Source organism: Coenobita brevimanus, unplaced genomic scaffold, assembly GCF_032717465.1.
Source record: "Coenobita brevimanus isolate Jiangsu-jjx unplaced genomic scaffold, ASM3271746v2 jjx.HiC_scaffold_322, whole genome shotgun sequence".
Taxonomy (NCBI): domain Eukaryota; kingdom Metazoa; phylum Arthropoda; class Malacostraca; order Decapoda; family Coenobitidae; genus Coenobita; species Coenobita brevimanus.
The window spans coordinates 1-55,000 of record NW_027644224.1 but is presented as its reverse complement, the minus strand read 5'-3'; the positions used below and the strand labels follow the sequence as shown (position 1 = coordinate 55,000).

Below are 55,000 nucleotides of genomic sequence, written 5' to 3'. Positions count from 1 at the left end.
AAGTCTCCTTTGACCTTTTCACGATTTTTGGTTATTATTATTTTTTTTTTGTGCCAATTACTATTCGTACTGCAGCCGTGAGAATAGTTCCGGCCCCTATATAACGAGCCTGCCCTGTAGGATTTACCTCTCAGTTATTTCCCTGAAAACCTCATACATTTTGTCATTAGTCGCCCTTCGACCCCTCTGCCATATTTGGTTGACATTGGATAAAAACCTGCGCTTATTGAGGGTCGGAACTATTTTCGTGGCTACCGTGAGAATAGTTTTGTCCCCTATATGACGAGACGTTTTTATCCGATTTGAACGAAATTAGTGTTAAGGAGTAGCCCATGACCAAACCTATAATCTCAGAGCAGTAACATTAAAGTGAAAGTCACAGGACATGGTCAACTCTGAGACTGTCTTGTAGGCTTAACATTTAAGCTGTTGCACTGAAATCTCGTACATTTTGTCGTGAGGTGGCCTTCCACCATTGGACCAAATATGTTTAATTCCATGTTCCATACCTTTTTCATTGAGAAGGGCAGCCACTTTTGTCGGCTACATTTGTTGGATAAAACAACACACACACACACACACACACACACACACACACACACACACACACACACACACATAGGCAACTAAAGCCCTTAAAAACCGCTACAATCTTTACGTGTGTATGTGTGTGTGTGTTCTCACCTAATTGTAGGTGTGTTCTCACCTACAATTAGGTGAGAACACACACACATCTAGAAGAACACAGTATGATAACAGAAAGACAGTTTGGCTTCAGAAAAGGAAAATCATGTGTTACTAATCTGTTGAGCTATTATGACAGAGTAACAAACACAATACAGGAAAGGGAAGGATGGGTGGACAGTATCTATTTAGATTTCAAGAAAGCTTTTGACACAGTACCACACCAAAGACTTTTATGGAAGCTGTACCATCAAGGAGGAATTCGAGGCAAACTGTTTTGTTAGATGCAAGACTTTCTCATAAAAAGAGAAATGAGGACAGTACTAAGAGGAAACTACTCATCATGGAAAGAAGTGACTAGTGGAGTACCACAGGGTTCGGTGCTGACACCAATCATGTTTCTAGTGTACATAAATGATATAAACAGTAACACTGGAAATGACAGCTATCTGAATATGTTTGCAGATGATGCAAAAATACAAAGGAGAATTACTAGCACAGACTCTTGTAGGGAGCTACAAGAAGAATTAAATAAACTTCATGAATGGAGTAGTCCATGGCAAATGGAATTCAATGTGGACAAGTGTCATGTAATCAAGTTTGGTAAAAGTGGAAAAAGACCTGATTGGGATTATAAGTTAGGAAATAAAACCCTATACACATCAGAAAGAGAGAAAGACCTAGGTGTGATTATCAATAACAGACTATCTCCGGCTGACCACATCAGCGAGAAGGTACGGAACATGTATACACTGCTTGCAAATATGAGAATAGCATTCACATACATAAATGAAAACATGCTAAGAAGGATAATAACATCATTCATTAGACCAACCCTGGAATATGCATCAATAGTCTGGAGTCCTCATCTCAAAAAGCATATAGACAAGATTGAAAAAGTTCAAAGGGCCGCTACAAGATGGATACCAAGCTTAAGGGACCTAAGCTACGAAGAAAGACTAAATAAACTGAATCTACCAACACTACAGGAGAGAAGGAAAAGAGGTGACATGATAATGCTATATAAGTGCATATCAGGAAAGGAGAAAATAGACATAAATGATTACTTAACATATGGAGAAGCATCAGCAAGAGGACACTGCAAAAAACTGCATAAGAAGAGAGGTGATAAAGACGTAAGGAAATTCAGTTTCCCAAACAGAGCAATTGATCAATGGAATGCACTACCGAATGAAATAGTGTGTGCCAAAACAATTCACAAATTTAAGGATATGTACGATAAATATGGTCTAAGACACGGGACAATACGAGCTTGACTCATTCCTGTAAAGATACAATTAGGTAAGAACAATTAGGTAAGAACATACACACGTAAAGATTGTAGCGGTTTTTAAGGGCTTTAGTTGCCTATGTGTAGCTTTTTAGGTATGTGAATTGTTTTTCCGAAGTATAGCGCTTTAGCAAATGAGGTAGTTAGCTACTGTCCTCGATACTCACAATGGGGATTATATTAAACTCAGCCTGGGATAGTGAGGAGTGTATTAACAAGTCATCAACACTGCATCAAACACATTCACAGGACCGTGACTACATTATTGAGAGGGGGGAGCTAGGATACGTAAACTCAGTAGTTTGTGTCAGGTAGTTATATAAATGCTTTAGTATATTCATGGTCTGTGTGTGTGTAGCCAGACAGCAGCGGGCCGGTGGGGGCACGGCTGCAAACTGTGCCGTCGTGGTCAGGACTCTCAGGAGTGGACTGGGCAAGGAGAAGGACGCCTCTTGGATTTTTTATGTGCCTGCCAGCCAAGCCAAGTCTTGGTGCCTTGTGCCTAGGCGGGAACTGATTAAATTAGACACGTCTCCAAAGTCCACACTTGTAACGTCGTTTGGCTGTCCTGGTCCTAGCCACAACCTCTTTAGACCTTGGTCCTAGCTGTGACTGGCTACGTCATGGGCAACGATCGCAGCTTGGCGTGGTGGTTTTAGGAGGGCACTAGGGTCGTAGGCCTGCCTGCCTCGGTGGTGCAAAGTGAGGAGGCAGTGAGGTTATCATGTGTGGAAGTGATACACACACACACACACACACACACACATATTGTATTTCTTTCATTATTGTGAAGATGGTTCCTTTTTGTTTAGTAATGAAAAAGGATCAGTGGTATTAAAAACAATAAAAAAAAATGAAGTTCCTTTAGGCTCGTAGCTTTCATAACATTAAAGTTTTGTTATTGTCGGGGTCGCTTGGTCTCAGCGCTGTTGGATTTACCTGACTTCGGGTGAATATGCAAGTTAGGAGCAGCTTTGGTAAATATATTTGGATTTTTTTCTTTATAGATAATAATCGGCGCTGTAGGTTTTACATGATTTCGGGTGAATATGCAAGTTAGGAGCAACTGTGGTAAATATATTTGGATTTTTTTTTTTTTTTTAGTTGACATTAGTTATTTACACGTAAATGTTATTGAAAGTGGTATATGTCTACAACACAGCGGTGGATGACTGGTGAAATAAATTGACGGCCATAACAAATCTTGCGTTAAGAATAAAATAATGTATGGCTTTATCCCTTTCAGTTCGGTGATGTTGCAGAAGTAGTAAAGACAATCCGACTGGGGAAGAAAACTGAGGGTAAGGTTAGACCAGTTCTAGTAACAATAGGAAGCGAAAAGATGAAATGGGCAGTTATAGCCAAAGCAAAGACGCTGAAAGATAGCACTAAACCAGAAATAAAGAAAATAGGAGTGGCATTAGATATGACCAAAGAGGAAAGGGAAGAAAACAAGAAACTTAGAGATGAGCTGGCAGAAAAACGGAAAAACGGAGGAACATGGAAAATAAAGAAGGGGAAAATTGTTAGGCTAGAGGGTGAAGAGTGAAAGAAAAAGAGTATAAAAAAGGAGAAGGATGAGAATGAGAACGTACTTATACAACTTATAAACATACAAGGTTTAACAAAAGCAAAAATGAGTGAACTAAGAGAAATAATTGATGGGAACACAATAATGTGCTTAACAGAAACACAGTTAAAAGTAAGAAACATTCTCATAGATGATATGAAAGTATATGAAAGCATGAGAGAAAAAGAAGAGAAGAAAGGAGGAGGTATAATGTTACTACATAAAGAAAATAAAAAGATTACACTGGAAAAGGTAGAAGGTATAAATAAAGATTATTTATATGTGAAAGGAGAAGTGTATGGGAAAGAGATACATATAATAACAGTATATTTCACAGTAAGTGATGATAACAAAAATAAAGCATTACAGCAAGAAATTGAAACACACTTAAATAAATTAGAAGACAAAGCAATAATTCTATTAGGAGATTATAATGGACATGTAGGATTCAAAGGCAAACAATGTATAAATAAAAATGGACAAAGGATACTGGAATGGATGGAGAAGTACAACTTGATAATGTTAAATGATGATCTAGACTGTATAGGGGAAGTGACGTGGAGCAAAAACGAACAACAAAGTGTAATTGATTTTGCACTAGTAACAGCTAAATTCTATGATGTATACCAGGAAATGATTATAGATGAGGAAAAAGAAATATTTGATCTATCAGACCATAATTTAATACAAATAAAACTTAAGATTAAGGGGAGATCGAATAAAAATCATAAGAAAAAAGGGTGGGAAGAGAGTACCTACTACAAAACAGAGGGAGGAAAAGTTATGGAGTATATAAAGGAAATAGAACAGAGAATACAAACAGAGGTCATAAGTAATATGGAAAAGTTGAATAAAATAATCAAAGACAGTGCTGACAAAAACCTTACATCAAAATATAGAAGGAGGATAAATAAGACTGGACAAATAAAAGAAGAACCTTGGATGAATAAAAGTATTAGAGAGGGAATAAAAAAGCGAAAGTACTATAATAGACTTACAAGGAATGCTAAAACACAAGAAGAAAAAGAGAGGAATAAAGTTTTATATAATGAACAAAAGAAAAAGGTCCAGCTAGAAATAAAAGAGGCAATAACCATTCATGAAGTAAAAATAACAAAAGAAATAACCCATGGAGAAAATAGAAGCAAAAAATTATGGGAAAATATAAATAAATTAAGAAAGAAAAAAGGAAAAGAAGAAAGGGAATTAAAGATATATAACGAAAATGGGGAAGAGTTAGAAAAAGAAAATATCAAAACAGAAATAGAGAGATATTGGTCAAAAATATACAACAGACAACAAAATGGAATAGATATGGTGTGGAATGAGGAGAAAAAAAATGAGTACAAATGGATAGCCAGCAGAAATAACGCTGGAAAAATCGAGATAAAAAGACAAAATAATGAAAATACAGATGAACAAATAATAACAATCACGCAACAATTAGGGGAACATATGGACATGGCATTACCAATAACCAAGAATATATCATACATGGAAAAACCAGTAGTAACAACAATACAACTGAGAGAAAATATAAAGAAACTAAAAAATAAGAAAGCACCGGGACCAGACATGCTAAAACCAGAATTATATAAAATCCTAATAAAAAGTGACAAGATAATGGACACAATGACAGTGTGTTTTAACGAAATAATAGATAAAGGAAAGGTACCAAAAGAATGGAAAGAATCAAGAACTATGATGGTGCCAAAAGTAAACAGACCAAAAGCAAACGAATTAAGACCAATAGCGTTAACTAACATCTCGTATAAATTATTCATGTCAACTGTCATAAAAGATAGAATAGAAGAGCATCTAAGGAATAATAATGAAATAAAGGAAACACAAAATGGATTTACTGAAGGAGGAAGAATTGAAAATAACCTTTTCATTTTAAAATATTGTATAGACAAAATTTATGAGCAGAAAAAGAGTCTAGTAGTAATATCAGTAGACTTTGCAAAAGCTTATGACTCAGTAAAAAGGAAAAAAATGATTGAAATACTAAAAGAGTACAAGGTACAAGAAGATATAATAGAGGTAATAGCGGACACTTATACGGGGGACAGAACAACAATAGAATTTGGCAAAGAAAATAAAACAGAAATAAAGATTAATAGTGGCATAAGGCAAGGATGCACAAGCTCAACCACAATATTTAAAATGATAACGTACTATATAATAAACAGGTTGGAAAAAGAAGGCACAGGGTATAACGATGAAATATTTAAAATAGCAGCACTGTTCTTTGCAGATGACGGGCTGCTACTAGCTCATACAATAGAAGAGGCAGAAAAAATAGTAGACAGTTTGATTACAGTAGGAGAAGAGTGCGGGCTAAATATAAATAAAACAAAAAGTAAAATCCTGATCTTTAACATGAAAAACAAACCTGAAAAAATAAGAGAGATAGAGGTAACAAATGAAACCAAATATTTAGGAATTACAATAAACGACCAGAGAAGATGCTTTAGAGTGCACAAGAGACGGATAATTGAAAAAAGCTAAAAAGATGGCAAACATCACATACACAATTATAGCCCAAAGTGTCAATAAGGTACTAATAGGCAAAACTTACTGGAAAAGTGTGGTACTCCCAACTATACTATACGGGGCAAATATACTAGAATTTACAAAAAACGAAATAGAAGAACTACAAAGAATTGAAAACAGCGTTTACAGATACATCTTAGGGGCACCAAGATATGCTCAGATACCAACACTAAGAGGAGAAATAGGGGCATCATGTATGCAGAGCAGAATAATGGAAGGTTATATCAAGTACTTAAAATATGGACTAGAAGAAGGTAAAAATGACTTAATTAAAAGAATAATGCAAGAAAAGATGGAAAGTAGAAAAGACCAGTGGATATGTACAGTAAAAACATACATGAGAGAAATAGGATTAGAAAATAAATCAGTAAAAAATATTAGTATTAAAGACATCAAAGAAAAAGTAAAGAACTGGGACTCATCTCAATGGAAGAAAGGAATAAATGAAAAAAAGAGTCTGGAAATTTATAAAAATTATAAATCAAATATAAAAGAAGAAAAAATATATGATAATACCATAGCATCCATAATATTATATAAAAGTAGAACAAATAATTTACCACTAAATGATAGGAAGAGATTTTCAGGGGGCAATATTAAATGTGATTTGTGCGGGGCAGCAGAAGAGAACATAAAACACTTTTTATTATGGTGCCCATTGTATCAGGAAGACAGGAATAAGGAAGAACACCTACAACAGCCTTATATAGAAAATGAAAACAATTTAATAGGACAATTACTGTTTAGTGAAGAAAATATAGGAAAAACAAAAGACTATTTATATAATATATGGAGGAAAAGAGAGAAATTAAGGAAAGAAAGAGGAATACGTTAACAAATAGCAAAGAATAGAAAAAAAATACAAAACAAAATAAAACAAAAGACACACGAGCAAAACACGAACTAAATACAAGAAAAATAATAAACTAGAAAAATTAATTGACAAGAGGAGTGCCGATGAAAAGGCAATACTCCTCACCTATCAACTGAACTGAACTGAACTGAGCTGTTGTTGTTTGCCTGGGAGATTTCTTTTTTCTAGAGTAGGTAGGTAGAGCCTTCATCAGCCTATTTACCACAAGCTTTTTCCTCTAAACTTAATAAAATCGTTTGGTTATAAGATTTAAGTAGTATGTCATTGGACTGAGGGAATCGAACCACACAGTTAATCTTGTTACTGGTCTGGTAAATGGAAAGAATTCTGTATCATTTATTCTCATCTGATAAAGATTCTTAACCCCTACTCAGTTTAGTTGATGGCCAAATGTCAGTTTAGGGGGAAAATCTGACTAGTAACCAGGGAAACATTCTTATTACAATGGCTCATCAAATTCCATTCAGTTGTGACTTAGTAGTTGGGTTGCAGAAATGGCATAATTACATCTGGTGAAAACAAACAAACTGTAGGCTAATGCAGTTTATGTGTATATAACAGTTTGAGAGTTCCTACTCATACATGAGAGTCCCTACTCATGCATGCAGTATTTGAATTTCTTTGGTGCTTATTGTGCCTCACATTTGACACCTGAAGCTTAACTCTGTTGGTTGGTCTGTCTAAGTATTTACAGAAATAAGTTCATTCAGTATTGAATAGAGCTCCTAGACTTGTTTTTGGTTATCCTTCAAGGACTCCACAACACCATTATTACCCGGTAATTAGATTCACTGGCTTTTAATAAAGGCCAGGAGTGAGTTTAATTTATGTTCAGTGACCCTGTAGGCTCTTCAGTTTGACGAACCTTGACTGATGATGTGACAGTAGAGCTCATGAGTTGGAACATGCATTACAGTTATTACATAAGCTCTACAAGGGGTAGGGTGGTCTCCTACTCTCAGATAATTTGCACTGCAGTCAGACCTCGGTATATATCAATTTGGTATGTGATAGTGTGATAGAATGATGAAGTGAAAGTTCATCCCTGTTTCGCGACAGCAATGGGGAAATTTGCTTATCCATCCATCCATCGATCATCCTATCCTACGTTGCCCCATGAGGAACGTAGGAGCCCGGGGCTAGGCAGTTGGTCCTGACATTTAAGATGAGAGTGACCATCCTCACTCATCCCTGAGTGGCATTACATGAGCAATAAACCCCAACCACTCCTTGGATATAAACCTTCACCGGCTCAATCCGATTGGAGCACAATAATTACCCACTGAACCACCAGGCACCAAAATTCGGTTATATGGTTACCACCCAGCGTAGTAAATGGTTTCCCAGTGTACAGGAAACCATTTGGCTTGTCACTCAGTGTAGAGTCACCCACTGGCAGAAGGAAGAGGAAAGAATGAAGGAAAGAAAGACAGAAGAGGGAGTGTAAAGTCACCCATAGGCAGAAGGACGAGGAAAGACTGAAGGAGAGAAAGACAGAAGAGGATGGAAGGAATGAAGGATGGAGGAGAGGAAAGGGCAGACACTGGAGAGCAGCACTACATCGAGTGAGTGGATGGTGAGCGGCCCCACCTACCACTAATACAGTATGATAATTGTGGTGGCTGTGAGTGACAGTCATGTGTGTACACAGTGCTCCCAGGCAATTTGATAGTCATATTTTTGAGTCAGTATGGCCATCCAGTGTTTATATTCACTGTTTCATCCCTTTTGTTCTGTTTCATCCTTCCAAGATCACTGAAACACCATTTCAATCGCCAAATAATGGAGCAGGTGTGCAGTGAATGATGCAATATCAATTGGAGTGATAACTTTTTTAGTGTAATATGGAAAGCAGGTCTGACATGAATGCTACCCCAGTGGAAAGCGTTGTGCTACTGATGACACCGAGGGTAAGCCTAGAAAGATAATTTTTAAATTTTTATTTCAGGTTATGTGGTCCTTGGCCCCTTCCATATCCCTACTGAACCCATGTTATGTCAGCCTTGGTATAGGACAAACCATTATGTGATGAGGTTTCATTTGATGTAACTCCATCATAGTCCGAGGTGTGACTGTGTGGTAGCCTGTCTTCTGGCCCGTATACTCTAAAGGGGTCAGAATGGGATTAAGGTATCCACCTTAATGCCTCTGGCCTGCTCAGCCCTTAGATATCTCTTTGAAACTGAGCGAGGTATAGTAGTCTGATGGTTGTGTGCTGTGTTTGGATCTGAATCCCCAAGAAGTGGCAGGAAGTTTGTTGATCATGTTATGCCACCAGGTGCATGCTTATCATATTCTTAACCTCTTCAGTCAGTTGACATTTTATTTATTTATTTATTTATATATTTATAATTATTACTATTATTATTATTGTTGTTATTATGTGCTAGAGGTGGGGCTGGAGCTAGCTTTGTGGGAAGTGAGGAGTGGTTGGAAGAAGTTCAGGGAGCTGTTGCTTCTCCTGACATGAGAGGGCTCTCCTCCATGCTAAGGGATCTTTGTATGAGGCATGTACAGTCAAGTCGCCTAAGGCGTGGCGAGTTGTTTCTGGGCCAAGCCTGTGCCATAGCAAACCATGCCATACACATAACTAAACCTATGGGAAAAATGGAATTTGGTTCTGGACGTTCTCCCAAAGTCCCCATTTTCACCACACTTTTCCCCATTTTCCCCCCTTTTACACAGGCACACAATGAAGCAATCAGTCAGTGTATGTATTACACACAAATTAAACACTAAGCAATAAATAATAAAGGGCTTTAAGGGCATAAAATACTGAACGTACCTAACTCTGACGACGATAGTGCTAAAGTGGAAGGGGTAGGGTTGGGGTTCCGAGGCAAGAGGTGCATTTCATATCTTGCCGCGCCTCCACGCCATAGATATTTTATGCACGTGGTTCATTTTTTTGGTTCTGGCACCTTGCCGTGTTTTAGAAAACCGCAGCATAGAAGTCCGTGCCATAGGCGACTTGGCTGTGTTAGGAGTTTAATGCTGTATGGTAGTGAGACCCTGGACAGTAAAGGAAGAGGAAATGATTGTGAAAGTGAATAGGTGGATATGCAGTGCGTCCTTGAATGAGAGGCCTGAGGGGGCTAGGTTTACGATGGAAGAGTTAAGAGGAAGGATGGGACTGGAGTGTCTCAGTGTTGTGATGAGGAGAGGTAGATTGAGATGGTTTCAGCATGTGGAGAAGATGGGGGATGACAACTGGGTGTGGAAGGTGAGAAGTGTGAATGTTGGGGATAGAACTGCAAGAGGCTGACTGAAAAAGACCAGGGATGAGGTCGTAGAGTGTGACCTCAGGGGTAAGGGATTGAAGAGGGAGGTGGCCAGAGATCGAGCAGTATGGAGAGCTGCCATTAAGTTACCAAGGCTGACACATGCAAGCATGTTTAAACCTTTATTAATGAAATGAAATGAAATGAGACCACTTCCACACAGTTTTTTTCAGCTTAAGAATTACATATTGTAGTGAAGGAGTTATTGAAGATGCTATCTAACTGCTCCAGTTTGAAAAGCCTATCCCAAGCTGGATAAAATATAACAGTACCATACCAAGAATAGAATAGAAATTGCTTTGTCTGGCTGAAGGAGTTAAATGTTCTTGACTGGTATTGTAACCTCTGGCCTCAGCATTTTGAAAGTGTTCATATGGATTGGACCCTCTGTTACCCTCTCTGTATATACAGTGTTTGTAATAAGTTTCTGAATCCACTTCCTGTTGGATATTTGAAGTAAGCCAGCCAGCCAGCCAGCCATTATTACACTATCAGGAGTGTCATGGCTTGGGGCTATGCCTCTCTGGTCATTCATTCAATGATCAGCCACTCACTCTTGAAGAGCAATATTTGAGCAGTTAATCTCAGAACCTGTACAGACCACATCCAGTTGGAGCAACTTAATCACCAGACCATGTGGTATCCATTTGTTGGTTGCACTTTTAAAAATTGAAGAAGTAAAAGTTTCATGTTTTCTTTTTGTTTAAGGTTATGAAGGTGTGAGATGGTAATGCAGAAGCCTGGCATCCATATAAGTGTATCAGAATGTGATAAAGAAGCCCCAGATGAGTATCCAGATACTGAACTGTCACAAAAGGCCAAAGTTTTCTGACAGTAGAAATCATCACACACACTCATGGCAGGTAGGTCAGTGATGGTACAGTATGGTACTTTATAGTAGAGAGAGAGAGAGAGAGAGAATGCCCAAGCAGTTGAAGGTTATTTACTGCATTTTTCATTCACCACCTTCCATACAGCATTTATTTTATTATTGTTACTGCCATACTATTTTCTTCAACTTAAGAAGGGTGTCAGAGTCAGTGGAAACATAAAATTTATTGTAAAACATTTTTTACTGTTGTTTCCAAAATAGTTTATTAGGAAGTAAGTTCCATCAATCTAAGTAAAATTCTGTTATCTCATAAGCTGCATCCAGGTACACCATGTGTCTGTGTGTATTTTGGCAAGTATTTTTCCCCCATTTTATTTAATATACATAGTGCTGTTTTACCAACATATGATTTGCCTACATATTAAATCATGAAGCAGTAGCATTTGCACTAAGATTTGTTTGCAATTGCCAGATTACAAGAGAGCTCATCATGCAGTTAATATACGGTATAGAAATATACTTAATGTTTTATCAGTAAAGGTATCTGTTTTGGTATCTTTGAGAATGAGCTCTAAATAATCTCAGCTGTTGAAAATTGTGCATGATACTTTGAATGAATTTGTGAATCTGGAAATGTCTGTCATGTCACAGCCATGGGAGAAAAGTTTTTGGGTGGCCATTGTTATAAGGAGAATATTATACCGATACATGTATGATAATGCAAAGACAATTTTTTAAAACTATACAGTAGACACTCCAGCCTTTATTACTTATGATAAATCAGTTACCAGAGTTCCAGATTTGTTGCAGGTTTACTAGCACATAACACTACAGCATTCTCAGTTTAGGAAATGTGACCCGAGTGATACCATATGGAAAGGTCTTGAATATACAGTAAGAACTCCATGTAACGGACTAATTGGGGCCCAAACCATTCCGAAAAATGCGAAATTCTGATAAAAGCGACACCCGGACTTCCCCCTGCTAAACCGGACTTTTTCTGATATATCAGACATTAGTCCAGATCGCATGAACAGCTTTTAAACTGTTTTAACTACCACTGTGGTACCATACTGTGTTATAACTTCACTACAATAATCAAATGGTATAATGTATATAATACAGTAATACTGTACTGTACACTGGTAAACATGATTTTTATTTACCTTATTGTGGTGAACACAGCTGAAGTGGTCAGGCAGTCCGGACTGCTTCAGGCTTCATCGAACTTTTTCCGATATACAGCAATTTAGTCCGGTAGCTCCTCGAGTCCGATAAATGCGAATTCTGGACTATTGAAGTCCGTTATATCACGGTTTTACTGTATTTGCTTTTTGATGTACAGTATTCCTATCATAAATACATCTAAGTACAGTAGTTTTGTTGCCCATTGCACAATTTTCTAATTTTTAAACAAAATTTGAACATGGCACATTTATTCCCACCCCACTTATTAATGGGAAATATGGTTATTATGATCATGATGGAGGTGACAGTTGTGATCGTGGTGGTAGTGATGATGACGATGGTGTTGCTGCTGATAATGATGGTGATGATGATGATGATGATGTAATTTCTCCTCAGACTCAGCTCCACAAATATCAAGCGGGTCACAAGTACAGTATGGGACGTGGGAAGACAACTATGGGAGCCTTGTCATCAGCAAAGACAAACTGATATTCTCCCCACCATTGTATCGACAGCGCTACGAGAAGGTCAAAGACACAATCACATCAGTGGGGAAAGGCACATTCTCCAAGGTAATAGAGACCTAAATTTTTTAAAGACTGACTTTACTGGTCTAGGTAATATAGACTTGAATATCGTTAAAACAGACTTTACTGATCTAGGTACGGTAATATAGATGTGAATTTTGTAAAACAGACTTTATAGATCTAGGTAATCCGTCTATCCATCATTCAGTCCTGTGCTGCCCCGTGAGGAGCATAGGAGCCTGGGGCTAGGCAAGTTGGTCCTGACATTAAAGTTGAGAGTGACCTGCCTCACTCATCCCTGAGTGGCATTACGTGAGCAATAAACCGCAACCACCACTTGGATATAAACCTGCACAGGCTCAATCCGACTGGGACGCCTTAATTCCCCACTAAACCACCAGGTGCCATAATTTGGTTATATGGTTACCACCCAGCATAGTAAATGGTTTCTTGGTGTACAGGAAACCATTTGGCTTGTCACTCAGTGTAGAGTCACCCACAGGCTGAAGGAAGAGGAAAGAATGAAGGAAAGAAGACAGAAGAGGAAGGAAGGAGGAGAGGAAAGAGCAGACACCTGAGAGCAGCACTACCTCGAGTGAGTAGATGGTGAGTGTCCCCACCTAAATTGAATTTCATTGAAACAGGTTTACATATCCCTGTATTGTAATACAGATTTGAACTTTGTTACAGCATAATTTACTGATCATTGGCAAGAGCCACCAGCATGTCATAATAAACACTCTTGCTATTACCCTCACACCAGTCCTGGATGAGATAGCACTTGCATCTATTATGTATGGATGGTGGATATTAGTGCATAAGTGGTGACATGTAGGAGGACTGACTGGCGTCAAGAAGTGAACCATCAAGTTTATGCCTGTTGTCAGATACATAAAGAAGAATAGGAAAAAGAAGAAGAAGAATGGGAATAACAGAGAATAAAATCTGTCTTGGTGGAGCACAGTGCTAGTTGATCTTCTCATATGGTCATCTACTGGTTAGAATACCCAATTTGACATGATGGCCTTGCACAGGTGTGATCCTCAGGTGATTTGGAGGGCTTTTGATTATGTAATGCCTAGTTATATAGATAAATAGATAGAATGCCATCAAAGGAAGTAGGCTGGTCATCTACCCCTAATTCAGGTCCCTGCTTGTTGATGGAGGTAATGTGAAATTGGCTGTTACTATTAAATCTCATTAGAGGCATTTTCTTTTTTAATGATAGTCATTCTGGCAATATGGAATTGGCTATTACTGTTATTTCTTATTATAGACAGCCCTATTTACTTATTTATTTATGTACTGATGATTTCTGAGTCAGTTATGGAAATGTTATCACTTAAAAATTTCATTAATGCCCATAAAGATAATTTGGCATTCCTTCCCCCCTCTCCCCTCCATATTTGCAGTTCCAGATCTGTATAAATTTTTTTTGATGTTTTTGACATATAAGAGGACAAACTGTGGAAGAATGGAGCGTGAATGGTTGTATGGGCGTGTTGTCAATAGTGCTCCTATTTTCGTACTTTTTTCCCCTTTGTTTGTTGATTATACTTCACCCCATCCTTAGATGTGAAAAAAATGCATCAGTGAAAAACTGATAATGTTGATGTTGATGGAGATGATGATGATGATGATCATGTTGATGGATAATGATAAAGATGATGATGGTGATGACATTGATGATGATAGCCCCTGCCTATCCTAAGCTCATCCTGTTCATGACTCCCACTAACACTGTTCCTCCTGCCTACCAGATTGTGGACCTGGGATGCTCTGAAATGAAGCTGTTCCGGTACCTGCATGGTTTGGGCGGGGTGCGGGAGGTGGTGCTGTTGGATCAGGACCAAGAAGTACTGGAGGTATTCAACACCTTTAGCACAGTTATGAGTTGCTGGTTTAACCCCTTTGGTATATGTGGTGCAGGAGAGGGACGCTTCACATTGTGGCACCAGTATAACCAGATGACCCTTTTGCATGGGTGTATAAATATCCCTCCGCTCTCTTGCTGTCCCCCCGAAAGAGGATGATGGACTGCCTGGGGCCATAACAACAATAGCAGTAGTATGCTGCATATGTGAGAAGTGTAGTGCTGTATGGTAGTGAAACTGACAGTAAAGGAGGAGGACATCAGAACGTTTGGGTATACAGCAGTGAGAATGGCCAGGTAGATTTGTAGTGCTACTCTTAATGACAGAATTGCACATTGCAGAGTTATGAATGAGGAGCTGAGTGTTTGGGTGTGAATTGAAGACGCTGGTTAGGTGAGGTGTTGGGGTCGATAGAAGTGATAGCTTGAGCAAAATGGAAAATATAGTAGTCTTTTTCATTTTAATCCCTTTTCATCCTCATGACATCTTATTTATTATCCTGTTGCTACATCCAAGCCATTATATTCACCTTAGAAGAGACTTTTCAAGCTGGAGGGGTTAGATATATCCTTTACCAGCTCCATCATTTCTGTGGTCTATTAATCTGAAAAATAATTTGGTTGTAGCAAAAATAATATCAGAATTACATCCTCAGGCAGATGGAGTTAACTATTACTGTTGAATGATGTTTTCTTTTTATTTTACCCATGTTATCTTAGTGGTAGGTGGTGGCGACCATCATCCTCTCACTTGATGTAATGCTTCCTCTTTCTTCCTTAGCTTTTATCATTCTTTTTCTTTGCCTGCCCTTCTCTCTTCCTATTTCTCCCATCTTTCATGTCGCTTCTTATTGCTTTTCATTCCTTTACAGGTGGCTTTACATTGAGTGACAAGCCAAATGGTTTCCTGTAAACCAGGAAACCATTTACAATGCTGGGTGGTAACCATATAACCAAACCATACATGCTCCCTATGTGTCAACAAGTGGTTTGGTGGAGGGTTAGTGCCCTTCCCCATAAAACAAATAACTCAAAGTCAAATGGCCACCCCTTACGGGATTATGGTGTTTGACAATAGATAGACAGATAGATCTCTGTACGATTAGGTACAAATTTTAGGAGACCTTATGTAAAGAAAGGGTAATGAAGACTATATCAAACTCTTTCAGTTTGAAAAGTCATTCCTGAATAAAATTACTTGGAAATCAAAATTTACTATGTCAGTAGATTAAAAGGGCTAATAGTGATGGGAGTACTTATATTGCTCATTTTCCCATGTGTTGGACATGTGGAGAGAATGGAGAATGAAAGACTGACTAAGAGGGTGTATGTAGGTGAGGTGGAGGGAGGGAGAGGGAGGGGTAGACCGAGGATGAGGTGGAGGGATGGAGTTGAGAGGTATATGAGGGAGGGGGGGGTGAGTTGGGGGGAGGGGAGTCAAATGGTGGGTGACAGAGTGACTTGGAGGCGTTTTGTCTGTGGCCACCCTTTGCGGGATTAGGGCGTCGGGCTATAGATAGATAGATAGATAGATAGTTTAGTGAGTAGATCTAGATGTGGCCTCTAGAAGTTCGTTTCCTAGGGAGGGCTGGAGTTTGTTGCTCACTTAATTCTACTCGTGATGCTCATTCTTCCATATTTATAATTAGTAAGACTGGTGGTAGATGGTGGCGACTATCATCCGCTCACTTGATGTACTGCTGTCTACTTCTTCCATCACCTTTATCACTTTTTCTGTCTGTCCTCTCTCTTCCTATTTCTCCCATCTTTCCTGTCACTTTTTATCACGCCTCTTTACTACTAAGGGGCTTTACATTGTATGACAAGCCAAATGTTTTCCTGTAAGCCAGGAAGCCATTTACAATGCTGGGTGGTAACCATATAACCAGCCCATAAGTGTTCCCCACATGTCAGCAAGTGGGTTGGGGGAGGTTAATGCCCCTCCCCATAAAACAGCTAACTCAAAGACAAACAAGCACCCCTTATGGGATTACGGTGTCTGGCAATAAGTGGATAGAGGGCTGGATGTGGCCTATATGGGATCAAGTCCTGGGGTGGGTTAGAGTTTGTTTTTCACTTAATGCTACTCTAGTGATAGTGACTGGCCCCTTCTCCTCATTAGCCAAGTACTGGGACCCTAGCTTTTGATGAGGGAGCACAGACTTGGATGATGGATTGATAAATTGTCTCAGGGTTTTTTTAGATAGGGGGAGAGGCCTTACATTTTGGTTAATGCCCTAGTGATCGTATAATAGTATAGATGTATTACTAGTATTTGTCCCTAATTTTTTCATTAGGTATGTGGTATGATTTCCAAACTTTTGTTCCTCTGTTTGTTCTGAATCATTGTATATTGCTTGTTTGTTCTGAGAAATATCTCTAGCCCTTTTCAGCTCAGTTCCTGGCCAAGTGTAATCTGTTTGAAGGATTGATTTCAGCTTTTAACCAAGGAGACTACAATAAATTCCTGTCTCATAACTAAAGCACATTAAATTTCATGCAACCACTGGAAGCTGGTTTATGAGAGTGACCTAGTTTCATCCGGTGAAAACGGACCACCTATACTGGCATACAGTGCAATGTTTTTCAAATACAGTACAGTGTCTGTACTTGGTCGGTCTCGTGCAGCATGAAACCCAAAGTTGATGATTGGTTGAATCTGCCTTCTGACTTTGAGTGGTTCTTATGTCTGTGAATGCGGTATATTAGTTTGAACTTGATGAAACACTGCCATAACGTGAATACTAAGCTGTTTGAATTCATTTATTCTTAGTTATGGAGTAGGAATGAGTCTCTTTGGTTATAACCCTCCATTTTAACTACACTTGGTCGACCACTGAACCAGAAGGGGTTAAGGATCTTTGTCAGGTTAGAGTAAATGTGCCCTATTGAAAATTACAAGAAATGCTAAGTTTTGATTCATCTGAGGTGGGATATGCCTGGTGGTAGTTATAAATGATGGTAACTGCAAATTGGTGATTTGTAGGATAATGCCCCTGGAATCAACCCTCTGGTGGCAGACCACCTGTTCCTGCGTAAGGAGGCGCTGCATGTGAGTGTGGTGTGTGGTGATGCCAGCATCCCTCACCCCGTCATGGCCCAAGCACATGCTGTCACCATGGTAGAACTGTCAGTCTACTTGCATATATGTATTAATTTTTAGGCTTTATAGTTCTTTTACCTTAACTTGGACTAGATTTTTGTCCTTTTGTAGCTTATTTAATGTAGGTCAGTGGCTGAAAAAGACAATGCTGTAGCACCTACATACTTACCATAGTACTTCATCTTGACTATCATCATATTCTAGTGTTATTCTGTACTGAACATGGAGAAGTTAAAATTTTAATACAAGTCAAAATGAAAAGAGTATAGTCCCCACCTTAAAAGTCTGTACTCAATATCCTAACCTCATGACCTTGTGCTCGTGATGGGTCATTACAGGATCAGGTGATGGATGGATGGAATTTTATCATCCATTATACTTTATCCCATCACTCTGATGATGAATTTATTATTTCAGTCTTGCCCCACCAGACAATATTATTCAGCTTAGGAGAGCCCTTTCTATGCGAATAGGTTAATAAAGGCAATACCTATCCCCTCCAGTCTGAAAAAAACTATTCATAAGTTCAGTAAAATTGTCACATAGCAGGAATGGACTATGGAAGATGATTCTGTAGTTTAAGAATTAGTTAGGATAGGAAAAACTTGATAATACATTACATCATTTGACTACTGCTCTAGTGATATACTTCTGATATATTCTTGTTACATCCAGACAGTCTTATTCAAGTTTTGAGAGACTGTTCAAAATGGAGAGGTTTGATGTGTGGTAGCCTTCATTACTCCATTCACTACTAATATGCTTGCATAAGTTGAATAAAATCATTTGGTGGTAACAAGAATAAATCAGTAAAAGACATGATAAGAGTCAAGGAGTTAAGTGTGTGCATTTGTGTTTCAGAATAGAACACATGCAGGTGACTGACCTACCGTCCCTAGTGAGGTGCGTGTTTGGTTACGTGCAACCCGGCTTGGTAGTCGTTACAACACCCAATGCAGATTTCAACAAGTATATCCCTGGTCTCTCCCCGGGTGGATTTAGACACTGGGACCACAAGTTTGAGTGGACATCTGATGAGTTCCAGTGCTGGTTAGTATGCTGTGTCACTTGTAACTTTTATATGATGATTTCCAGTCATGGTTATTATGCTTTGTCACATGTAACATTTACATTATGAGCTCCAACACTGCTTTGTATGCTTTGCCAGTTGTTAGTTTTACATTTTGAGTTCCAGCACTGATAAGTATACTGTGTTATTTGTTACTTTTACATTTTTCATGTGTTACCCTGATAATACTGACATGCACTGTCTTCTGACAGAAGTGAGAATTATTGCTAAGAGTTTAAACTCTGTTCATCTGGACAACAACAGTTTATGCAAACTTAAATTGGACTCCCACCATAACAGCCACAAACATAAAAAAAAAAAAAAAAAAAAAAAATACGGAGCTTTAAGAACAAAAAAGAATGTACAGAGAGTTTTAATGTACATCACTTGCACCAAGAAATAAAAGTACTTTACTCCCAGTCAAGTATTACATGAACCTGAAAAGTACAAAGTTTATTGCTTCAGCATGGAACTCATCATGTAATGATATGTTGTACCATGCTGAAAAAAAATAAATAAATAAAATACCAGCACTACATTGAATGTCTTGACATCGCTCCTCTTCCACCCAGTACTGCTCTTACGAAACATACATAAACACATATCCAAAAAGCATTTATCTGCCAAATTAGACAAACAGTAGATTAAGGTTATATAATGATTTGCAGCATTTTTTCCCCAACAGGTGTGAAGGCATAGTGAAGGAATACACAGATTATTCCCTGGAAATTTCCGGGTGTGGCCTGGGTCCCAACGACACTTACTGTACACAAGTGGCAACCTTTACTTGTTCCAGTTCACCCTGTGTGGAGGGATTACACCTGTCTTCTAATAAGAACTCCTTATCTTGCACTAAGACTGTGGATATAACTGATAACTCAGTCCCTGCCAGGTCTTCAGAAATATCAGATAACTTGGTCTCTGCTGGGTCTTTGGAAATAACAGATAAGTCAGTCACTTCTGGGTCTTGTAATATCATTGCAGAATTTGAGTATCCATATGACAAGAGGACACAGGAGGAACAAGATCGGGATCATGCATTAAGCTGTTTCTTTGCACTTAGCAGGAAATTACGGAGGGTTGAGTGGGACCCAGACCCTCCCAGGACACCTCTCATGCCATCAATGACTGGTTACCTTGAAGGCCCACTGCCAAAATTCACTGCAGTTTCTGTCCATAGCGAAGATGATGTAGTTCTTGGCGATGAACCTGAAAGTGAAAATATATTCTACATTGTCAACAATAGGGTTGCAGTACTGCCTGTGAAAGCTGTCACAGCCTGGGTAAACTTTGGACTTGATAACAAGATACCAGATGAAATTATCAGGTAAGATACTATCATGTGGTTCTGCCCTTTCCTCTCTTCCATCCTTTCTCTTCTGTCATCTCTCCTTCATTCTTTCCTCTTCCTTCTGCCTACGGGTGACTTTACACTTCCTCTTCTGTCTTTTTTACCTTCATTCTTTCCTCTTCCTTCTTCCTACGGGTGACTTTACACTTCCTCTTCTGTCTTTATTTCCTTCATTCTTTCCTCTTCCTTCTGCCAATGGGTGACTCTACACTGAGTGACAAGCCAAATGGAATCCTGTACATTAAGAAACCATTTACTCCGCTGGGTGTTAACTATTTACTGTAATCAAATTATGGCGCCTAGTGGTTTAGTGGGTAATTAAGGTTCTCCAATTGGATTGAGCCTGTGTAGTTTTATATCCAAGGGGTGGTTGGGGTTTATTGCTCGTGTAATGCCACTCAGGGATGATTGAGGCTGGTCATTCTCATCGTAAATACCAGGACCAACTTGCCTAGCCCCGGGTTCCTATGCTCCTCTATGTGCAACATGGGATTGGATGATGGCTGGCTGGATGGATGGATGGATTTTTTACTGTTAGGTAAAGAGAACCCTTTCAAAAATTAGATTTTTGGTTTTGAGAGTTTGTACTGTAGTTTAATTTGAGTGCAGCATTGACTTTCTCAGATTCCTGTGACTCACTCTTAACTGAGTAAAATAACTTGAAGTTAGCTGGAAGAGAATATTAGAGAACTGAAGACAGTGACAGGATTAATGGTGACACTGTTAATTCTCAAGCCTTTTTGACTCACTTGTAACTGAATGTGGTTGTTTGGTGTTACCGTAATTAGAGCACTGTACTGTACTGGAGGTGATGAAATCATAACAGGGTTTACATTTTATTTTTGTATGTTGCTCTGTAACTGTGGAATGGTGCTGGAGTGGGACACCTGCATGTAGTGGCTCCAGTATAACAGGGTGGCTGTACTGTTCACATATACAATTCCCACTCCATTCCCTGAAAGGGGTAGTGGTAGACTGCTGAAAAAGGGGAGCTTATCGTGCAGTCCATCAGGTTTATTGCCAAATGGGCCCTGGGTCTAATATTTTGAAGTATGATTTTTCAGTGATGGAGGTGTTGTGTCATATTAGTGTGCTGTACATATTAATTAAATGTTTTCAAGCAATTTGTGTCATATTTTGACGTGTCATAGTGGCACATTAGTTGCACAGATTGCAACAACTGACACTGCTATACCCCTTCATGGGGTCACAAGAGAGAGACTATACTTTTTTTTTTTTCTTTCTTTCTTTTTTTTTAAGGCAAAGATGCACTTAACAGGCAGGTGATGATTGGCTGAATGCAACATGTCTGAATAATATTGCTGTGGTCCATCCATCCATCCATCATGCAATCCTATGCTGTCCTATGAGGAGCTTAGGAGCCTGGGGCTAGGCAAGTCGGTCCTGACATTTAAAATGAGAGTGACCAGCCTCAATCATCCCTGAGTGGCATTATGTGAGCAATAAATCCCAACCACCCCTTGGATATAAACCTTTACAGGCTCAATCCGATTGTAGTACCTTAATTACCCACTAAACCACCAGGCACCTTAATTTGGTTATATGGCTAACACCCAGAGAAGTAAATGGTTTCCTGGTGTACCGGAAACCATTTGGCTTGTCACTCAGTGTATAGTCACCCATAGGCAGAAGGAGGAGGAAAGAAAGTCAGAAGAGAAAGGATGGGAGGAAAGGGCAGACACCCAAAGCAGCACTACATCGAGTGAGTGGATGGAGAGCACCCCCACCTACCTAATTGTTGTGGTAATTATTTGAAATACAGCGATGTTATGTGGACATGTTGTATTCAGCCAATCATCACCAGCCTGTCTGGTGTTAATTATGCAAGTTCAGTTGTCATAATTTAGAATACATGTATCATTCTGTTTTTCCCTTGAGAACTGTTTATAGTATAGAAAATCCAAAACACCACTGTTAAGTTCATGAAGCTCTGCTCCTAAGCAGGTTTCTAAATAGTATTGGCCTTGAGCAAAGTCTGACCTACAAGACTGCAATATACTTATGCATATGTTGTTCTTTATTCACTGTGAAGAAGGTAATTGTACTCTCATCTCTTTAATTTGCATTTGAGCTCATAGCATAAAACAAACATTTAGGAAGCAGGTAAGATATGGTGTATGCAAATAAAAATAATTTGGAAGGTGATATTGTCCCCTAAATGAATATTCACTGGGCACTCTAAATATGTAAAGTTCCCTTACAATTTGATTACAAAAGTAAATGTGAAGATGTTCTATCTATCTGTCTATTGCCAGATGCCTTAATCCCATACGGGGTGGCCACAAACAAATCGCCTCCACGTCGCCCTTTCCCCCTCCATTTCACTGCCCTGCTCCCAACTCACACCCCCCTCTCCCATATACCTCTCCACTCCATCCCTCCATCTCATCCTTGGCCTCTCCCTCCCTCTCTCCCCCTCCACCTCACTCACATACACTCTCCTCATCAGTCTCTCACCCTCCATCCTCTCCACATGGCCAAACCACCTCAGTGTGTTCCTCCTAACGCTTCCTATCACATCCACATCCACACCACAACACTCCTTTCAGTGTTAATGTTTATATAATATATTGTACAGTATGTTGCTATGTATAATTATGATAGATATATGTAATATACAGTATATTTGATCTCTCCATCTGCATTCTATCATCCTCAGAAAAATAGTGGAAGAAGAGTGTTTTGAGACAGTAAGGAATGGCGAAGACTGGAATGGGAGGATTCGAATTTGGGAAGAAGAGTCATACTTGGATGAAACACCAGAGGAGAGCTCTGGGGAATACTACGTTGTTGATGATGATGATGATGATGATGGTGAACGATATTATGTGAGTAGCAGTGATGGAGGTGGTTATTGGGAGTGGTGGGATAATGAAGATAAAGATGGTGATGTGAAAGATTGGTTAGGTAATACAGAGAGAAGCACAAGTATGGGAAGTCATATGGAGGATAGCTTGAAAAACACAGCGGGAGGAAGTAGTGTAGGAAATGGTGAAGTGCAAGATTTGTTTAGTAGTAGTGAAAAAGGCACGGGAAGTGGTGATATAGAAGATTGGTGGAGTAATATAGAGAGGGTTAGAAGTGTGGGGAGTGGTGAAGTGCAGTCATGTTATAGTATAGAAAAGGGAAGTAGTACTGAAGTGAAAGAAGGAAGTAACAGTATATCCTCAAACTGCAATCTTCACGTGGAGGAGAAATGGGATGAAGAGGATGATGACACTCCACTGGATTCAAAATGGATATGACAATAACTCAAAGAATAATGCAGTACACTGTAATAAAGCAGAGGTTTAAGTTCTTCTCTGTGATGATATCTCTTGTATTCTTGTTACCTCCAGATTATTTTGTTCACCTTCAAAGGATCTTTCATAGTGGAGGGGTTAATGAAGCTTTATTAAACCTTTCCAGTTTATAAAGCCTCCCTTAAGCTGAATAAAATTGTCTTGTGGTATCAAGATTAAAGTGCAAAAAATTGGGTTATAATTGGAGTTGATTGGCTGGATAGATAGATAGATGGGTGGATAGAAGGATGGAGGGATTACAGTTTGGGTCAGTATTTCCTTTAATTTCCTTTACATTGTCTTTAACCCGTTGAATCCTGTGATGAGTTCCATTGGTATATTCTTTCCATCTCCAGATGATTTTATTTATATTAATGGTGTCCTTTTTGTATTGAAGGAGTCAGTGAAGGCTATATCTAACCCCACTTCTTCTGATTGTCTCCCCTAAGCTGACTAAAATTGTCTGGATAGAGAGAGAGAGAGAAATAGGCCATAGGAGTTAAGTGGTTAGTAATATCTGGTGAAACTAATCAGCAGTAATACCATAAGTTAAAAAATTACTGTGTTCCTTTTTGATATCTTGCTGAGAGGATATTAGTTTTTATTCATATGTACTGATGAGATATGTGTGGCTCATTTCACTGGGCAAGCTGTTACTAGTTCTCCCACATTCTTACTTTCTCTTTCCTTGTTTTGGGATTGTATTTCATCTTATCGTTAGGTGAAAAAAAAAAAGTCAGGATGATGATGATGATGTATCTAAGAGGAATAGTTCATTCAATGTGGGAGTGACGTAAACTGGTATAGTGTGAGGGTATATTTTTTAAGTCGTAAAAAATTTGGTATTTCTTACTTTAAGGAGCATTTTTTATTTATATTTGGTTGTTGTTTCATAGTCATTGATGAGGTAATGGATACAAGGCTCTGCACAGGACATTCGGCTTATACTGGTATACTGTTGTGTTTTTCTCTGGATCTCAACCAGTCTACTGTAAGTACAGCATAGTTGAAGGAGGTACTACAGAGGGATGCCTTCATGTGATGGCACCATATCCAGGTGACAGAGCTGCTCACTTAAACAAACATCCCTAACTTTCATTTGTATCCCTTGAATGGATGGTGGTGGAATGCCAAAGGGCAGTTTCAACTTTCGGCAACAATAACAACAACAACAACAACATTTTAGGGAAATTTGGTTACAGTGAAATGTTACAATGAAATAATCCTAGTAATGATAATTAGTAACATGATTGTCATTCTAAAGTTGTTTTTTTTTTTTTTTTATGTGGAATAGAGATATATATAGAACATTTGTTTTATCTCTAGGGACATGAGTCAGAATCAAATCATTGTAGAAGGATTTCCCCACCTCACTTCCCTTCTTTATATTGATTGAGTAATACATACAAAGGTAGAAGTGTGTGACGTGTTGAAGTGCAATATTGGTTGGGTAATACAAAAGAAGTATGAGATGTGGTGAGCTGCAAGATTGTCCTTGCAGTACAGGTGGTGGGCAGTGAGGTTATCACATCCCCACACCAACAGTGACTCCAGCAATTGGTATTTAAGTACAAATTATACAAGGGACCTTGTGTAAGTTCCTAAAATAAACAAAGAGGTATACTTTTTGCACTTTAACGGCCTAAAATTGCCATCGCTCCGTCATGAATGTAGAATTGTAACAATAGATTTATAATTGAATATGATGCTAGTCATAAAAAAGTGGTCTAGAAAAGGTTTGAGCCATATTGTCACATTCTGTTACACTATTGAGTTACATGAACTAGGCAAAAACAAAGAAATAAATCTGGGTCAAGTTAAGGTGAAAGAACTATAGCATCTTTGGTTATGAACATATCTGTCATCTCTTTTAGACTTTCTGAAGGAATCTTATATATCACTTTGCATTTCTTTTCTTCATTTTTGTTGCACCAGCCTAATGCTTTGGTTCCTAGTTAATCTTGTTGAAACTTTAGTGATGTGTTTTTAATTTGATTTTCCCCATCTTTAGTGAACTACACATCTCCAAAATGAAGCTGACCAAGTTGAGGATTCTTTCTGATTAGCTGGAAGCAAATTGACTGTAGAAGAAAATTTATAACCTTGTAGGTGTTATAAAATGTTACAGCTTTTCCTGTGCAGCTGTTCCTGTCAGTAAAGATAAATTAATATATCTTTATTGGTAGCAGTGGAACTTTTAACTCCTTCAGCCAGATGATAATAGTTTTATTTTTATGTGTGACGATAGCCATTAGGGCACTGAGTGACCAGCATTCTTCTTCTTCTTCTTCTTTTGGTAGATTTGTTAAAAGGAGGCTTTTGGAGACATAAAAGTGGTAACATATATGGCAATTTGACATGGAGAATAAAAATCTGCTATCAGCTGACACTGAGGTGGCTCCATCTAGCGACAATGTTAGTGAAAATGCTTAATTTAAGCCTATTGAGACATAAAAGTGGTCCTGTACAAAGTTCTTTGACATGAAGAATCTACATTTGCTGTCAGCTGACACTTGTGGTGGCGCCATCTAGCTGCAACTTTAGTAAAAGTTCTTCATTTAAGCTCATTGAGACATAAAAGTGGTCTTATATAAGATTGTTTGACATGGGTAATTACTTTTTACAGCAAGCTGTTTAAAAGGAGAACCTCACCACAGGTCCAAGAGCAATTGAGGCGTTTAGACAAGTACAGTAACGACAAACATGCCAAATCAGTGTTTTGAGATAAACATTGTTTAAAATTTGTTTTATTGTAAGTTATTTACCAGTAGCCCGATTTCAGTAAAGAAATTCTCAAAAGATAGAGCTGGTAAAATACTTTAAGACATATAAGAACAAAATATAAAATATACTGTCATCTTAAACGTCAGGACCGACTTGCCTAGCCCCAAGCTCCTACGCTCCTCATGGGGCAACATAGGATTGGATGATGGATGGATGGATGTATCAGGTTATTATGCTGTTCAGCTGTTAACCTCATACCAGAGAACCTCTGTGAGAAAAAAACATGAAAATACGGTAACCACAAAAATGAAAAGAAGGACAATCACCAGCCCATGTACAGTAGTGCTGCATGTATTTAAGTGCTGTGGGGGGTGTGATGATTAACTGTAGTCCAGTATATCGTCAGTTTAGTGCATTCCATTCATCGTCAGTTTGTTTCAGATTAGGCACAGTGCCACACTTGTCAGTTTCCTCTGATCCAGTCACAGTCACTTTGTGAAGTACAGAACGAACTCTGTGCTCACCTAAATCATGAATGCTGAGGAATGATGATTGACAAACATCTTAAGTCACGTTGGCATACGCAACACAATAACAAATCTTACGTGACTTGTGTGATATATGGCCCTTGAAACGAGGCCGCTTCATACTAACACTTTTCACGTGACTGGCAATGTAACTGTACTGTCTGTTATAATCGCCCATTGCCCAAAAAGCTGTAAATAGAGCACTCACTTTATCATTGCCCAAGTTGTTGAAGCAGCTTCACTTAGAAGAAGGACCAATTTTCCCAGCTGGCACCGCCATTTTTGTGCTATAACTGACGTATGCTTCCTCAGTATTTTGTTTTTGCATGGCAGCTGCATGTTTCCAAGAAGATGGATTACGTTTTTGCTTCCATGCATACTCAGGGACCTCCTAGTTGTCATCACTACTGTACGTAAGTCACTCATGTTGCGATGTAAATCACTGTAAATCAGAGGTGAAAATAATGTAATGAACCAAAAGCACGTCTGTGTGGCTTTCAGTGTAAACAGAACTGGGAAGGGTAGGATCTGGCCACACACACTGGCTGACACATCCACAAAACATGGCCTCTGATTGGCTGTGAGTGTGATGACATCATGAGACCCACTGCTTTTTGGCAGCCTGAAAGGGTGCTTGCTGGCATGTTCTTCTTTCTTCCACTACAACTTTCCTTGGGAGAGACAGTCCATGTGTACCAACTTGCAGTGTGTTGGGACAAGAATTTACCTTGTTATACAGTATAGGACTTTCGACCATGTCGTAAAGATGAACATGCCATGAAAATGTTTCAACTGGATAGAAAAACGGTGGACGAGTGTGTTGTGACCTAACTCTCACTTTTAGATATTTGGCACGTTCGTTGTTATTCAACTCAGCGCCTCAGTTCTACTCTTGTTACTACTTGTACTTACAGCTATTGTAATTAGCTTAGGATGGGTTAACTATGACCTTCATCAACCCATTCATTATGAGAGATTTTCCATCGAACTGAATAATACTGTTTCAGTTTGTAGCAGTAAAATAAAATACAAACAACTGTACAAATGCTGTTCAGGGATTGACGGAGGTAATAGACAGTTTTTCTGCAACAATCCATGGACTAAAAAGCAAAAAAAATTTTTTTTAGTACATTCAGGCTCTTGCGACTGTCAGGTGAAATAAGTCATTTGGCATTAGTGGAAATAGAATACTAGAGTTATTCTGTGAGATGGTTAAGAGTATTAGTATTAACACTCAGGTGCGTATTTCCCACTCCCAACTGAATAAAAGCATTTGGCATTAGTGGGAATAGTATTCTAAAGTTGCCTCAGCCATGAGAGTTAAAACAAAGGTGACAACTAAAGCATATGCCATAGATGAAAATACAGGTACAAGTCAGTAGAGATTCAAGTGGATTGGACTTGACTTTACCCCTTCAATGTAATGAAGTATTTTCTGTTTTATTCTTGCTACCTCCATACTGTTGTATTATATTTCAGAGAGACCTCTTGTAATGAAGGAGTTATTGAAGGCTATACACTATCAAAACCTTCCAGTTGAAGCTCTTAGAAAAAAAAAAAAAAAAAAAAAGGCAGCTGCAAGAATTCAGTTACCAATAGACTTCACTGAATTGCAGGGGTTAAGAGTTACACACTAAAGAGAAGCTTATAAATGTGCTGAGCTTCTTCAGCCTGAGTATATTATTTTTATTTCACTCTTGCTATCTCGTGATGATTTTTTTTAGTGAAGGAGAGATTTTTCAAACTGGAGGGGTTAGATGCAGCCATAAGTAACTCCCTAAAATATGAGAGGACTTTTCTAGGTTAAATAAGGTCTGTATGTAATACTGAAAAGAGTATTAACACCGGTATTCACCAGTGTAATACCTGAATGTATTTTCTTACCTGTTGTGGGTATTGATCAACTCACCCATGGATATACAAGTGGTACTCGACTTAGTATAGTGGATGGTAAATATTTATGAAAAGAATGAATTGTGGTAGCGTTTGTAGTTTTTGGCCGAGTTTAGATTTTAGTCGGTACCTCAGGTGGTTGTCGTTCCCTCAGCGAAGGAATCTTGAATTGGAAGGGGAGTGAATTTGGCTTGAGGACATAATTTCCTTGATTAGGTATACTAATAAAGAAAAGAAAATGCTATATACTTTACTCTACTTTAATAATTCTGTTAATTTCCACAAAACTATCATTTCTTTATTACATGACCCTTTTTAGTTTGGGAGAAGATTGCAAATGTTACTAAGGCTTTTGGGTGATCATTCCTCTAACATTATTACCAGACGAAACAATTTGATACACTCGAGATATGGAGTCGTTGTACTTTACTTTCTTTTTTGGCCGTTACTCTTGGGCTCAACATTGGCCTCAAGACAGGGACACTTTTACAGATATGATTTGTCTGTTCGGACTGGCATAGCCTCGAGTCAATAAGAATGATTATTTGTATTCATCTTTCACCCATATAAGGTATTCTCCTCATATAATTTTCTCGGTTCTCACATCAAATCAGTAATGCTTTTCTCGTTTCACCATCGACAATGTTATATAATCACTAGAAGTACATAATCTCTCGGGCCTGTCTAGCCTCGAGGAATAAAAAAAAGAAATACAATCACTAGGAACACCTCAATCACTCGGGCTTATTTAGCCTCGAGGTACAACTTAAATATCACATTATTGTTCTCAATCAGTAAGTTCCCTTCCACGCTCCTGATTATAATTTTTTTTTCTAATAAACTAATTTTAAAGAAAGAGAACAGTTGATGAATTTGAATTCTCCTTTCCGTTACAGAACATATCACTTCTATACTTCTATTCCTTATCTACAAAAAAAAGAATTCACTTGATAGAACCATTAATAACACAACAAATACCTTCGGTTTGTAATAATAACTCGTGAGTGCTGTAAGTGTAAGTGTAAAAGTCTATGGGCAATACTTGGGAATAATGGCGTGCTCCCACGGACGTCGCCGCCGGTGTCTGGGGACTAAACGAACGTCTGTTACACACGATGTCTGGGCAGCAAGTCACTACGTTAAACTCTCAACAATATTACTTCTCATAGTTCATAATAAGTAAGGATTAAACAAAGAAAAAGAGGGGGAGGAAGAAGAAATGTGGACGACTCACCTAAACGAACGTCTGTTACACACGATGTCTGGGCAGCAAGTGGGGTATGTCGGGCACTAAGGACGCCACTGCTCAAGTCAAATGAGGTGGTGTTTTTGAAATATAGGGGGTTTCAATTCTCTTTACAATTTATTTAGCAGTGTACCCATGACGACAAGACTTTTGATTGAATTGGGGAAAATTTGGGATTTATCCTTACTTAAATTAGATACTGATTCTATCACTATCTCAATTTGAATCTGAGAGCAGCTCATGCCATCTAGTGACGGCCAAGATAAACGGGACTTTAAATCCTCACAAATGACATTATTTAGGCCCTTTTGGACTGCTAATCTGACATACTTGTGTTCTAGCAGCTTCATTAGCAAGCATTTCACAACTAGGTTACGGAAAGAATTGTATATTCATCATTACTCTGTTTAACGTTTAAACTCGGCGCCCAACAACGACAAGAAAAGTTGGCGCATCTGTCTGTTATTCGTTACTCTACGAGACGGGGAATTCCCATAGCTCAACATCTACAATTACATCACCCACTGCATAGATACAGAGGTACATACATATAAAAAATAGAGTTAGCCCTACAGTAATTAATATATGAATTACTACTTAGGGTAGGAACTTATAAACTAATATTCAGGTTACACCCTATCTAACTTAAAATTACAGTACTACTAAACACATACATGAATATCAAATGTGTGGCACTACACGGCTCCCACGTTCGGAAAACAAATTTTACCCAAGTCAATTTTCTATGACATGTGCATGGATGGAATGTTGTTACTCTGATAACTGCTATAAACATTTTGAATTGGAATACTTTTCCCCACAATCGGTGGCACCTGTCGGTCCACATTAAACACCTGATGCGTACCTCGGAAGGTCGCTTACTCACTACATTAGAGGTATGATCACTCCTTACTCGAGATGTTATGAGGGAATTTATGCCCCAGTCAGCCTCAGGTTTTGGAGGAAAGCTTGTCGCTCACCTGAGCTCGACAGGGTCTCTCGAGATTGAGATCACCACGGGAGGCGCTTCCTTACACTCTTCCATTCACAATCACATTCACTCAGTCCTTTCGTTTCCAGCTTTCCACCCGCGAGAGGTGAGCGCTCATTCTGTCCTGAAGACTCCACTACCTCACAAACCGTGCTAACTGTAAGGTGAGGGGATCAGCTGCTCCCCTCGAAGTAAGGCACTTCCCTGTTCCAACAGGAACTCTTCACTCTTTTCCTTTTTACACCCTCTCCTCGGGGATGAGTCCACCCGGAACATAACTTTAAGCAGTTATGTTTCACAACATTCGTCACATGCACTTATCCACTTTCTAACACTCCTCTATGAGTCTCCGAGGGGCAATCCTCACTCGCGGTGGTAATCGCTCATCCTCGGGCTCCGGGGCGAGCTCCCGCTGCAGCGGTTCTAAGAGCCATTCCTCGGTACCGTAATATGGTTTTACCTTTTCAGCAGCCCTTTGTATTTTTTTTTCCACTAAATACATTTTCAATGATATAAACACTTCCATCTAGCAGTACTTCAATCACTTTGTACGGGCCGTCCCATTTGGCATTCAGTTTTCTACAGGTACCCGGCTGTATGGTCTCTTTTTTCGCCCACACTAAGCTATTGACTTCAACCTTCTGTGCTTTCCTCCGCCTATTGGCCACCTCTCGGTATCGCCTCGTCATCCGTTGGGTTGTATCCTTTATGAGTGTGTGCGCTATCGCCAGGTCGTCCTCCTCTGCATCCACAGAAGGCAATAAGGTACCAATGAGGCGAGGGGGATGGCGTGAGAAGAAGGCATAATAAGGTTGTTGTCCCGTGCTCGAGTGCACCGCTTGATTTATAACGGTTTGACACGATTGAAGCAGCTGTGGCCAACGTAAGGGATGTCCATTGCAGAGAGACGCTAGGATGCTTTTCATTGTCCGATGCATCCTTTCAGTGGTAGAGTTTCCCTGGGGATGATAAGGGGTAACGTAGAACAAGTCCACCTGGTTCCTCCGGCAGAACTTCTTGAACTCTCCACTCGTGAACTCTCCGCCGTTGTCCAGCACGATACCTCGTGGCGTCCCAAAGTCGGTGAAGTATTGCCCAAGACAGTGTATGATGTGTTGTGTATGTTTATCTCTGATGGCATAATATTTGACGAACCTACTATAATGATCTATCACAGTAAGGACATAGCGGTAACCCTGAGATCCAGCAACCATATCAGTCAAGTCAATCCCGATACGTTCCAATGGTTTACTTACAGGCGGGAAACCTTTCCAAGGTTGCTGTAACCCAGTTTCACCTTTGAATCTTTGACAAGTGGGACATTGTTTCACATACTCGCATACATCTACCTTTAGATTTGGCCAATAGAATAGTTCTTCGGCTTTCTTAATAGATTTCTTCTGACCTAGATGTCCTGAGGTTTCGTGCGCGTGTTTGATTGCTTCTCTACTGATTGACTTAGGAATCACCAAACAATATTGGATGCTACCATCACTTGTTTCACGGGCAAAATATAATAGTTCATCAATCAATGCGAACTGGCTCAACATAGCTTTCGGTAGTCTTTTAGCAGGGAGCTTCTCACTACGCAAGTACTTAACTAACTCATCCCACATGGGTTCTTCTCGTTGCTTAGCTCTCATCTCGTCTCGACTAAATCCAAGCCAGTTGGTTTCTGACTGGTGGAATATCACTCTGACAGGTCTAGATAGTTGATCAGCGACTACATTATATTTACCCTTGACATACTGCACGTTGTAGTCGTACTCACGCATCTCGAGAATCCATCTGTTCATACGTGGGATTTGGTTTTTCGCTTAAATATACTAGTAAGCGGTTGATGATCTGTCAAGATAGTAAAGTGGGAACCCCACAAGTAATGGTGAAAGTTGCGGCATGTGAGAACAACTGCCAATGCTTCTTTGTCTGTTGCGGAATATTTTCTCTCGCAAGGATTGAGCTTTTTGGAAAAGTAACCAATTGGCAAGTTGGAGTTGTCTGGTTGGATCTGACTCAATACGCCACCAATATGAGTGTTGCTCGCGTCGGTGGTTACAATGAATGGTCGAGTCACGTTGGCTCTTACCAATACTGGTGCATTCACTAAGCTCGACTTCAATTGATCAAAAGCAGATTGACACTCATCTGACCATTCGAACGCTATTCTGGATCTGGTTAAGTTAGTTAGGGGAGCTGCTATTTTTGCGAACGAAGGTACGTGTTTACGGTAGAATCCGCACATTCCAAGGAATCTCCGGACTTCTTTTACTTTGGTGGGTCTTTTCATTTTGTTGATAGCCTCTATGTTTTTTGGGTCCGGCGTACTCCCGGCTGCTGAGATTTTATGGCCAAGAAAGGTCACTTCTTTTTAACCCAAAGGTACATTTACTTAAATTTAACTTGGCCCCATTCTGTGAGAGTAAAGTGAATAGTTGCTGTAAGCGACTCAACAACATGGAGAAGTCATCAGCCCAGATTATCAAATCATCTAAATAATTCTTTACCCATCCTTGCTTCAACAATGGAGTAAGAATGTCCTGCATTCGTCGGGAAAATATGGCTGGTGAACATTTTAGTCCGAATGGTAAGCGCCTAAATCTGTAAAGTGTGACTCCATCACTGAATGTGGTTAAATCACGACTTTCCTCGTCCAACATGATTTGAAAATACGCCTCACGCATATCAAGAGTCACATAGTATTTATGACCTGCGGCCTGCTCGACTAACTCTTCCAGTCTGGGCAGTGGATAGATATCCGTGGCTAGGTGCTGATTCACGTGGCGATAATCTAAACACATGCGCTTACTGCCGTCCGGCTTGTTAACTAATACAATAGGAGATAACCAGGCAGCTGTTGATCTTTCAATAATTTCTCTCTCTTCCATGTCTTGCAACATTTCAGCGATCACCTGTTTAGCTTGTTCAGGGTATCGATAGATCGGTCCACGGCTGGGCTGTGGATCTGCTACTTTAATGTGAACGGAGGGACCGCTGATGGTTCCTAGTTCTCCTTTTTCCAAAATGAAGAGAGGATCGTGTTGCAGAATTACGTTAGCTAATTCTTCTTGTTGAGTCGAATCTAAGTGTGGCCATGTCTGTTCGTCAATTAGCTTTCGGAGTCGTTGAACACGAGTTCCACTTTCATCTGTTCGATCACTGGTAGGGATCAGATCATTTTGGATTTTGGTTACTGAGTTGACTGGACTTACAGGAGGATCGTCAATGATTTCATATGAGCCTAGAATGGTACCTATCCGAAACAGTTTGTCTTGTTTGGCTCTATTATTGAGGGGCAAATAGACTAGGCCCTCTGAATTCACCTGTAATAAGTAAAGGTGACTATTGTGACTGAAACGTGCTTGTGGGTAAAATAGTAAAGTGGTTTTAGGCTCCTCACTCACTGGCACGGCAATGAATTTGGTTTGATATGGGGTGAGTCTCTCTACTGTTACAAGATTAATTTGTTTCAACTGTTGAGGGTTCCTGACGGCTCTGATAGGTGTGGCCTGGACTCGTTCAACTTTTCCTTTTCGCCGCGGAACGTAGTTCACGACGTACGGGGCTCCTCCCCACATTAGCGCTCGTTGTGCACCATTCCAGATCAACGGAGATTGTCCGAGGACATCACATCCCAACAACATTTCAGTAGTCAAGTAGGCGTTCGGAACGACTGGACACCACTGTTGATGAACTTTCTCATCTCCCACTCTAATATCTACTTTGACCATACCCAGGATACGGAGTGGCGCTCCTGTGACTCCCTGTAATCTCGGTGGATTTCTCCTCGTGTTTATTTCTGTTCCTAACCGCTTCGCGGTGGCCTCTTTAATTAAGGTATATCCACTCCCTGTGTCAACAACAGTTTCCACTATTTTATCATTCACGTTGACACTTATTGTGGGCGATGTTATACCGGCGGTTAGTCAAATAGCCTGATGGGGGAACTTACTTTGAGTGGCAGTCTGCCTCACATTTGGACTGGGTGGGTGAAATCTGTTATTGCCCCGCATCGCTGCGCTGCGGTTTATGCGCCCTGGGCAATCATTACTGCCTCTACGACATCCCAACCTACGGCAATCAAAACAGTGGCCTGGTGGTGGTTTGGCCCAACATTCTCGCAACGTGTGTGATCTCTTCAAACAATGACTACAGTATTTTCGCCTCGGTGTTTCAGTAGATTGTTTTTGATTGAGTTGTTCTAAATTTGTTTTCAAATCCTTTAATTGAGCTCTCAATTCAGTCACTTCCTTGTCTGACTCGGATTGGCAGTTATCATGGGATGGTCTTGGTGGATTATCAACTACATTGGTATCTGAGGGATTTTCACTTTTATTGTCTCTATCCGGCATTGCATTAACTCTGGTGGTATACCTCTCTTCGAGAAGCTGCCTTTCATTTTCGATCCTGTCGATGAATTTACGGATTGGATATCCGTCATCAAGGTAAGCTTCCAATTTTTCCCTAGACTCAAGTGGAAGACCATACCACAGTTTCTTCTTGATCCGTTTATCTCGCGAGGGAAACCTTTCTTTCGGGAACTTTGTTTCGAGAGCCGCATGCTTACACATGAACCTATGTACAAACGCCTGGGGTGATTCCTCCCAGTCATAGGTCATGTTCTCTAACTCTTGCCAAGCTCGATCTACACTCAACTCGATGGCAAACTCCGCATTCAAGAATTTATTAAGCTCGGGCCATGACAGTGCAAAATGTTTCTTTTGATAGTTATGAATAAAAGTGGCCAATTCAGAACCCATTCGACTCTTGGCAACCTGAATTCTAGTTGCGTTGCTAGTGTGAGTCTGTTCCACCGCCTCACAAAACATTTCGAGGCGAGATGTAGCTTCTATCCCTTGTAGCTGATTCAATTCCAAAATTGGGATATCGCGCGGTTTTGTGAGAGAGTGGTGTGAACTCATAATGTATGAACAAGGGGTCGAGTGTGAAAGCAGCGTTCTGTTAGTAGCACCGAACTGTTCCTCAGCCTCATCCAATTGAATGGTTACATGATCTCGCCCTACTCGTGACGGACGATCAGCTTCCGGCTGCGTCTGAGCAAACAACTGTCCATACAGAGACATGGTGACTAATGTACTATTCTTACTCACAAAAAAAGGAAATTAAATTTTGAAATAGTCTCTTTACTTTTCACTTCCCTTCATTTTCTCACCAACGCCACTAATTTGGGAACGATGAACATCCCACCGCTATTGCCACCAGTGTAATACTGAAAAGAGTATTAACACCGGTATTCACCAGTGTAATACCTGAATGTATTTTCTTACCTGTTGTGGGTATTGATCAACTCACCCATGGATATACAAGTGGTACTCGACTTAGTATAGTGGATGGTAAATATTTATGAAAAGAATGAATTGTGGTAGCGTTTGTAGTTTTTGGCCGAGTTTAGATTTTAGTCGGTACCTCAGGTGGTTGTCGTTCCCTCAGCGAAGGAATCTTGAATTGGAAGGGGAGTGAATTTGGCTTGAGGACATAATTTCCTTGATTAGGTATACTAATAAAGAAAAGAAAATGCTATATACTTTACTCTACTTTAATAATTCTGTTAATTTCCACAAAACTATCATTTCTTTATTACATGACCCTTTTTAGTTTGGGAGAAGATTGCAAATGTTACTAAGGCTTTTGGGTGATCATTCCTCTAACATTATTACCAGACGAAACAATTTGATACACTCGAGATATGGAGTCGTTGTACTTTACTTTCTTTTTGGCCGTTACTCTTGGGCTCAACATTGGCCTCAAGACAGGGACACTTTTACAGATATGATTTGTCTGTTCGGACTGGCATAGCCTCGAGTCAATAAGAATGATTATTTGTATTCATCTTTCACCCATATAAGGTATTCTCCTCATATAATTTTCTCGGTTCTCACATCAAATCAGTAATGCTTTTCTCGTTTCACCATCGACAATGTTATATAATCACTAGAAGTACATAATCTCTCGGGCCTGTCTAGCCTCGAGGAATAATTAAAAAAAAGAAATACAATCACTAGGAACACCTCAATCACTCGGGCTTATTTAGCCTCGAGGTACAACTTAAATATCACATTATTGTTCTCAATCAGTAAGTTCCCTTCCACGCTCCTGATTATAATTTTTTTTCTAATAAACTAATTTTAAAGAAAGAGAACAGTTGATGAATTTGAATTCTCCTTTCCGTTACAGAACATATCACTTCTATACTTCTATTCCTTATCTACAAAAAAAAGAATTCACTTGATAGAACCATTAATAACACAACAAATACCTTCGGTTTGTAATAATAACTCGTGAGTGCTGTAAGTGTAAGTGTAAAAGTCTATGGGCAATACTTGGGAATAATGGCGTGCTCCCACGGACGTCGCCGCCGGTGTCTGGGGACTAAACGAACGTCTGTTACACACGATGTCTGGGCAGCAAGTCACTACGTTAAACTCTCAACAATATTACTTCTCATAGTTCATAATAAGTAAGGATTAAACAAAGAAAAAGAGGGAGGAAGAAGAAATGTGGACGACTCACCTAAACGAACGTCTGTTACACACGATGTCTGGGCAGCAAGTGGGGTATGTCGGGCACTAAGGACGCCACTGCTCAAGTCAAATGAGGTGGTGTTTTTGAAATATAGGGGTTTCAATTCTCTTTACAATTTATTTAGCAGTGTACCCATGACGACAAGACTTTTGATTGAATTGGGGAAAATTTGGGATTTATCCTTACTTAAATTAGATACTGATTCTATCACTATCTCAATTTGAATCTGAGAGCAGCTCATGCCATCTAGTGACGGCCAAGATAAACGGGACTTTAAATCCTCACAAATGACATTATTTAGGCCCTTTTGGACTGCTAATCTGACATACTTGTGTTCTAGCAGCTTCATTAGCAAGCATTTCACAACTAGGTTACGGAAAGAATTGTATATTCATCATTACTCTGTTTAACGTTTAAACTCGGCGCCCAACAACGACAAGAAAAGTTGGCGCATCTGTCTGTTATTCGTTACTCTACGAGACGGGGAATTCCCATAGCTCAACATCTACAATTACATCACCCACTGCATAGATACAGAGGTACATACATATAAAAAATAGAGTTAGCCCTACAGTAATTAATATATGAATTACTACTTAGGGTAGGAACTTATAAACTAATATTCAGGTTACACCCTATCTAACTTAAAATTACAGTACTACTAAACACATACATGAATATCAAATGTGTGGCACTACATGTAGCAACAAGAATACATTAGAAATGACACAATATTGATTTGAGTGCATAACCTCTTCTGCGAATGTAGGCTTATCAAGCCTATATTGTTCCTACTATCTTGTGACAATTTTAGTATGCATAGGATAAATGTTTCAGAATTTAGTCCCTCAATCTGGCAATGTCTTTTCTATTTTAACCTTCTGATTTACAAACAGTTTTATTTTGTAACAAGTCAAAGATCAGGCACCGGTAAGGAGTAAAGCTTAAGCAGAGGTTTATGGCTCCTTTACACGGGGATTTCCCATCCCAATCATCGATGGGAGACTTTCCTTGTGCATTTTTGCTTTGGTGGTCATTTAATGAGTCATGACCCTCCTGCACTCTCTTCACAGTGTAACTGCCCCACAACTAGCTGTCACCCTTTTGTTGACTGCTCGACTGTGCTTCAACACCATCTCAGCTTTTCCTTTCCTTTCTTCACAGGGACTTCCCCCACTGCTTGCTGATTTCCTAGAAGACCCTCCCATTGTTTCTCTTTCCAGTATTGCATTTCTTTCTGCTTTTCACATTATGCATTTAATTTAGTTATTCCCCCTGCTCCCTTCTACCTTCCTGCCATTTAACCAAATTATTGCTTGGGGGTAGTTCTTCATTACTGTATTCCCTCCTTCCTTCACTCTATGATTGGTATCAGCTTGGTTTCTGGCAATATTCACATTGGCATAGAGACTGGTGGAGAGGTTAGGGACAGTTTGAGAACTGTTTAGATGTACAGGGTCAGGAGTGGATGAAGGGTGAGAAATGTCAGTCATGCAGGATAGGCTAAGATGATGGTGGGTGACTGGGTAGGGTGGGGGAACTGACATATTATGTCAAAGTGGATGATAGTGATGTGACTTCTTTGATGAGGTGATGGTAAGCATGTACCACTCATGTTTGCACCTGACAGTGCAGCAGCTGGGTGTTGCTGGTACAGTAAATACCAAGGGTTGTATTCTTATCAGACTGGGCTTTTAATCACTTCTTCCCAGTGATTTATTTTGCATATTATGCTTTTATCTGTTGTGTGGTAAGTCTTTTATGCAATATACTACACACAGAGTAATATTGCTACCACATGAAGACATCATTAGGTAAAAAAAAAAAAATGTGAGGGCTCTTCTTCAGTCAGCAAAAATATGAGTCCTAGTGTCTTGCAGCGGGTAAAATTATAAGAATTTTGGGGTCTAGACGAACCAAGAGCTGAAAAAGCTAAGGCTTACCCATATACAGCATAACACTGATGGCAGCAGCTTGTTTGGTCATGGTGGGGTAGGATGAAGTAAAAGAGAAGGAAATGGCTCTTGCATAATTTTGTTTTTGCTACCATCAGACATTTTATCTCAACCTAGGAGACTTCAAAGCAGTCAGATTAAATAGCACCTTCATTTATCCCTTCCCTACGAGAGGTTTTCATGTGTTGAATAAAATTATCTGGTAAAAACAAGAATAGGAGCTAGAGAGGGATGCCTTAATGTGGTAGCATTAACTAAGTGGCTCTGCTGCCCAGTTATAGAATTATTCCTCACCATGTTCTCTATCGTCAGAAAGAAGGATAACCAGTGTAACAAAATATATCATCAGATTGAAGGGGTTAAGGACTTGTGTCAAGTCCTAAATGAAGGGAAAATGGTGATGGTGTTGCTTAACCCCTGGCCATCTGGCCAAGCAGACCTATTAGCCACAGGTATGCAATTGCTTCTTTGGGGCCGTCCTACAAGTATGGTACAGTACAATGTAGTACACTGTACTGGAAACCGACACCCCTTGTAGTAGACAGTGCCTTGCCAGGGGCAGACCAGGGTCCTTCCTCATGGTGAGATGGAAGGAAACAGGTGGTGGTTAGGCTCGTGGGTGGATGTTGCAGTTGCCTAGTCCCATCTAGGGTGCACAGTTCCACCACAAACAGGCTCCTCATCAGCACCTGGGAAATATGTTGTGCTTGGCTAATGAATGGCCATAGGACATCAGAGTCAGGTCAAGCATTTGGAAAGGAGGGGGACATGGTTCCCAGTGGCACTGCCACAAGTTTGAAATCATGCTGATTTTACCAAATTCCCCAAAATTTATTATCAGATCTCCCATTACATTGAAGTAGTAGGATACTGTGATAGCTGTTATGTACGACATTTATTGCACATTTTGGTAAAAAACATTTTTTTTTCTTCCATTATAATTGTACCATCGAAAGGGAGCGTACGCCTCCCACGCCAAATCCGCACCAGGATTTGAACCCAGCTGCTACCGGGCTGGCAGATAAGGTAATGTTTAGGTATTCTTAAATGGACTGTGATGTTGTGCATGTCAGTGATCAGTCATTGCTCTGGAAAGCGCGACTGGCAGCATTTTGAAAGATAATGATCGAATCCACCTGGGTTACAGTTAAAATTACATTGAAATTCCAGGCACATCTGGACATAGCAGTTCTGTTTTAATATTTTGCCAGTATTACTGTAGCACTACAATGCGTGCTGCATGTGATAATCTATGCTTGACCAACGAAGATCTGTTTGCCCTGGGCAAGACATTCAATTATTGCCAGCGGGGAACCGGGAAAGTTAGTTTTCTAAGAGATTGTCTTAGCAATCAGTGACAGTAAAGTTGGTGATACGGTGGGTGGTGGTATTGTTCATTGTAGACTATGGGATATGAAATTTAAAGTTTTTGTAAGGGACAAGGAATATGTTAAAGCAATGCCATGCGTAGGAGGTACATTATGCAACAGGAAGCCGACATCTATTTTGAGGGATGGGTTACGGAAGACGCCATTGAACTGATGCAGGAAGAAGCATTTCAAATACGCTGGTAGTACGAGAAAACGTAGGCCTTTTCAGTGAACGTGCTGAATTATAGTTCGTCTGAGATATTGCTATTACAAAAATATTTGATGTGAAAAAGCAGTGATCCAGGGAGGAGGAAGGGCGACAGGAACAGCCAAACAGCCGGTGACGCGTCAGTACCACACCGACTGCGACGGGGGAGGTAGCGTCCTTTCGCTCCGTGGGCCTAGGGTATGTATAATTATTTGCTTTGTGGGCAGGCTTGATATACGTGAAAATTTTGAAGATAGTGAGTGACTGAATGGTAGTATGATAGGGGGTTCGCATTGTGTAACAGCAAGGGTGGATGAACGGGTACTCCTGGGGTGTTGCGCCACATTTGCAGTTTTGTCATGGTGTAAACTGCTGGAACGTCAGTCAACCATGGATGGTTGTATCGTATTTATGTGGGAAAATGAATATAGGCAGCTGAAGACACTATAATTTGTACTCTAATCTTTGTGTGATGTATATAGTTCGTCATGCTTTCCGGGCAACCTCCTTAGGCCACTCAGTGTTTCAGTTTCTTGATCCTGCCCCTAAAGAATAAAAAAATGCCATTGCTAACCCGTCCCTGCATTTGGGACACAGGAATATTTAGGCCAGTGTTAATATTTGTGTAGAATACTAACCAGGTGAGACGCTTTTGTTCTAGCTCGAGACTGGTGGGCTCGAAGACCACAAGTTTGAATCGAGCTGGTCAACTCGAGTCGCGTGGACCAGTTTACCCAGCAGTAGAATAGGGGATTGGGATGTTTGAATTCTGTTGTTTCATATTTTTAGAGGAAGATTGAAACTTAGATTGTCTAAATGACCTATGTGCAGTTGATAGACTATTATTATTATTATTTAGTTGAGAAAAATCCTCTGACACCGTAGTAGTTTCAATATGTAACTACCGTACCGGTAAGGATTTTATTCATCATTGGAGTGGAGGGTTTCGGCGTGGAGTTACAGGTAGCCTTTATTAACCCCTTCAGTAGTGGAAGTGTGTCGGAAATTGACTAAAGTTGTTGGTAGGAAGAACATACAGTGTAGCTGGATTGAAAGCTCTTAAGGGGTTGCTATTAGAGAATTAGAAGTCCTGTTAGGTATGTATCACGATTGTTTATAACCGTCACCACCAGCATCATAAGTTACAGAATATTTAGGATGGGAGAAGACCGGCCAAAATGTTTTTTTTAAAACAAGAATAATTTTACAGCACACTGTATGTAGCTACATGGTATTAACTCATTCAGGCATGTCAGTATTATTATTGTTTGAATGGGGAATGACACTCGCAAAAGTGTCGAAGTTGACGGCATTAAAAAAGGACATATCTTGAAAAATTCCATATCAGTCTGTCCAAGGATTGGCCTTTCACCATACCGTGACTTAGAATTTGGTTTTTGCAGCTGATTTCACTTGTATTTGGTGGTTACGTGTTTGGTAACTTTGAAGACTTACAAGTCATTACAGTACTGCGCAAGGAATACCCTCATGTGCTCCCCCTCTAGCCAATGTTGACTGGTAATGAGAGGAAGGTCAGGATGCATTCATCAATGTATACATGATGGTATGTGAGGGTTATTAATGTGTGTGGCTGTAGCTGTGTGATATACCGTATTTTTCCATCTGGGTGTGTGTGGAGATTGACCCCCTTCTCAATGGTGATGATTTACTGCCTCATCCAGATGATTTTATATAATCTGAGATTTTTTGTACTTGAAGGTTGTTTCCTGTAACAGAAGAAAATATTCTGAAAATAGGAAAAAAATAAAAATGAATAAAGGAAAGACATCCTTGAGTTGAAGTGGGTTAAGTTGGTACCGGTATGGCCATTCATTTGGCGGTATGGGAGTTATAACACAAGTGATGAGTTTGGATGGTGATCTTTGTTTTGTGTTGCAGTCTCATTTCATTCTCTAGGAAGTAATCTTAATGGTGAAATGAGTTTGATCAGTGATATAGCACGTCCTTTCATTTCCAAGTAGGGTAATGAGTTTGGCTAGTTATTTTTTTACAGGATCAACAAGTCTTAACACGTAACTTGTTACAGATCAGTTTGATTTTCTTTGATTCTTACTTTAATGATCTCATGGTTAGACAGCTCCAGTATTTTATTCCAGCTAATGACAGATGATTTTATTTAGCTAAGAGCCTGAGTGTGTTGATGTGGTAACTGTACACTCAGATTGAGATACTAGTATTTTCAATATTTCCATTAATGTCAGACTGTTTAGCTGAGTCATGTAAGTTAATCATTAATTGGATTGTGTAGTTCATGGTAGCTGTTACTGTAGTGAAGGCAAACCGACATATACTGTGTTACATGTATGTCATAGGCAGATTGTGAAATTAATCATTTCATGAGATGGTTAGTCAGTTTGTGAAAAGGGTGGAGTTACCAGTAATTAAGGTTAATTTTGATTAAATTTATTACGGTACCTGGTATGATTATCATTAGAGTCAGTGATGCCAGAGTTAAGTTTATAGAAATCTCTGACATGATTTTGTTTTCTGACCATTTGCTTTTTCCCACATAAAATTGAATGAATCATATTTTACTCTTCAGTAAATGAACTTGTTTTAATGTTTAACAATATGTAGGCTAAGACTAACCTAACCTGATGTAATTACTCTAGTGTACAATAAGTCCAAGATATGCCTGTATTGCAAATTTGGTGAGAAAGGTTAACGAATATAGCCACAATTTTTTTATTTATTTTTTTTAAAATATTCGTTAGGGGGAATTGTAATGACCCCGGGTTCAGATTATGAAAATGGATACCCACAGCTACCCAGTTATATCAGTACTAATGTGTGAAGGGGCCCCTCTCAAACCTCACTCTGATGTAATTCTAGTTTATGAAGTGTTCCTTCAGAATACAGTGTTTGATTCAGCTTACATACAGCACAGTTCAGTGAGTCCTTGAAATACGAAAACTCAAAGTACGAATTTCTGATGGTTCGAAAGGGATAAATGTAGGATAAATTCCACAATACGAAAGTATGTCTTGATTATACGAAAAATGATACGAGAGGAAATACGAAAAATTCAAAATGGGCGTGCTGCACAGCGCCGCGCTTGCTTGTGTCAAGAAAACGAACTAACCCATCTCTGGTAAACACACTTGCATGCTTCCCAGTCGAGTCACGTCCATCCACTCCTCTCGGCTTCACTGTACGTTAAGCTGTTTTTTGCTGTTCTTCATTTACCATGCCTCCCAAGCACGCTGCATCATCTCCAGCATCTGGGGAACCAGGTGCAAAGAAGAAACAGCGTCGTACTCTCACTCTGGAGAGGAAATTGGAAATAATAAGATGCCACATGGAGGGTAGGGAGTCTCGGAGATTGGGCGAGCTTTAAGCCTTGCACCATCAACTGTTGGGACTATGATGAAGAAAAAGGAAATGTACAAGAAGATGGCCACCGTCTTCTCTTCATCTTCAGCCGCCTGCCAAGCCACGAGGACCCACAGCTTTCGAATGGACTTAGCCCCATATCAATGACACTAGTCTCCAGCTTCAGCTCATACCATATTTAACTGGACATTGTACTAATACTACAGTAAATAGTTGTATGTTTTATTTTTTTGTCTGTACAATAGTATAGTACTGTATATGTGTATTGCATACTTCTAAATAGGAGGGGTAAAGTTTTAGTAGGGGGTCCAATGGGGTCCTGGAATGCATCCCCCCCTTTATATGTATTTTTCAATGGGGAAAATCGTTCCGATGTACGAAATTTCGGATTACGAGTTTTTTTTTTGGTCCCTATCCCTTTTGTATTTCGAGGATTCACTGTATTCTTCAAATGAGGGGTTAGATTAAGGCTTAATCCATCAGTATGCTGTTTCATAAGTTGAGTAACATTGTATTGTAACTTCAGGAACAGACTAAAAAAGGGCATCACTCAGATTTATTGGGTACCATCTATTGTCTGCACAAGGCTGCTTGTAATGGTAGTAATGTGTGAGTGCCATTGTCCCTGGGTTATATTACCTTAAAAGTAAAAAAATGGCTCTGAGTTTGGTAACTAGACACGCAATTGTCACTCTGGCAGGAAATATTCGCCCACAAGTACATATAGTCAGAATCTAGGCTGAGACTCGCACTACAGATCTTATTACACATCAAATTTCCTTTTCCTCAGTAGTTTCCAGCAGCTGGTGGGAAGCAATTTGCTGGTATTGACACTGTTTAGCTTCCAGCCTGTGAAAATAGTGAGATGGATTTTCCTTTTAACCCGCCCCATCCTGACCACTTTTCTAGCACTGACTCCCCCCAATCCTGACCATTTTTGGAATTTTTTTTTTTTTTGGCTCAAACCTCCACTTTTGGTGAGGAACATCAAAAATTCATAGAGAAATCGCTCACCTGAGGTTTAAAGTACTCGATACAGGTAGCAGTACCTCCTCACCTTACTGTGTTTTCTATCAGGCTGGCTCCAAAGAAAATGAGTTCTATGGGAGGGTAACCATTCCACATGACTCATAAACGGTATTTATTTATTTATTTGGTACGAATGTATATGTAGTACGAGAGTATATTGGTTTTCACGCAGTAATATAGGCAATATAAGCATTGTTTCACTCACCAAACACATCAACATACCTGACCTTTTTTGGTGACATTACCTGATCATCATTTTTGACTGTTTCTTCCTCTGATGCTATGTAAAGTTTGTCCTCCACATTGTTATCGATTGGGGAATCACACTGGCCCTGAATTTCGTACCGTGGCATGACATGTCTTTACTGGCCAGGTCTCTGGTAACAGGTGAATTGCCGAGACAGGGGCGTGTGGGGGGGGGAGGTCATGCTGGGTAAGGCATTGTCCCTGCCTGGCATCTTGTAGAGGAAGGTGTCCTGTGTATACGTACCAAAAATCACCCGCAAAAATTGAAAATTGTGCAAATTTAGGGACCTTGCAATTGATTCGCATTTATGTATGTCAGTGGGATTGGCAGTGACAAAACGTGTGGACGTTTATTTATGTCAACGGGACGTGGAGGGTTAATGCTACCTCCAGATGATTTTATTCATCTCACAGGAATCTCTTATCTATCTGTCTATATATACCTAGGCTGCTTCCCCAAGGAAAGGGAGGTAGCCGAGACAGGACGACACACTCCTCATTTACTCATTCATTCAAACAGTCATTCGCATCTTAGCCCCAAAGGGGAGAAGGGACAGATCCTCACCGCACCACACCACACAAGGGTCAACTGCGCAGTGCAATCATTGACATCCGCTGCAGGGCCCGACAGCAGAGCTGGTTTACCCCTGCCACATCATAATAGACCCATCCCCTTACTCACACCTGACCTGACTAGCTGATCAGACCAAGTGCGGGAGAATATCCCCTCAGGGCTGCGTCATCATTTATTCATTCACAATTTCTCTCCATTTATTTCTGTCAAGCACAGCCACTCTTCCTTGCTCAACAGACATTCCTCTCGCATCCAGCGCTTTATTCACACTGTCCATCCATCCTATTCGTGGTCTCCCTCTCAGCCTTACACCTCTCACATCAGATCTAGATATCTTTTTCACCAGTTGCTCATTATCCATTCTCTCATGGTGAAAAGATTAAACTTTTCATTGTAGAGATGTCTTATATACTGTATTATAATTTTGCATCACTGAACTAGGCCACTTTTACTTGGATACAAAGTTGTAGTGCAGTTTCATTAAATTTAGTGAGTCCTAGTTATGAGGTAGTAATACTCTAACTCGGCCTAAAATTGCCACCACTCCATCACGCATACTGAGTCTTAGCAAGAGAATAATTCTAGAATGTTAGTCATGAAGAAGTGCTATGAAGAGGATGTAGAGCCACAGTATTGTCTTACTCTGCCACTTGGCTTCTTGAGGGGGAAAAAAAAAAAAAAAAAAAAAAAAAAAAAAAAACTGGGCCAATTTAAGGTGAAAGGATTATTGTCTGCCCTCCAGTCTAATTACACTTGGCCATTAACTCAGTGGAAGGGAGTCAGGGATATTTGTCAGCTTAAAAAAAAGGGGGGGGGGTTAATGAAGGGAATGTCTATCACCACTTTGAAAACCTCATACTCTGAGTGAGAACTTACCGGTATAGGAATAGCTTGAATAATATACTGTTTAAAGTAGGTCCACTGACTGAGTTATGTGAAACTATGTAAATACAGGTGGTATTCTTTTTTAATAATTTCATTTAATAGAAAGCTGCTTCACATAGGCCTGATCTCCAAAAATTACTTACAGAATACCTTCCCCCCCCACCCCCTCCAACCTTTAACTCCTAGGCTGCGGCGGGCTCTGAGCTACGTAGTGCCCTGGTGCGGCAACTTTGGGCAAAAATTAGTCATTTTCAACTCTTGCTTATAGTTAGAGACAAAAAAATTAATGAAAAACCACATGCATCAGAAGTCAACACCTTTCTACTTACCCATGAGCGTGTTTGTGAAGAGGTAGAGCCTGTTACGGCGTTGTGGGAACAGGTTGAAGAGAGGTCATTTTTGGCTGTTTTTTCAGGTCACTGAGTCTGTGGCTGCCTCACCACTCACCCCACGCGCTAGCCATTAGCCCGGTGATGTTGGGTGACTCAGAAAACCACACTGCGTGGCAACTCTGCATGGGAGGGATGATACGTACTGCATTCCCGCCGAAATCAAAGGGCATCTTTTGAGAGGTCTGTAGCAGGCTATCGATAGGTCTGCCTCAGAAGGTCTTAGCAGCCAAGGGGTTAACTGTTTTTCAGGTTGTAGCGTAAAAGGTGGAGATTTGTAGGTGTATTATCATCATTTATTTTTATTTTTAACAACAAGGAGTCCAGTGGGTGATGCCCCAACCAGATTTTTTATTTTATTTATTTATTTTTTTTATTTATTTTTTTTAAGGTAGAGGGAACCAAAGGCCAGGAGCCTGCAAGATTGTTCCCCTGAAGGGGGGGAGGGGGAAGGCAGATTCATGATTGATTTATTTTGCGATGCCTGGATGCACTGTGTTCAAAAGACTGGAGGTCATAGGCAGTAGGAAATACAGTCAGAGGAAGGTTTGAGTTCATTGCTCACATAATGCCACCCAGGATCAGGTGAGGCAGGTCTGCCTTGCCTGGAATATTGGGACTGAGTAGCATAGCCCAGGATCTATATTGTGGCCAAGATAATTGGATGATGAATTTTGCTTAATTCCATATGGTATAAAATTCCTCATGGGGCAACGTAGGATTGGATGATGGATGGATAAAATTCATTGTACATGGTGTCATGGCAGACCTAACCCAGACTTAAGTAGGATATTACATTCATTGCTCTAGCTTTACTGTGATGGCTTTGTTTAACCCTTTCACCTCGGGTGTTTTTTTCTGGATGTCCCACACACGGAATTTGAGATATACAAAGATAATTTTGTTAAAATATTCCATGCAGACAAATAGACCATATTTTCCTGAGTAAGGTGATGCCTAACATAATGTTAAAAAAAAAAATAATAATTACACTTTTTACCATTCTTTAACGTGACAGTGTCCAGATTGACTCTATCGGGTATGTTTATGTGAAGCTGCAAAACAAGGTGAATGTTTTTGGCATATCAAATAGAGCCAGGATTCCAGGGGCTTGAATGATGAGTGAATGGAAGCGTGGCCCAGTGGAGTCAGCAAATTTGGGCTGTCTGGACTTAGCTACTTCTCACTCTGACCTAGGGTGGGAAAGGAGGTCCAGATGATGATTACCTGTGTGGTGAGCTGTCAAAACCGGTGGTGTTGGAGCCGTTCCACTGCCAGACGTAAACCATTCTCTCTCTCTCTCTCTTTTTTTTTTTTTTTTTACCGCTTTCATTTTCACTCATTCATCTAACAGCATAATTTGAGTCATCAGACATCGCTTCCATCAGATCCAAGTAAGCTACTGCAGCAGTGTAACATCTCATACCACATGCCTCAACATACCTCTGGTCTATCCATCTATCTATTGCCAGGCGCCTCAATCCCGTTTGGGGTGGCCACAAACAAATCGCCTCCAAGTCGCCCTGTCCCCTGCCATTTCACTGCCCTGCTCCCAACTCACACCCCCCTCTCTCATATACCTCTCCACCCCATCCCTCCATCTCATCCTCGGCCTCCCCCTCCCTCTTCCCCCCTCCACCTCACTCACATACACTCTCTTCGTCAGTCTTTCACCCTCCATCCTCTACACATGGCCAAACCACCTCAGTGTGTTCCTCATAACGCTTCCTATCACATCCACATCCACACCACAACGCTCCTTTATATCTTCATTCGTCAGCCTGTCTCTCTACGTGACTCCACAGGCTCCTCTTAAATAACTCATTTCCACTGCTCTCACTCTTGACTTGTGTCCTTCCAACAATGTCCAAGCTTCACTTCCGTACGTTAGAGTTGGTATCACAATACAGTAGTGCACCAACTTTCGCTACAGCAGGATTGCGGAATCCACTTTCGCGGCATGCACCAAATATTCCCTAACTTCCACTTTCGCTTGAAAAAAATCGATTTTCGCGCACAAATTTTGGGTTTGGGACAATATTTTGAACTTTGAATTTCCTGCACCGCCCGCCCGCAACCCACCGCCATCTTGAATGACGTCATGTCAACATTCTGTCCACCCATTCCCGCCATTGTGTACGAGCGTGCTAGCTCCATTGTGTTGGATTCTCACGGTTCAATGGCCTCTACTATACCTGGTGGTGTGGGGGGAGAGCCTGGTGGTGTGGGGGGAGGGCCGGGAGGCAGTGGTGGTGATAAAAAGTGGCCGGGACATTCAAAGTCGGGAGGAAAGGCCAAGGCTAAAAGAGAGTATCGTGTTGGAGTGAAGAAACGGCAGTATAATAATGAAATGAAAAGGAAGATAGTTGGGCACATGGACAAGGGCGCAAAAAACAGTGAAAAAATAGTGATTTGATGTACTGTATTGCAAGTGAAAATGAAAATCTGATGTTACTTTAGGATAACCGGGAACCAATTAGCCTTTTTGCCATAAAGACAATGCCCCAACTTTCGCTAATTCCACTTTCGCTCATTATTTTTGGACCCAATTAGGCGCGAAAATTGGTGCCCTACTGTACTGTCATGTAGTAACTTTTTCACTTCCATGCTCACTTCCCTGTTTCTTATCACTGCTTTCAAAGAACCAGCAACCTTTCTTCCCTGCTGTACCCTTTCAAGCACTTCACCCTCCAAACCTCCATCCTTACTCATCACACTACCCAAGTACTTAAACGTACTCACATTTTCCAATTCCTCACCATCCAACCTCGCTGTACATTCACTAACTTCACCTCTCTCAAAGACCATCACTTTACTCTTCCCTACATTCACCTTTAGATTCCGTTTCTTACACACTCTCCCAAACTCATCCACCAAGCCTTGCAGCTCCCCTTCGTCTTCACTCAACAACACAGTATCATCTGCAAACAACAGTACAGGGAGTTTCCAAACACTATCCTCTCTCACCAGGGCCACTCCAACATCCACTACCCTACCTTGTACCTCTTTTATTACCCCATCCATGTACAGATTGAACAACCATGGAGACATGACACATCCCTGTTTCAAACCAACTTTCAAAGAGAAAAATTCACTTAGTTCACCATCCACACGCACTGCAGCCTTCGCACCATCGTACATACTCTTCACAGCATTCAACAACTTCCCATCTACTCCATATATTCTTAACACTTCCCACAATCCTTGTCTATCCACCCTGTCATATGCTTTCTCCAAATCCATGAAAGCCGCATACAACTTCTTTCCCTTCTCTAGAAACTTTTCCACTAAAGATCTAAGAATGAATATCTGATCTACACAACCTCTTCCCTTCCTAAAGCCTCCTGTTCTTCTCCAACTAATTTCTCTGTTCTTTCTCTAACTCTGTCTATAAGTATCCTACCATACACTTTTCCTATTATACTAAGAAGACAAATGCCCCTATGATTACCACACACTTCTTTTTCCCCTTTTCCTTTGTACAAGGGAATAATTATACCTGACTTCCAATCCTCCGGGACTCTACCTTCCTCCCAGGCCAATCTGCACATCTTCCACATCCATTCTACTACTATCTCTCCCCCATGCTTCAGCATTTCACCACACACTCCATCAATTCCTGGGGCTTTCCCCGATTTAACTTTCTTCATTGCTTCCACAACTTCTATCCTACTGATTTCTTCATGTCTTCTCACCTCCCTCCTTCTCCCAGCCATTCCGCAGCCACTTATACTCGCATTACTTCCATCCTCTACGTTCAACAATTCCTTAAAGTGTTCTCTCCATCTGTTCACTTTTTCTCCCTTCTCCACTAGTAATCTACCATTTTTATCTTTCACTCCCATGCTTACTTCACTTCCACCCTGTCTTACTCTTTTTCACTTCTCTCCAGAACATTTTCTTACAGTCTCTCCACTTTACACTCAGATTCCTTCCAAATTCCTCATCCACTCTCTTCTTACTCTCTCTTACTAATCTTTTCACCTCTCTCTTTCTTTCCACATATAACTCTCTCTTCCGCCTCTCAACTTCTTCCATGCCCCCATTTCTCATCCATTCATTGTATGCTTTCTTCTTTTGTGCCACAGCCTGTTTCACCTCTTCAGTCCACCACGCTGTTCCTTGCACCCCACTCCGTTTTCTCTTCCTTCCACACACCACATCACATGCTGCACATATTTCTTCTGTAAATATCTTACACACGCCTTCCATGTCTCCCATCTGCTCCAATTCATATTTGCCCAATCATTCCTCCACTTCTCTCTTATACTCTGCCTTTTTCTCATCCTCTTGTAACCTTTCCACTCTCCTTGCAACTACTCCTTCCTCTCGTCTTTCCCTTCTTCTATTCCTCCATCTTACTTGCATTCTAATTCTGGCCGCCACCAAGTAGTGGTCAGAAAGTCCACTCCCCCAACCTCTATACACTCTTGCATCCTTTACACATCTTCGCATCCTTTCATCCACACACACACAATCAATCATTGCCTTCCTTTTATTCAGTTCACCACCCACCCTTCTCATCACTCGCCATGTATACCTGTGGATCATTTTATGCCTGAAGTGGGTATTGGCTATCACCAACCCCCTCCCAGCACAAATATCCACTAACGCACTCCCATTCTCATCTGTCTCAACAGGCACACCCCACTCACCAACTATTCCATCCACCTTCACATTCCCAACTTTACTATTCATATCACCAATCAAAAACACTCTCTCATTCCTTCCAAACTTTTCCATGCACACTTCCACATTTGTCCAGAACTCTTCTCTCACTCTTCTAGCACGATCTTGCGTTGGCGCATACACACACACAATCGCCCACATTTGTATTCCAACTTTCAACTTTACCCACACAATCCTTGACCCAACTGATCCATACTGTCTTATGCTCCTCTTCCATCTTTTACTCACAACTATACATACTCCTTCCTTTGCCCTCTCATTCTCACCTACTCCTGCACATATACCCCATCCATACTCCCATTCTCTCACACTTTCTCCTCTCCATTTTGTTTCAGTTATTCCACATACATCCACTTTCGCACCCTCAAGCACCTGGACAATCTCTCTCTCTTTCACCTCTGGTACATGATAAAAATAATAGACAATAAAATAGTCTTCCTGTGATGGCAACTCCTCAGTCTTGCCACCTCCTGCTACTGAACCACTGTTGGGCCACCAGTGACAGTGCGTAAATGTAAAAAGTCCAGAACACATATGCATGCCACCCGATGGCTGCAGATACTGTATTTCTGTAGTGGCACATTGACGTGCCACCCGGTGTGAAAGGGTTAATTCAGCGAGTTTGTGTGTAGTGTACTGTGTAAGTGTGTGTTTAGTTAGTGTGAGAGAGGGGATAGCAACAGGTCATCAAGTCAAGGAGAGAACCACTTCACTTGATATACCTTCCCTTTTTATTCTTTCTCTTTCTAATTTTATTCCTTTTAGGAGACACTTTGAACCTGGGGAGTTAGATTAGACTTCATTGACCCCTTCACTGCAGATCCCCCTCAGGTTGATTAGAATGGTGTGATGGTGGCAAAAAAATAAATAAATAAAAAAGAAATCAGTAAAAAGAAAGAAAAAAAATGTTACTGTATTGGGTTGAAGAGATCAGGGCAGACAGTCACTTTTACTAAGTCCCAGTCTTTCCCCAAAATAGAACTTGCAGCCTACCCAGTGCATCATGAAGAAAGGAACAGTGGATGGAGTGATGCACTGCTGTCAACATCAGTGGTAAACTCTGGGATTAGTTGAAGATGCTGAGTTCTAACCTTTCCCCTGGAACACTGTCAGAGTTAAGATGCCTACTAAGTGGACAATGAAGAGTGGAACAGTGGATGAAATGTCTGGCTCAGCTGCACTGCTCTCACCTCCAGTGGCAGACTCTTGGATTTTGTATGTCACTATTTTAATTTACAGTTCTCTTCTGCTGGTGGTTTAGAGATCTTTAATGTTAACTAGGTTCAGATTTTGTTTTTTTCCCCTTATATAGCATGTTTCACAAAACTCAGTGGCAGAAAAAAGACAGTACATTCGTTGAACATCCTTTCCTAATCATTGCTTTTGTTTAGCATTCTGCAGTTATTACTACAACTTAGCTGTTAAATAGGGAAGACAGCAGTTTGGGGCCAAGGTAGAATAGAAAGAGTATACCATAGTGGTTAGAGACAGTACTACCTAAGTTTAATCCTGTGAGTTGAATGAGGGCTTTCTAGTCGTGTGATGCCCCCAGCAGACACACAGTAACCTGGTCATCCTTGGTACCCTTAAATGTATTGGACAGAGATAGCACAGTCCCAAGTCCTTACACTTTGAGGAGGTAAAAGTGGATCGGCTGTAATCATTTATCAACACATGGCATTATGATAAAATTTGTTATGTCATTCTCTGTCTCTCGATTGATCAATCGATTGATAGAACCAGAAACATCTCATACAGTTCATTCATTTATTTAAAGTCCTGTGTCACTGTGATGATTCATTTTATATTATACAGGTATTCTTGCTATATCCGGACTATTTTTTTCCACAAACTTTAAGAACTGGAGTAGAGAGATACAGTATGCCTTTCATTAACTCATCTCTTAACCCAGTCAGCCTAGGGACATCTTTTTTTATTTTATTATTATTAATTATTATTGCAGTAGTAATAGTAGTATTTTGCCACATCCTGAGAGTTTTATTTATCTATAGACTTCCTGAACTGAATAGGTGATACAACTTAAATTGTACCCATTGAGGGTCTGGTAGCAATGAAAATAAAATAAAATAAAAATGGACGTTACCTGGATTCAGTGAGCTAAGGTAAGTCCATTTCAAATTGAAATCACCTGAAGAAAGCACAAGTTTAGTAGAAAATACATCTTTGGAATGAAGGAGTTGAATGTGGCATGGATGTATTCAAGATTTATATCATTATTACTGGTATTTATTTATTGGTTTGTTTACTGGGTGTGAGTCTTAGATATGTCATGAGTTTTTAATAGTCAAGAGTAAGTGTTGTGGAAATGGGACTTATTGTTGTGGCCCTAGGTTCATCTGAATGTGACCCTGGTGGACTGAAGACTGCAGTTGCCCATTTTCTGCAGTCCACCATCTACCATTCAGGGGATAGGGAGGGAATTGAGAGACATTCAGTACCACCAAGTGAAGGCATCCATCTCCAGCACCACCATATAGGATTGGTGTCTCTACAGCATGGGGATGCCCTTTATTTTCTGATCTTGGTAATAAATATATATATATTTCCTCCCTTAGCTTGGGTCAAATTATCATCCTTTTGCTCTTATTTCATGTAGCTGAGTGGTGTAAAAAGACAGTAGTCTGGCTCTACACTTTTCCATAGCACTTTTTCATGACTAGCATCGTGTTCTATTGCTAATCTGCTAATAATTCAGCATTCAAGATAGGAAGATAGCCATTTTAGACCAAGTTAGCATAAAAAGGGTGTACCAGATCTACTGAACTTTGGGACACTTGTTGTGAAGAGCTTATTGAAGGCTGAATACAACCATCTACCCTCAACTTGATGAATCTGTGTGACATAAAGAGTATTGCCAA

General features: G+C 40.1%; 1 protein-coding gene across 1 annotated transcript; it reads left to right on the top strand.

Moving 5' to 3' along the window:
• Positions 1-2,143: 2,143 nt before the first annotated feature.
• On the top strand, positions 2,144-23,122 carry Hen1 (Hen1 methyltransferase; the record flags this gene model as incomplete). The annotated part of the gene is made up of 9 exons (XM_080265192.1): positions 2,144-2,263; positions 3,222-3,276; positions 12,673-12,848; positions 14,564-14,668; positions 17,663-17,805; positions 18,641-18,829; positions 19,534-19,637; positions 19,731-20,175; positions 22,880-23,122. Coding segments are annotated over exons 1-9 (1,580 nt in total), but the record flags the coding sequence as incomplete, so codon positions are not given.
• Positions 23,123-55,000: the final 31,878 nt, after the last annotated feature.